This window comes from Anarhichas minor, unplaced genomic scaffold (genome assembly GCF_050575085.1).
Source record: "Anarhichas minor isolate MPS153535 unplaced genomic scaffold, ASM5057508v1 ptg000136l, whole genome shotgun sequence".
Taxonomy (NCBI): Eukaryota; Metazoa; Chordata; class Actinopteri; order Perciformes; family Anarhichadidae; genus Anarhichas; species Anarhichas minor.
In genome coordinates, this window is record NW_027466582.1 from 22,054,546 (window position 1) to 22,126,634 (window position 72,089).

General features: G+C 40.3%; 2 protein-coding genes across 4 annotated transcripts; one reads left to right on the forward strand and one right to left on the reverse strand.

The window, feature by feature from the left end:
* The first annotated feature begins 7,414 nt into the window (after positions 1-7,414).
* gopc (golgi-associated PDZ and coiled-coil motif containing) lies at positions 7,415-37,058 on the forward strand. 3 transcript variants are annotated; one of them, XR_012951579.1, is made up of 9 exons: positions 7,415-8,026; positions 25,862-26,026; positions 27,610-27,633; positions 32,024-32,199; positions 33,566-33,731; positions 33,815-33,910; positions 35,294-35,458; positions 35,534-35,703; positions 35,855-37,058. XR_012951579.1 is itself a non-coding variant. In XM_076084544.1 (9 exons), exons 1-9 carry the CDS (start codon positions 7,766-7,768, stop codon positions 35,968-35,970), a joined length of 1,314 nt encoding a protein of 437 aa, XP_075940659.1. In that variant the 5' UTR covers positions 7,430-7,765; the 3' UTR covers positions 35,971-37,058. The 3 variants fall into 3 exon arrangements, 2 of the variants coding, with proteins under 2 accessions (XP_075940659.1, XP_075940660.1); XM_076084544.1 differs by having other exon boundaries at positions 7,430-8,026; positions 35,559-35,703; XM_076084545.1 differs by lacking the exon at positions 27,610-27,633 and having other exon boundaries at positions 7,431-8,026; positions 35,559-35,703.
* An 8,599-nt stretch (positions 37,059-45,657) lies between these two features.
* LOC142942278 (adenylate kinase 7-like) lies at positions 45,658-68,867 on the reverse strand. The gene is given in 19 exon segments (XM_076084543.1): positions 45,658-54,160; positions 54,252-54,410; positions 54,831-55,051; positions 55,933-56,130; positions 56,310-56,375; positions 56,466-56,594; positions 56,973-57,078; positions 57,760-57,888; positions 58,042-58,191; positions 58,609-58,686; positions 59,239-59,329; positions 59,502-59,590; positions 62,793-62,876; positions 62,969-63,070; positions 63,972-64,066; positions 64,501-64,609; positions 68,279-68,413; positions 68,602-68,717; positions 68,720-68,867. Coding segments are annotated over 19 exon segments (2,118 nt in total). The 5' UTR covers positions 68,742-68,867; the 3' UTR covers positions 45,658-54,121.
* Positions 68,868-72,089: the final 3,222 nt, after the last annotated feature.

Sequence of the window (72,089 nt, forward strand, 5' to 3'; positions counted from 1 at the left end):
GTGAGTTACTTCCTCGTCTCTCCGACAGCGGTCGACACACTCCTCTCCGTGTCGACTTACTCCCCAATCCAGGGTCTGCATCCTTCGGAGGACCCAGCCTTCGCGGTCTACGTGGGCCGCATCCTTTGAGGACCGCGTAGGCTAGACCATGCGGTCTACGAAATGAGACGGCCTACGGTACAGAGGACTTCCTGTTTGCGTCAACAGCTGTTCCCGCCCCGCCCCCCTCTTGCTGCTCCCATCGCCTAGAATCCCTGCTCAACAGGATTATATATATGTATATATATATATATATATTTATAGTGTGTGTATATATATATATAAGCCCTGCTCAGAAGGATTATAAATATATACACATAAATACATTAAACTAAAATATTTTCAGTATATATAGTTTGAAGTTTTTAGTTTAGTGTTTTTAATCATATATTCAAAAATTCATTCATAGTTTATTTTCATAACATTGTTTTTCTAAATTAATAATCAGTTAATTAAATCAGTTACTATGTTAAATAACACATTTTCAGTTATAGTTCTTGCAATTAAAACAATGTATTTATCAATAACTTTATTTTATTCCATTCACACATACATAATATATTTACATGTACATATATATATAGCAATCCTAAGGCAGAGGAAATCAATCAAGACAGTTAATATTAACAGCAGCAAAATGTCAGCAAATGTGTTTATTAACTTGCAGTAATGTGCATATACTTTATATTTTTTAAATAAATTGCCCCCCCACCCCACCCCTGCAGGCACATTTTCTCCAAAATTGTACTAATCACATTGAGAAAATGATGAAAAGAGAAATATTTGTCAATAATGTTCACACAGGGATGCAAACTTAGAAGATTGACACATTTTACACAGCAGAATATACACAAATTCCCATAGAAATCATTTACATGGATGTCTTATTTCAATTTAAATAAATAAAAGAAAAAAGTGACAGTCACAACTGTCATCTCTGTGACAGCAACATTAACACATCAGAATGATCTACTGGTTGTCTTATTAGTGAAGTCTTTGTACAGGAGTAGAGCTAATGTAACTGTAACCTTAAGTACAGGATGGTCAAATGGAGATATTACAAATGGACTAATGTCTTAATTGAAGCTATGGTTGCTGAATGTTTGTCCATTGTTCTCTCCTCAGCTCCTGGCTCCCTGTAACAAAACAAGAACACAATCAGCAAAATACTCAAATTCAGTGTATTCGTGTAATTAATCTCAAAGTTTGTAACGTTACCGGACTTAAAGTGATATTTCAGGTTCACAACCTGTCTACCTGAGCTCACGTTGGTCCGTTTATGTACATGATATAAAGTATAAATCATCTGTAAAATCATCACAAACTCAGTAAGATATTATTCAGCCTCTGTGGTTTGAAAGTGAAGTTATTAAAAGTTACTTTACAAGGCTTAACTACGGTCATATGCATGCAGCCGTGCTGCCGGGTAATAGCGCAGCAGCTAACGTTAGTTAGCTTGTAAGCTATGAACGTCACGTAACTTAACGAATCACTTTAGCACACATGTGATGTTATAAGATCTCTTATTTTGCTTTAACATTAGTATCGGTGACATTCGAGTGAGTTGAAACCCAATACTTACATTTAAAAGTGAATACTGCTGCTTCTCCAGCTCTCGCATCAATCGCCGCCATGTTGGTTCAAATAAAATCTTCACCGGCACGCAATGCATCTTGGGATATGGTGGGCCGCAAAGGATCCATCAGATGTGTTCTCCGAATGTGGGGGCAGAAGGCTGCATTTGTCAGCTGCATTCGAAGGACTCTTCAACAAACATGCGAAAAGGGACAGCCTAGTCGCAGCGCTGTGACGCAACCGAATGCAGCCTCCAAAGGATGCAGACCCTGGGAATAGGCCAAATCCCAATGTCCCCCCTTACGGACTCACGGACTTTGAGGCGTGCTCCCGCGAAGTCCGTGAGGGTTCAGGGATGTCCCACTGTCAAATCATCAAGTGTTTGAGGGCTCTCTCGCAGACATTTTGAGCCCTTTATGAACCCTTTCCGTAAGTCAGCATGGTATGCTGATTTAGCCTAATTACTTAGCCTAATTACCCACAAATCATTGCAATGTGACGTTAAACACGGGGTAACCAGTGGACGCATGGAGACGTAAAAAAAAAGGTAAACAAAGAGGACGGCTCACGTGTGTTCAGCCTCTCATATTAAATTTACTCAGAAACATCAAGGGTTAAAGATGGAACAAAAAATTTACATGAAATCAGATGATATTTATTTATTTATTCATCAAATATTTGATTTTGTCATTGAAGCTGTTTTGACAAAAACGAGTAAATAGATTATATGAATTACGTCTCATCTAGGAGGAAAGAGCCTGAAGACGTTCAAATCAGGGAGTACAAAGTATAAAATAAATACCCACAATTATACATCATATTTTTTGTCGTTTTCATGGTAACGTGATATGTTGCAGCAGAGTGCCGTCCCATTCCTATTTACACCATTTCAAGCCCTCGCAGTCTCTCACACTCAACCACTTACCAGGTGAGGTCAGTAAGTCCTTGAGGGTTCAGGGTTTGAGGGTTTAGGGGGGACATTGGGATTTGGCCATAGTTTGTATCGACCACCACCACAGGGCGGGTCTTCTTCTTCTTCTTCTTTACGGTAGCTGTCCAGGGCGGGTCTGAAGTAGTGATGGGAATTCCGGCTCTTTTTAGAGAAAAAAACATGCACTATATCAAATGTTTATTATATAAATACACTTTTATTTATACACTCTACAGAGTGATAAAAAAAAAAAATTAGAAAGTGCAAAAACAAATGTTAAACTATTTACAAATGAACTTAACTAACTTTTAACTATTTTGGCCAGTTCTTCATCAATTGTCTTCTGTCTTGCTGCGGTCATAGACTTTTGCAAAAATTGGCTCATAGAGCTCTGGGTTGTACTTTTAGGTGGTTGTGGTGGTGTACTGGACGATGCTGTAGACACTGCAGTTGCAGCAACAGTTGCAGTAGACATACTGGCACCTTCATTAATATCAGGTTCACTTGCTTGTCTTTTTTCTTCCAATTGCACTGATGGATGAACAGTTCTCATGTGCCTGTGCAGGTTGTTTGTGGAGCCAGCTCGATATGAGATTTTAGTCTTGCAGACTCTACATTCTGCCTTAGTTTGGTCAATGTAATTGAAATGTGTCCAGATTTTGCTGCGTTTCCTGTTGACACTCATTTTCTCAACTCTCTCCTTTTCTCTCTCCCTCCTGTTCGTGTGCTTGCTGTGTGCTGTGCTGTGTGTGTAACTCCCGCCCCTCCCCGCTCTGCTCAGCGCAGGCAGAGAGAGAGAGAGAGAGAGAGAGAGAGAGAGAGAGAGAAACAAAAAACAAAGCGGCTCCCAATCAGGAGCCGGCTCCCGTCGTTCACGTCAAAGAGCCGGCTCTCAGAGCCGTTTCGTTCGCGACCGACACATCACTAGTCTGAAGCTCTTCTTCCGCTTATATTTGTAGCTGCCGTAAATCAGTTTTATGATTTTAGTTGAGTCACCTGAGCCACCTGTATACATCTGTATACATCCTTAGAGTAACCACGTACTTTTTTGTTTCTCATTCATTTTATTGAAGTATGATTTTGCTGGTTTTATAGTAATTTACACCAATCAGCTAAAATAATGAAAATAAATAATCTGTTTTATTATAATTTAAAAGTATATATATATATAAAAACTTTTAAAAATAAAAACCCATAAAAAGTCCAATCCGAAAATACAAGTCTGAAAATATCTTCGCTCTTCCTCCGCTTATATTGTAAGTGTCAGTAGGTGCCACAAGCTCCCAGTGCCAATAGTTGTCACAGGAGTGTCACCAGTAGTCAGACGATTGTCACTAGTCAGAGGAGTGCCACCAGTAGTCAGACGATTGCCACTAGTCAGAGGAGTGTCACCAGTAGTCAGACGATTGTCACTAGTCAGAGGAGTGCAGCCAGTAGTCAGACAATTGCCACCACTAGTCAGAGGAGTGCCACCAGTAGTCAGAGGAGTGCCACCAGTAGTCAGAGGAGTGCCGCTAGGCGTCAGACGATTGCCGCTAATCAGGGGAGTGTGCCCCCCTAGGTCCCCTCTTCTTCTTTTCACCTTTCTTTCAGTAATTGAAAACACAACTTCTGCTTACATTCGATCAAATCACTGTTTTTTTATCGACCTGACTGGTCTTATATGTAATATCCTACATATAAGCAGAGGAAGAGTGAAGATATTTTCAGAGTTGTATTTTTAAAAAAAACGAATTTGAACATTGTCAGTTGACACTCTGTAGATGCTTGGATGCCATGAAAAAGTGAAAAACAAACACAAAAACGTGAAAAACTTTGTTATTCATTATTGCAGCTTTGCAGTCTTTGACTATTAAAGTACAGTAGGCCTAATTATCAGTAAAGACTGTATTTTTGTTCATTTTTGTTTCAAATCGGCCTGGTACATTATAAATATTATGGTGTCGGGGACTAAAGGACCGAATTCACGGGGGCCCTTTAAAGAAGGGGCGTAACCCTGGTGACAAGGGGGGTTAAAGGGTAGCAGGAAGTGAATGTGTGTGATGTGTTTTGTGGATGGAAATAAACGGCCACCAGGGGTACATCCCAAGTCTCTTAATTCTCATTTCCTCGCTCCTCGATCCTCGCTTGAACCGGAAGTTGTTCTGCGCCGCCATATTGACGGCCGTCCCAAAGCTCTTATTTAGCTCTGAGGAGAGAGGATCGAGGAGAGAGGAGGGATCTCCGAGGAGTCATGAGCGAGGACCCACGAGAACAGACTTCCAGGAAGTCTTTTAACGGCCGACACGCCCCCTCATTGTTCATCAGTCATGTGATTGGACGCTGCAGCCATCGGACTGATGAGATTTTTTTTCAACATGTAAACAGTGAAGACGGATCACAGAATAAACTCAAGCTTTATATTTGATTCGTTTTCTGATTCACCATCTGGTTTAAATATATGTTCATTGTAGACTGAACAACAAAAGGACCACAATATATATATATATATATATATATATATATATATATATATATATATATATATATATATAGATAGATAGATAGATAGATAGATAGATAGATAGATAGAGAGAGCTGGAGAGACGAAACACTTTTTACATCATTTATCATCATTTCATTCAGTCACGTGAGGCTGTTCATTCCTGATTGTCGGGTTTGATGAGTTTTATCATTAAAGAGAAACAATAATCATATTCTGGGTTATTTAATAATGACGTCATAATCTGAATTTCAAAACGTACAGACGCAAATAATTCATAAATAAGACGATCGCATTCCGCCGGTAGAAATGGATCCTGTGCTTATAAACAGAACACAGGACAGTTTGTTAACAGACTACAGAGAGAAACACCTCTACAGTGGGGGTTACTGTGTGTCTTTATTAGTTATTAGTATTATTAGTTACTATTATTAAGTACAGTGATCATGTGAACACACACAAACTCATCAAAAGTCTCTCCAGCTGTTAAAGCCGACTGACAGCTGATCCAGCTGTGATCATCAGCCACCCTCATCAGAAACAGACGTCGCTTCACTGACACAACTGAGGAAAGGACGTCTCATGTCTCTTAAAAGATATTTCCTCGTTTCTCTCTCCTCGCATGGTTTCCTCCATGCATCCCTGGTGGGAGGGACTAAGACGCAAGGAAAGGACCCAAGTGAGGGAAACGGGGATGCAATTAAGAGACTTGGGATGTACCCCAGGTGTAGCCAAAGGGATACTTGCCTACTCGTTATTTCCACGCTCCTACATTGGTGACCCTGACTCTACTAGACGTTTCCAGAGAGAAGATGACGACGCACGCAGTTTCGCTCAAGCTGCGTTTTGGGAGACGCAAGCATCGGTGTGGTTTGCTCAAACTGAAGCACAGTTCGCCCTCAGAGACATTACAGCGGACGCTACAAAATCTTATTATGTCGTGGCGGCCCTCGGCAGTTCGACAGCAGGCAGAGTGGTAAGCATAATTGAAAATCCTCCAGAGGGGGGTCAAGTTACAGACCCGGGCTTTCAGGAATTGAGGATGGCAGTTACGGGACTGCGGTTGGAGGAGGTCCCGTTTGGCAAAACTGGCACTACGCTCCTGTGTGACGTCTCCACAGGCCAGCCACGGCCGGCTGTTCCAGACGAATGGAGACAACAGGTCTTCGACGCGATTCATGGTCTGTCACACCCTGGCAAGAGGGCGTCTCAGAAGTTGGTGGCAGCGAAGTTCGTCTGGCACGGGCTGAAAAAGCATGTACGAAAGTAGGCCGGGACTTGTGTTGTGTGCCAGCGCTCCAAGATCCACCGTCACATAAAGACCCCTTTAGCACAGTTCTCGGTCTCATTGTTCATCAGTTATGTGATTGGACGCTGCAGCTGATCGGACTGACTGACTGGAGTTTCATACCAGAGTGAAGACAGCTCACAGATTAAACTCGAGCTTTATTTTTGATTAGTTTTCTGATTCACCGTCTAGTTTAAATATATGTTTATGGTAGACTGAACAACAAAAGGACCACAAACAACTTTCTTAATTTATTGGAAAGATTTGTCTTTTCATGATCTGATATTTCCCTCAATAACTTTTATTATGGATACAATTAAAGTCAGAGAGAGCTGGAGATATATATATATATATATATATATATATATATATATATATATATATATATATATATATATATATATATATATATATATATATATATATATATATATATATATATATATATATATATAGCTGGAGAGACTAAACACTTTTTACATAATTTATCTTCATTTCATTCAGTCACATGAGGCTGATCATTCCTAAGTGTCGGGTTTGATGAGTTATATCATTTAAGACAAACCATAATCATATTCTGGGTTATTTAATAATGACGTCACAGTCACAATTTCAAAACATACAGACGCAAATAAGTCATAAATAAGACAAAAGCATTCAGTCAGTAGAAATCAATCCTGCTCTTATAAACAGAACACAGTTTGTTAAAGAGGTAACAGACTATAGAGATAAAACACCTCTACTCTGGCAGTGATGATTACTGTGTCTTTATTAGTTATTAGTATTATTAGTTACTATTATTAAGTACAGTGATCACGTGTACAGACAAACTTCTCAAAAGTCTCTCCATGTGTTAAAGCCAACTGACAGCTGTGTGATCAGCTGTAATCAGCTGATCCGCCGTCATCAGAAACAGACGTTGCTTCACGTGACGCAACTGAGGAAAGGACGTCTCATATCTCTTCAAACACATTTCCTCGTTTCCTCTCTCCTCGCATGGTTTACTTGCGTCTATCCATGCATCCCTGGGGGGAGGGACTAAGACGCAAGGAAAGGACGCAAGTGAGGGAAATGGGGATGCAATTAAGAGACTTGGGACGTACCCACGGAGTGCTGTCATCGGGCGTCTGAAGCTCACTCTGCTATCCATTACTTTTCACTGCAGTAAGGCAGACCGTAGTAGTCGCCTCACAGATACAATCGCTAGTCTGATGTGGGACTTCCTGGTCAGGCAGACGATTTACACAAGAATCAGAAAACGTACGCTAATTTGTCGGACTTCTCTCCGCTAACTCACTACGCAGTCTAGACATCGGGTTCCAACGTTATCTCGACTGTGTTATTTCGCAGTGGTAAACAGAGTTCGTTAACGTTAAGGTTACTCAACATCACAGTTAGCTAGCTAGCAAGTAAGCTAACGTCAACGCAAGGGCTCTGTTGTGCTCTAGCCATGTCCGCTTCGGCTGGATGCTCCCCGGCTGCTCAGAGCTCAGGCCTTGGCCCAGGTATGTCTATGTTTCGCTGGCTAGAAGTGCTGGAGAAAGAGTTTGATAAGGCCTTCGTGGACGTGGATCTGCTGCTTGGAGAAATAGACCCAGATCAAGTCGACATTACGTACGAGGGTCGGCAGAAAATGACCAGCCTAAGCTCATGTTTTGCTCAGCTCTGTCACAAAACCCAGACGGTTTTCCAACTGAACCACAAACTAGAAGTGAGTAACTCTTGTATGATTGACACCTTACATTTTATTGTATCGTTAAGTGAGGTTAGTCATCGTTTGGACTCCCCTGCCGAGACTGTTTGATTGATGGTAACGTCATGCCGCTCTCGTTCATGGCACATTACCCCGGTAACTTTATGTCACAGGCGTTCCACTCTCCACCGGCACATGACGTTCATGTACTGGCATATGCCACTGCTGACCATGGGTACATCCAAAGTCCTTATTTGTTATTTCCTCGCTCCTCGAGCTTCGCTTGAACCGGAAGTTGTTTTGCTCCACCATATTGACGGCCGGTGTTACGGTTTAACCAGGGACCCTGTTAACTGGCGACCTTCAGCCGAATGCGTCTGTTGTTGTTGTCGTAGTTACGGTGTTACGTCCCTAGTGGTTTCTGGACCTACTGGTTTCCCTTCCGTGCGTGTGTTGTGTTCGCTTAACAGCTGCAGCGGTTTTCTGCCTCTGTCGCCTGCTTCGTCACACATTCACAAACATATTGCTGGAGATCTAAAATACACATCTCATATCAATTGCAGGGATTACGATTGTGCTGGTCATATAATTAGAATATCATCAAAAAGTTGATTTATTTCACTAATTCCATTCAAAAAGTGAAACTTGTCTATTATATTCATTCATTACACACAGACTGATATATTTCAAATGTTTATTTCTTTTAATTTTGATGATTATAACTGACAACTAAGGAAAATCCCAAATTCAGTATCTCAGAAAATTAGAATATTGTGAAAAGGTTCAATATTGAAGAGACCTGGTGCCACACTCTAATCAGCTAATTAACTCAAAACACCTGCAAAGGCCTTTAAATGGTCTCTCAGTCTAGTTCTGTAGGCTACACAATCATGGGGAAGACTGCTGACTTGACAGTTGTCCAAAAGACGACCATTGACACCTTGCACAAGGAGGGCAAGACACAAAAGGTCATTGCAAAAGAGGCTGGCTGTTCACAGAGCTCTGTGTCCAAGCACATTAATAGAGAGGCGAAGGGAAGGAAAAGATGTGGTAGAAAAAAGTGTACAAGCAATAGGGATAACCGCACCCTGGAGAGGATTGTGAAACAAAACCGATTCAAAAATGTGGGGGAGATTCAGAAAGAGTGGACTGCAGCTGGAGTCAGTGCTTCAAGAACCACTACGCACAGACGTATGCAAGACATGGGTTTCAGCTGTCGCATTCCTTGTGTCAAGCCACTCTTGAACAACAGACAGCGTCAGAAGCGTCTCGCCTGGGCTAAAGACAAAAAGGACTGGACTGCTGCTGAGTGGTCCAAAGTTATGTTCTCTGATGAAAGTAAATTTTGCATTTCCTTTGGAAATCAGGGTCCTAGAGTCTGGAGGAAGAGAGGAGAGACACACAATCCACGTTGCTTGAGGTCCAGTGTAAAGTTTCCACAGTCAGTGATGGTTTGGGGTGCCATGTCATCTGCTGGTGTTGGTCCACTGTGTTTTCTGAGGTCCAAGGTCAACGCAGCCGTATACCAGGAAGTTTTAGAGCACTTCATGCTTCCTGCTGCTGACCAACTTTATGGAGATGTAGATTTCATTTTCCAACAGGACTTGGCACCTGCACACAGTGCCAAAGCAACCAGTACCTGGTTTAAGGACCATGGTATCCCTGTTCTTAATTGGCCAGCAAACTCGCCTGACCTTAACCCATTAGAAAATCTATGGGGTATTGTGAAGAGGATGATGCGAAATGCCAGACCCAACAATGCAGAAGAGCTGAAGGCCACTATCAGAGCAACCTGGGCTCTCATAACACCTGAGCAGTGCCACAGACTGATCGACTCCATGCCACGCCGCATTGCTGCAGTAATTCAGGCAAAAGGAGCCCCAACTAAGTATTGAGTGCTGTACATGTTCATACTTTTCATGTTCATACTTTTCAGTTGGCCAAGATTTCTAAAAATCCTTTCTTTGTATTGGTCTTAAGTAATATTCAAATTTTCTGAGACACTGAATTTGGGATTTTCCTTAGTTGTCAGTTATAATCATCAAAATTAAAAGAAATAAACATTTGAAATATATCAGTCTGTGTGTAATGAATGAATATAATAGACAAGTTTCACTTTTTGAATGGAATTAGTGAAATAAATCAACTTTTTGATGATATTCTAATTATATGACCAGCACCTGTATAAGTGAGCACTGCATCACAGCCACGTATGAAGAAATACATAGAAGAAAATACATTTATGCAAAGATCGCAACAACCGGGATTCGAACTCTGTCCAGCAAAACAGTAAAACTCCCTAAGGCGGACTTCGACGTTGGAGAGTCTTTTGAGGAAAGTAGTCCACTCGAGTTTGAAACGTCGCTTGCTTGTTGTTTATGTGTTGAAACAGGAAGGGAGCAAATTGCCCTTCCTTTGAAATAATAAAGTTGGTAAAAAAAAACACATAATCGTCTTTGGAGCCTGTTTTGTGAAAACATGTGTTACGTAGAAGAACTCTGTAGCACAGTTTAAAAAAAAAAGGTATAAACGGGATTCGAACTCATATCATTGAGTGGAAAAATAATTAGCGGGAAGAGGCAGCATCACTATGCCACGATAGGCACGACGGAGTTATTGGAGGCATACAACAAAATCTAAAACACAGTTAGCAGTCGCTCCTAAGAGCAGGGGGACACCAGATCAACTTGTGACCGCACTGCTCGTTTACCATGCAGCATTTCGAAGTGTACCATGGAGCACTTTTGAATACAGCTGGTTTCCGAAACAAATCTTTGTTGCGCTGCAAATGAAAGAGGCAAACGTTTGTGATGTTGTCATGAGGTGAAAATAGACATTGTGGAAAATAACGCAGCAGAGCAAACCATAAATGGCAATGCCATAAAATGAAGAATTGAACCAGCCAAGAACACAGATGTCAAGTTGAGTTCATTTAACTTAACCCACTAAATTGGAATATCTTTTAAAGACAACCTGACAGAACTGTGCCGCATGTGTGGTGAAAGGAACTCCGCAGACACCTCAGAGCCACCTGTTGATCACTGGGTAGGAAGCCTTAAAGTTCTGTATATGGAGAGTGCATCTATTTACAAAAAAGCTAATTTCGCTATCTTTCAGAATGCACACAAAACAGGCTCCAAAGACGATTGTGTTTTTTTTACCAACTTTATTATTTCAAAGGAAGGGCAATTTGCTCCCTTCCTGTTTCAACACATAAACAACAAGCAAGCGACGTTTCAAACTACTTTCCTCAAAAGACTCCAACGTCGAATCCGGTATGTTTTGACCAAAGACTGTAAATGAGAAGGTTTGACACTGTATTGCAAAACTAAACAATGCGCATTCACGAGGACAGCTAGCTACATGTTCTCTTCTTGTTTTCAACAGCTGTCGTAACTACGACAACAACAGACGCATTCGGCTGAAGGTCGCCAGTTAACAGGGTCCCTGGTTAAACCGTAACACTGTCCCAAAGCTCTTATTTGTGCTCTGAAGATCGAATAGTGAGGAGGGATCTCTGGGTACAGCCCATGGGTACATCCCAAGTCTCTTAATTGCATCCCCGTTTCCCTCACTTGCGTCCTTTCCTTGCCTCTTAGTCCCTCCCACCAGGGATGCATGGAGAGATGCAAGGAAACCATGCGAGGAGAGAGGAAACGAGGAAATATGTTTTAAGAGACATGAGACGTCCTTTCCTCAGTTGCGTCACGTGAAGCAATGTCTGTTTCTGATGACGGCTGCCGCTGATCACAGCTGGATCAGCTGTCAGTCGGCTTTAACAGCTGGAGAGACTTTTGAGAAGTTTGTGTCTGCACACACGATCACTGTACTTAATAATAGTAACTAATAATACTAATAACTTATAAAGACACACAGTAATCATCACTGTAGAGGTGTTTTCTCTCTGTAGTCTGTTACCTCTTGAACAAACTGTGTCCTGTTTATGAGCGCAGGATCGATTTCTACCGGCGGAATGTGTTTGTCTTATTTATTAATTATTTGTGTCTGTATGTTTTGAAATTGTGACTGACGTCATTATTAAATAACCCAGAATATGATTCGTTTTCTGATTCACCATCGGTTTTAAATAATGTTCATTGTAGACTGAACAACAAAAGGACCACAAACAACTTTCTTCATTTATTAGAAAGTTTTGTCTTTTCATAATCTCATATTTCCCTCAAATTTTTTTATTATGGATACAATTAAAGTCGGAGAGAAATGAAGAAAGTTGTATCACTCCAATCACAATCACTCCATATCTTCATTATCAGTCCCAATCATAATGCCATAAGAAAGTATCAGAACGTAAATTAATAAATTGTGTTCACCTATTAAACTTCCTTTTTTTTATTTATTTTTTTATGAGTGGTGGATACCACCAATTATCACGATCATTTTGGAAGCAATCAGTCGGATTCCTGTAAACATAAATACTGACACTTGTGCCATGTTATGTTGCATGATAGATACTGTTAGGACTGCGTAAATGGAAGAAATAGGAGTGAACATCAACATTCATAAGGTGCTTTGCATTGACCATTTATGGTTGCATGTGGGTGTGTAGAGGGCGGGATGTGAGGCTGAACCAGCTGCACACATTTACAGGATGATTTGGGATTTATAAAAGGAAGTTGGCGTATGTGCATTTCTTCGTTTGAATGTACTGTAGCTTGAACGGACCCCGCCCCGGGAAAAGCGTGACAGGCTTGCGCACCTAACACGGTGGTCACTCCAAACGGCTGTTCTTCCTGCGTGGGTTAGTTTTCTCCCGGAGGTGTCAGAACAATACCGTAGGCCTTTTATTTCACCCCGTAGCTAAATCGTTAGGATTTTCAGAATTATTGTCTTCCTGAGAGTCTTGTACGGCTATGCCCTAGGCGCTCTCAGTAGGATGTAACCCTAGCACCCAGTATGAATAGTTATGTAGAACGTCTGTACTTTACTATTGCCTATTGCCTATCACCATTTCTGACTAACACTGCCAAGTCTTCACCCAGAATACTCACCTTTAAGTTACTCTGGTAGAGGCCGTCGTCACGTCTGTATCACACGGTTGATGGACAGGGAAAGAGGGTCAAATTGTTAAAAAAAAAAAACCCAGTCTTTAATTTGGATTCAGTTACTTGCAAATGGTAAGGCTGTTGGTTTATTAAAGTCTTTCCAAAGCAATCACATATAACAATTTCAATTCAATGAGACAGTCTGTGTTACTAAAACTAATGCTAAATATCTCCCTTTTATCAGGGGTATCTATCTTCTATTAAAGAAATATGTCCCGGTCTCTAGAGATGGGGGGAAAAGCTGAATCTCACAGTTTTTCTGCTATTTTCAGACTAGTACCTCCCATAATCACATGGGTCACACATACAGGAGACATCTTGTACCAGAGTTAGCAACAGAATGTAACTGGTTGTAACTGGTTTGGTCCTGTTAGAACCAGATGCACTATATAAGGCTCAAGTGACTATGTTACATAAAGTGTCTAAGCAGGCTATATGTTTCTATCACTTCTATCATGAAATAAAACAGTTTATATTCTAAATCACATTTAATATGAAATAAAACGGTTTATATTTTACGATGGTTATAAAAAGTAAACAACACAGTGGTGGGCTGTCAGGGCCAGCAAGGCCTTCTCTGCTGGCCTAGACAGAATCACAAAGTTATAGCCATTTTATAATTTAATAATTTTTCATAAATACACTACATGTATTATAATTTTTTTCCCCCATTAGCTTATTTTCTCATTGCACAGCTCCTGTCTTCCTCAGTTGCTCTGCTGTTAGGGGAGGCTCAACTGTCTTCACTGTTGAGCCTCCCCTAACAGCATTCATTGACGCCTTCTGGCGGTACAGAGAGCAGAGGAGAATTGCAAACGCGCGACCATGTAGAGACAGAAATGACATGCCGTCGTGTAAATAAGATAGATAACATAAGGCTATTTAGTTTGTTTAATAAAATAACAAGGTGTAGACCTGTTCTATAGGAAAGGTAACTTTAAATTACTTCTATTGTGATCTGGCGCTATATAGAAAATAAAATTAAACAAAATCAACTTGATCTTCAAGGGGAGGGGGGGTGCCCCCCTCCTAATATAATGGTAGGGAAAACACTGATAATGGTGGTGGCCGGTGCCATGTGGCAGTGGAACACCAGTGACATATCACGAAAAAATTGACATTTGAGCAGTGGTGGGCCGTCAGGGCCAGCTAAGCCTTCTCTGCTGGCCTAAACAGAATCACATTACATTACATTACAGTCATTTAGCAGACGGTTTTATCCAAAGCGACTTACAATTCAGATTCTATCACATTTCTACACCGTAGGCACAGCTACGGGAGCAATTTTGGGGTTAAGTGTCTTGCTCAAGGACACATCGACATGCGACTAGCAGAGCCGGAGCCGGGGATCGAACCACCGACCCTCTGATTGAAGGACGGCCCTGCTATCCACACTTAGCCACAGTCGCCACAAGACCACAAGATCACAAAGTTATAGCTATTTTATAATTTAATAATTTTTCACAAATACACTACATGTATTATAATTTTTTTTCCCATTAGTTTATTTTCTCATTGCACAGCTACTGTCTTCCTCTGTTGCTCTGCTTCCAGCACAGCTTGTTTCAAGGAGAGCTTTTATCCAATCAGATTCAGCCTCTATTTCTCTATGTAAGGAAGAGAGGTCCGAGGTCCTCTAGGTCAGGGGTTCTTAACCTTTTTGACCTCGGGGCCCAACTTTTCAAGTACAAAGTGGCCCGGGGCCCATTCAAATATTAACACTGTATTGGTTTAACTAATTGATCTCACTCTTGGTTTGATTTGTATTCAATAACTATATTAAATCCACTTACAGTTTAACAAGCAGTTCTAACAATTCATGGAACAAATCAAGCTAATACAAGAACAAATTTAAAGGCTCAAGTCAGGCTTATTAACTAAAAAATAATCAATAATTAGATTTCACTACAGAAAAAAAAAGAGGGACTCTCAAAAAATCTGAGAAAAAAAATGGAAATTTGATAAATAAATATGTGGTAATAAAATAAATGCATTCAAAATAATAAGTTTCAAATTAAATAAACTATAAATAAAATTTAAATAAAGTGCAAATGAAAACATAGCCTTATCATACGTGAATTTAATTTTACATAGCGGAACCAGAAGTTGCTCTTCATATCTGTAACAAACAACAGTCACAACAGTGACAGTTTGACACGCTACAACTCCCTTTTTATGTCCACCTCTTAATGAGACACTTGGGCCTGCCTCTCAGACACGATCAGATCCAGTCTGGGTGGAATGGGGGAAAGGCTCACTCTCAGAGTAGCCTCCAGTGTTGCTCTGACTCTGTTTCGGGCTTTCGTCTTAGTTGCGGCCACACTGGAGAATCCTGATTCTCCAGTGTATGTGGTCGTGAATGGGAGAAGGTGTTTCACAGCCCTCAGTGCTAGACATGGGTACTCCTTGAGACAGCAATCCAGAAGGAGCCCAGGTCCAGTTTGCCCCACTGCAACTTTAAAGTGCTGTCGCTGGAAACTTCCAGAAGCTGGCATTCCAGATGTGAGGGCAAAGCAACATCATCTTCAGTGGGATCCACAGAAAATGGGTCTAAAATCCATCTGTCCGTCTCTGGGATCCACAGTAAAGTAGTCATTGAATTTCTCTGCCAGTTGTGAGAGGTGCTGAGAGACTGAGTCACTGATCTGCACCTGAGGAGAGTTTTCCAAAATGTCAGACAAAAGTGGAAACATGTCCATCCTCTTTTCCTGGGCCCTCTTAGTCCACAAAGCAAGTTTTTTTTTTTGAAAGCTTGAACTTTGTCTGCAACAACAAATATGTTGGTATTTCTCCCTTGAAGTGAGATGTTCAGCTGGTTCAGCAGTGAAAAAATGTCACAGAGGTAGGCAAGTTTAGCTGTGAACTTTGTGTCAGCATAGTAATGTGCCAGAGGAGATTTTTTCTCAGTGAGAAAAGAGAAGACCTCATTCCTCAGCTCAAACAAACGACTGAGGACCAGTCCTCTTGAGAGCCATCTCACCTCACTGTGATAGAGCAGCTGGACATGATCTGCTTCCATGTCCTCACAAAGCTTGGCAAAACATCTGGAGTTCACAGCTCTACTTTTAATGAAGTTGATGGTTTTTACACTTGCATCTATCACCTCATGGAACTCTGGGGACATATTTTTAGCTGCAAGGCTTTCACGGTGGAGAAAGCAGTGGGTCCATTTAGCTTCTGGTGCACGATCAAGTATCTGCCTGATGACGCCGTTATACCTGCCGGTCATTGACGCTGCACCATCACTGCACACCCCAACACAGTTCTGCCAGTCCAGGCCGTTCTCAGTGAAGTAGTTATCCATGCAACGGAAACATTCCTGAGCCGTAGCTCGTATTGGTAGCTCTCCACAAAACAGTATGTCTTCGTGCAAACTACTGTCCCAGCGATAGCGAACAAAAACCAGCAGCAGTGCGGCATTCGTGACATCAGTGGACTCGTCTAGTTGCAAAGAGTAAAATGGGCTACTTTTTATTCTTTCCAGAAGCTGATGCTGTATGTTTGAGGCCATGTCCGCGATACGGTGACTCACAGTGTCGTTTGAGAGTGGGATGGTCAGCAGCTTCTTTGCAGCAGCCTCCCCAATCATCTCACGGCACATATCCACAGCGGCAGGCAGAACCAACTCCTCCGCTATGGTGAATAGTTTCTTACTTTGTGCCACACTTCTGGCTACGAGGTAGCTGGCTTTCAAAGCACATTTAGAGTTACCAGTCCGTGACACAACAGACCTTTTCTGCATTTGTAGCCCATTTTCCTTTCTCTTGAAAAATTCCACCGGCTTTCCCACGAGCGTTGGATGTTTTGTCTCTAGGTGTCGCTTTAGTTTCGAAGGCTTCAGTGCTTCGTTTGATAGCATTAGCCCACATTCCACACACTGAGCCCTCGGCTCTGCCTCGTTGCCTCCGTTCACAAAGCCGTACTTAAGAAAGTCAGGATTGTACTTGCACACACATTTAGACTTTTGGTGCGGTATGGCACCACTGTCGTCTTCATTTTTTCTTTTTAAAAACTTATCCATGACTTTCGCTACAGGCTAGCGGCTAGCTGAGTGTCTTCTTCTGCTTATTGTAGCTTGTTAAACAACTGACTGACGCATTACCGCCACCAGGTGGTGGGAAGCTATATTGTAACTGAGCGTCTCATGGATAACAGTAATATCTCTGGTGTCTTCAATTGATAACCTGTGCGGTCCCGCGGCCCTCGTGGCCCAGAGGTGCAAAACTGAAAGTTTTTTGCGGCCCTCTAGGTGGTGCTCGCGGCCCAATCATGGTTAAGAATCACTGCTCTAGGTAGACTTTGCAGATTAAAGTATGTGGGGACGATATTGTTGATTGTCATAGTCTTCAACCAATCAGATCTTTAGTTTGACATGTTGGACGTATTCTTTGACGTGCCACTGGCACCGAGGTAGCCTTCTAAGTACGTCAGCATTAACGTGCGCCATGGTCAGTGGGCCAGTGTGACTTTTGTCAAACAGAAAGCTAGCTAGCAGATCTTAGTATTTACTAAGAGTTCAGGTTGAAACATATGTAAGAGAAGTTATGACATTTTTAACATTTTGTTTGGTGTAGATTCTTTTTTTTTTTTACCTAGCTGTGTTTTTTTAACACTCAATGGCTGAAGGAGGAGAAACGGATTTCTGGAGGACATTCCCAGAAAAACTGGACATCGTATCAAAGGGTTGGTCAACCCCACAGCTAGCAGCCCTGACCCAGCCAGGAAAAGGATTTGTACGTACGGTAGGGCTGGGCGGTATGACATATGCATATCACGGTATTTTCCAAGATTCTGGCAGTTTCACGGTATATCACGGTATTTTTTTTTTTTCGCATTAAAGCATTAATCAATTAACGCCGAAAAGAACCAGCGGGCCAACCGGCCAGCGAGCAGTGAACAGCTGTTTTCTGTGGCGTGTCTTCGAGTCCGTCACTTCCTGTTTCCTTCACCTACATTCCCCTGGGTCCTAAGCGGCTCCATGTACAGCTTCTTATCACCCTCTATGTACAAACGTACATTTATAACAAATACCACACATATTACACGGTAATCAGCGTTGCATATGTGTCTGACCAAAATACCTTTTGTTGTTCAGTCTGTGTTCATCCTGCATCGCTCTTTTCTGTTCTTTAATGTAACGTTACTGGAACGTTACTGGAGCCTCTCCCAGCTGTTAGCAGACTGTTGTTAGCGAGCTTTACCCAGCATGCAGTTCGGCGGTGAAATTTTATAAATGTACAATTATTAGTGTTACAAATTGTTTATGTGTTACAAACTTATGTGTGGTGTTTTTCCCTGTTAAATAGCGTTAGTTGTGGGTTGATAATTGTTGTTATAAAGTTACAACCATGACTAGGGTTTCCTCTCAATGCACTTAAGACAATTAGCTCCAACCGTACCACTCTGTCTGTTGTCTGATCCACACTCCGGAGCAGAAGGTAGCAGTAATGCACCAATAAGATGGATGAGAACCGCTGTAAAACTAGAAGAAGAAGTAGCTCTCTCAGTGGCGATCAACATATTTTGCTGCCTGTTGAAGAGCAACAGAAGTTGTTTTGGCTGTGCACCGGTATGACGGTATATGAAAAATTCATATCGTACGGGAAATTAAAACCAGTATACCGGTTGAACCGGTATACCGCCCAGCCCTAACGTACGGTATTTCTGGCTGACAGCGTCGGAGAAGCGTTGCACATTTTATGGCTAAGAATGCGTTTCATTTGCAACTGAGCTCTTGGTGTTTGGAGCTGTTTGGAACTACGCTACGCTAACCAAGGCAGCTACATGACAGGACACGCACAAGCTACGTGCTTTTGAACACTTTTGGAGAGACCTGAGTGGATTTACTACTCAACGAACACGTTCGCAGGAGGACTCTGTCTGGAACTGACCCGCACCAATGTTCTGTACAATCGCGGTTTTAAACTCTTTGTTAACAAAGAAAGGAGGATGGACTTTGTCTTGAAGTGAACAGCAGCTGTGGTAAGTCAACTGCTTTTGCGTTTTTACATCTGCAGTAGCGTTTCTACTGCGTTCATTTGTCTATCGTGTCGTTTTTATGAATAATATGAATGGCTCGTGCTCTAGCGCTGCAGTGTTGCTGGATTGATTTGTTGCTTTGTTGTCATATAAATATATGCGACTGGTTCTTGTGAGTTTGTTCTTGTCATTGTGTTAATTACATTGATTTGGATTATATGCATTGTCCGTTAATTACGAAGCATCCCGTCATGCGTGGGGTTATTGTCCGGACAATTGAATCCGTTCGGGCTGTTGTTTCCCTGCTAAGCTAAACTAGCGTAGCCTCCCTGAAGACACGTGTGGACCCGCAGCCTCAGCTGTTTTTTGTTATTGTTCCGGGTTCAGAGGTCACACAGCCCGTTGTCTGTTACGTGAGCGCAGTCCACCGAAAACATACTGTATTTCCCACATTATAAGCTTCTGCATTTTCCAAATGCACTAGTATTATTCAAACGTATTGTTCGGTTCATAAGCCTTGTACCGAAAGGTTTAATACGATCATAATGAACTTATTAGGAGATGGCTCAAGTGTAGTAGGACAGCACAGAAGGCCCAGGTATAAAATGCACGGCCCGCCACTGCGTGGCACTGGTAGAACATTGGTGTGTTTACTCTCAGCTGTGAGGACTTCATTTTCTGTTCCATTTCAGTACTAAAATTGAAGAACTATTTGTGTAGCAGATTTATTTGCAAATGTGTGTGGAGAGTTATGTAACTGTATCTCTGTCTGTGTGTGCTGAAGGAGATTCGTAAATGTTTAAAAGAATCTCCAAATCTGTATCGAGATTTGTAAATGTATACATAGATAATAATAGCTATAATGGTTTGTTTCTTGGCACGAAATTTGATGAATTTACTGTTTATCAGACCACAAGTTAGATCAGCTAGCTAGCGCACCACACGGTCCCTCCGTCTCATTCCCCGCTGCTCGGAGACTACTTCGCTGGGAGAAGAGCGGTTGGCAGCTCCGGAATAGAATGAGTCCTATAATCCAGAAATGAGTTAGCATTTTTGCACTTCTGGTTTCTTCGTCTGAAAGTCAATGGGTTTTGGGTTAGATGCCTGAAATGCGGTCCGTGGCTCACACAAGCCTATAACACCATTTGTATCATATTGGATACACAATTCTCGGTGCCGAGATCAATACTCACCTGAAAAACCTGTTGGATACAATCTTATACTTCCACGCATGTGTGTGCGTGTGTAGAGGTCCTGTGCGTGCAAATCAAACAGCCGCGTACGTATATTACTTTTGCGAGCGCTCTCACATCACTCCGCGCAGAATATATCTGCTCGCGCGAGCAGCATTGCAGTCTGCGAGGAGAAAACCATGGGTTGAGCGCGAGGGGCGTCCCCTAGCGTGCGACTACTTTCACTGCTCTTCTGCTCGCAAAACTTTCACCTACTGGCTCGCAAGCGAGCAGTTTTCCTTTTTGACAAGAAGTGGGTGGGCCCAGTCACCATTGTATAACTACATTTAATTGGTTACAATACTCGTCTTTAGATTGGCCGGATATCACTCTAGACACATACGCTAGGTGGCGGTTTTCAGATTGCACTACATCTCGGAGATAAATAACTTTTAGAATGTGATGCATTGCTGATTAAACTAACCAACAGTATGTAAAGGAGTTAAAAACATGTAGCATACACGTTAATGCAGCAATATATATCCTAAAACATCAGATATAATAATAAAACACTGACAGGGTACATTTTACTGCACAGGTACTTTTACTTTCGGTACTTAAAGTACATTTTGCTGATAATAACATACTTGACTAAGGTTTTGAATGCAGGTATTTTACTCGTAGTAGATTGTTTCATCAGTATAGTATTAGTACGTTTACTACAGTGAAGGATCTGAATCATTCATCCACTTTTTTTAAGTTTGGGAACTCACTTGGCAAACAGTTAATATACAAACAGTGGTCCCTAACCTTGGCTCCAGATCTTTGAGCAGGTCAAAATTGTTGCTCATATTATATACAACTACATTATATCTGTTAACCTCTGTAAACACAACAGTATGATTAAATATGATCACATCATGTTTTAATCAATTAAGATCAAAGAGTTTCTTTGAGCTGTTTGTCACAAGAGGTTTGACGATCAAACACACATTGTCTGTAATAGAATGATGGAGTAAATTTAAACCAATCTGAGCAACTTGACTCCATTTACAAGATAAACATTTTTAATTGTTGTATTTCGAAACATTATTAACATACTTTGTATTTCATGAGCCTCTACAGTCTGAAAAGTTTACCAAACCTGTCGGACAAATGTAGAACATTTATCTCTGAGATGTAGTGTTTAGTGGCGGATTAAAAACAACCTCCAACGAGTGATATCCGGTCTATCCAAAGACGAAGATTGTAACAAATTAAATCTAGAGATACAATGGTGACTGGCTCCACCCACTTACTGTCAAAAAGAAAAACTACTGGTTTACGGGTTAAAGCTTTGCGAGCGAGCAGGTTAAAGCATCTCGAGCAGAAGAGCAGTGAAAGTAGTCGTGCGCTCGGGGACGCCCCTCGCGCTAAAACCATGGTTTTCTCCTCGCAGGCTGTAATTTTGCCTGCGCGAGCAGAGCCATTCTGCACGGAGTGATGTGAGAGCGCTCACAAAAGTAATATATGTGCGCGGCTGTTAGATTTGCACACGCAGGACCTCGACACACACGCTCGTGTGGATCTCATTTGTGCTCTCGGATTTTGTCATTGATTTGCCTTCATAGCCGCCCGGTAATGCTGACTTAGTTGTAGGCCAGCTAGAAGGCTCTGACATGTTAAAGAATACGCCCAACATGTCAAACTAAAAATCTGATTGGTTGAAGACTATGATAATCAACAATATCGTCCCCATTTACTTAAACTGCAATTGGATTCACTTGTAAGTCTGTAGACCTCTGGGCAGATTATTTTACTTAGAGACAGCATAGGGGCGAAATCTGATTGGATAAAAGCTCTACTTACAACAAGCTTCCAGCACAACTGAGGAAGACAGTAGCTATGTAATGAGATAATAAGCTAATGGGAAAAAATATTTAGAATACATGTAGTGTATTTATGAAAAGATAATTAAATCATAAAATAGCTATAACTTTGTGTCTAGGCCAGCAGAGAAGGCCTTGCTGGCCCTGATGGCCCACCACTGGACCGATGTATGTCCAGCTCTTCAGATAATTATATATTATTATAATATCAATTCAATTCAATTTGGCTTCATTAACATGAAAGTTTCAAAAAAACAATGTTGCCAAAGCATCAAAATAAAAAAAGTAAACAATAATATTAATAAAATTATTAACACATTACTATTGTTATATAATAATTAGTGCTGGGCAACGATTAACACATTTAACACAAACGCATTTATAATCCTGAATGTAGTTATCTAATGTGATTTTAATGCTTCAGAGTGGCAAGTCGGCTCGATAGCGCCCCCTACAATATTTCGACAATGCAGCCCTCGCAGTACGTTTCACCTAGATATATAAAATTTGGTAAGCAGATGTATCATATGTAGACTTAAAAAAAAAGTCTTAGGGGTCCATGCTCTAAACCCAACCGGAAGTCATCCATTTTTTATTTAGTATGAATATCTCGTGGTTTTTTCCATTTCCAGGTGCTGTACTATGAACTCCTCCTAGGGAATTAATCTGATCAGCTTAGAATTTGGTCAGAACAATCTAAAGACCTTAGTAAATAAAAGTTACTAAAAGCTTGAGGTTTCATTGAACAACATGGACGTGGTGTGGCGGCCATTTTATATGGTTCGCCATCATCCATCAAGCTGTTGTAACTCAACTGTAGTTTGTCAAAACTGTCCCAAACATGACATGCTTGATTACCGTCTTCTGCATTTCAATACTAACTCATAGTCATAGCGCCACCTACTGGCAACCACGGACATAAGCAGGATTCTATAATTACAGTGGCCTAAACACTGAACTTATTAAAAGGGTTTGTGGGCACACCATGAGAAAAAGACTTCTCTGATCTAAATATGTGCAAACTAAGATGCTTGGAGAGTAAAAGTTAGACAACAGTGGTTCTCAAACCATGTCAGTGGGCATTAGTATAAATGATCTGTCCAGAGGTTCTACATGAGAATCTGGTTAAACGTTACAATGAATGCTTCACACTACAATCTAAAGTTACAGAAGAACTTAAAATGAAAACAGTGTTAAATTAAAGTGTTCAAGTAAAAGCAAATGGCACTACTGTTTTGTTAACTTTCATGTAACTCCAAATACAATCAGCAGGACACTGCAGGGAGTTGAACCCTATCCCAGTAAACTGACAGTCTGTTATGTTACAAATACTGAAGCGCATTCACGCACATTCATTTTCTTAATGATCTTAACAGGCTTATATTTATGATTGTATCAGAGGTACATTCAAAACATTTGAGGCTTAAGACCTGGCAACATGATCTTGCTACGCTGCTGGTCGACGCAGGAAATATCATCTAACTCGTGTACGCAGTGTATGATGGTCACAGAAATGAATGGCCGCGTCATCGAGAGTCCTGCCACTACCAGGAAATACCGTTTAACTCGTGCACGCAGTGTATGGCGGTCACAGAAATGCATGGTCGCGTCAACCAGAGAGATGCCAGTACCCTCGAAGTGTGTGAAGTTGCGAGGGCCCGATCAATACTGCTTGCAGCTTTAATTAAATCTGAAATCTGTGTTTACAGAGTTTAATTGGTCAAAATAAATGTGCCTTATTCCATTGAATGTTTTACATTTCAGGAGGAAGTGTATCTCTGTCTCAAACTCCCCTGTCCAACAGTGACCACATACTCAGTTTTCTTTTGGTGTTCGTGGTTTTTAGTGTCTTCCTTTAGATTTCCAGTATGTGGTCTCTGAGCCTTTACTTGGTGAGGATCTGTCTCTGCTTTCTATCTCTGACAGTAGACCGACATTCTGACAGTTCATCATCTCTTTTTACTTCCAGATAACATTCTAATCTACCTTTTACTTTTAGTTTCTTCTTTCCAATGTTGTATATAGTTTTCTTGACATTGTGTTATAATGTCTTTGACACTGATTAGTGTTTGGAGAGCAGTGTTGTTGTAAGACAGGTCCCAGTGTGTCTGAGAGGGGCAGTTAGCCTCAGCACCAACTGAGAAAGGGGACTGATCGCTGATCGGATTAGCACTAAAGAAGAGTGGGAGCAAATATAACTTTTATAGATCCCTGATCACGTTTTTTTGCTGCCGATACTAATTGCCAATCATTGATGATCCATATTGGCTGATCCTTTTGTTTTTTTATTATAGCACCTGGTCTATAAGGCTCAAGACATTTTTTTTTGCCACCGTCCCAAAAATCTTTTCTACAGCTAAACCAGCATGTTATAGTCATCTATAGTGTTGTTTTCTTCATAAAAACACAATTCAAATGATAAGAAAATAAAATATTGTATTTTTATTGATTAAAAATCTTGTCATGTAGTTTTAATGATGTATTATAAGCTTTATAAGTTTATAGCTATTGTAAACAAGTCATCTATTTATGTTGTAAAAACATCTCCTTCAAACAACTGGATTTATTCAAGTTTCTCACTAACAACATTTTACAGATAACGTGAACATATCATGATAACGTTATAATTTACCTTCGCCCGATCATATTGTAACTGAAGTGAACCTCCGTTCTCCTCGTGTAAATTTAAAAACGGATTAGTTGTTGATAGTGTAACATCGAAGATAAGCGACTAGAAAACTATAAATGCTGATGTCCTGATGGCATATTTTACTGAATATTGGTGGATAACGATGGTCAGTGAAACTTAATTTCACACTGTGATGATTAACGTTAAACTGTGTAATTATTCTGTGACCCACACGCGTGCCGAACCGCGAAGGGGGATCAGTACGGATTATGTATCAACAATAGTACATTACAGCACTATCTGGTATACATACATATGTCATTCATTAGATCAGGTGAGTTCAAGGCTATGATGAAAGGAAGTTTTCATTTATACAGCTTATGGGTTCTTTGTGTCCCTCATTTAACCTGAGAGTTTTAAGAAAACATGTATTTGTTGGTGGTCTGAAAGGAGAGATTTCTGTCCGACAGTGAATGCATATGAACACATGTACAGTTTTGTCGACACAGTTATAGATTGATGTTGGTATTTACAGTTTTGTCTATGTATTTAGCGTTAGAATTAATACATCATTTTTGATTAATATTTAATTTAGAATGTTGCAGGAATTATTTACCATACAACCTAATTGAAAATAAAAAAATGTTGGCCAGATGTATAAATAATGTGTACATACAACAACTACACAATTTCTACACAAAACTGACAATTATCAAAGTGGGAAGTGTGGTGAGAAAGAGGTGTAGACATGGTTTTCTAGAACAAACCCAGGGTAGAAACTATAAAATGAGGTGAAGGACAGAATATAGGAATACAACATTGTTTGTTAATGTGTTTAGCCAGTTTTACTGATTTGTATTAAATTATTTGTACATTTGCATATAACTTTTGTTTGCACTCAACACAGCATTCTCTAAAATCAAAGGCTAGTTTATACACTTAATTTTAATTTTGTCTTTGATAGACAAGCTATAGAAAGGAGACATTATTTCTAAACTCGTCCACCCTCTGGCAAACCGAAAGGACATAGCTGTCCTTACAGTGTTGAATGGTTTGTGTTAAGAGCTGTCACCGTGTGACTTGGAATCTTTGGCTCGATGTTCTGACAATACTTCTTCCAAACTTTTTACTCTCCACTCTAGGCTCAGCTGGTGGACCTGCGTTCTGAGCTGACTGAGGCTAAGGCTGAGCAAAAAGTGATAGAAAGGGAGGTCCATGACCAGCTCCTGCAGCTTCATGCTCTCCAGCTGCAGCTCCATGCCAAGCAAGGCCACGCTGAGGACTCTGACTCCATCAAAGACAGACTGGTAGGTAGGAGCAAGAGATGTTGGCCACAACCTTCAAACTGAATCCATCTAAGTTTTACAACATGGCAAACCATTTTTACAATTTTTTGTCATGTTGGCTTTATTTGTAGTGACGGTATAGATACAGAATAAAAATACACGGAGGGAAAGGGTGGTATGTAATAAAACCAACAGTCAGATACGTGCAGCCACTTGGCAAACTAAGTTAAACAACACAAAAGCACAATATCGTTGACTGTGTCTCACATTCTACCAAGTTTTTTTTATTGTTTTGTTTGTGGTTAATTGAAAGGATAAAAAAAATCATCATGTTGTCAACAAACTCCTGCTGTCTGTGATTCAGTGTGATGCATAGATGCTGCTTAATACTGAATTAATCAAAGTATGATGTTGGGAAGCTAAAGAAAAAGTTTCTGAAAGAGGTCTCCAATTTCCAGATAAGTCATTGGGGGTCCAGTGTAGGCCAACTAGAGAGAACCCAGTCCAGTAGGAATATTCCTGCTTTTTAGGACAACATGTAACGTTATCTGAAGGAGGAAGAACACCTACACTCTGAAAATAACTGCTTGAACAATATATTAATGCAGACTGATTTAAATTCACGTTCACATATAGACTTCCTCACTTCTCTATATTTAGTTTCTTGCTGTACGTCCTGTGTTGTTTGGGATGTGTCTGCATGAAACCTCATCTTAACTTTACAACATTTGGATTCATTGATGTGGTGAACATTGTACGCTGCCGTGGTATATAAAAGGACAGAGCGGCTACTGACATGTCTGCACATCTTGTCTGTATACTAGTTGATGTTCATCACATCAAACAAGCCCTGTTGTATGTAATAAACAACGTCTTACTGTGCTACACATATGTTACAAAGTGCCAAAAAAGGTTTCTCTCTACAGGGAACTGATCAAAATATGAAAGCCATTATTTCTAACATGATCAGTGAGCCGTGTGAACTCTGGGCTCTAAATTGAACCACTACAGCACTGTTCTTCCACCACAATGCTTTTAACTGCTGATGTCCATACATCTCTGTGATAGTTACTGAAAGGGTTCCGTGCGTCTTCTGCTCATTGTATGAGTGTGTCTGGCACGATGGCCATTTTCTATAAATATATATATATGTCATGCAGTTAGTATTAATGCCATTTGCACACCAGCAGGGGATTTCAGGATGTTCATGGAAGATTATTGAAAATAATCTTAATAATTTATTTTACCAATATAATTTCTTCCCTTATTGAGATTATAAATACAAAAGGCATTCAACATTTAGACATGCCTGCTGCTGAGCCTACACTTTGTCTGCCGAAGGCACTAGAAGCCTTTGTGACCAAAGCGTAATTAATGAAGTTACACATGGTAGTCCGAGGAAAATAGACTTTTCAGTTGCAGTGTGGGCCAGTGTGGTTGCTACTGCTTTGCTGTTCCACTGCCTCTATTCTTTCTTTTCAACAGATATGCACGTTGCATATCTGCCACTTGTATTCAATGGTGAACTTCCTCACAATCTCTGTTTCCTGAAACAAATAATCTTTGACATCTTTCTCTTCTTCCTCTGCCTCTTTTTCCTCAAGCCTGCACCAACTTTGGAAGAGATGGTAAGTTTGTGTGTTGATGTATTTTGCAGGAAATCTGACTTTCAAATAACTAGTTTGGATTAACTATAGAATGTGTAGCTATACCTCCTGAGTCCTCTGAGTCTAACTCCAACCACTGCATCATTTAGAAAAAGGGGGAGGGGAGATTTGTAGAATTTTAATAAATGTGGTGAGAATGTCAACATTAATCACAGTAGAGTCATGTCATTAACTTTACAGCTCGAAACACTCATTTAAGAGTGCGTTAAGACGTCTTCCTGCCTACTAACAGCTAGAAAATCTATCATACAGAATTACAATTAACATTAATGCAAGTAAAACAAAAAAACTAACTTTTAGTACAAATGTCACAAATTGCTACGGGCAATTTTAGAGTGGCCAGTGAACCTAAAGTGCATGTGTTTGCTCTGTTGGAGTAGGCGGGAAACAGAGCCAGCACAGTGGTGCAGTGGACAGCACTTTACCCTTGTGATAGAATTACAAAATGCATTATGATTCTGTGTGGGAAGGCGCCCTGCTTTCATGCCTGAAGGTTCCACTTGCAGAAGAAGAGACAAGCTGCTGGCTTCTGAATTTTTCCAGTAGGTGTGAGTGCAATGTGCACCTTTAAATGGTTAATTGACAACCATATTGAGCCCCGGTATGATGGCTGGGTCACCATTCATGTCCTGCACCTGTCCACAGACAAGCTAGTGCCCATTTGCAAACGTGTAAATAAGCCACCTGTACCTCGGTTTTTGTGACTTGTGCCAAGCAGCTCTTGGTCTGTTTGCCTCTGTAATCCTGGAGGCCAGGGACAAAGAGAAGAGAGATCTATCTTATTCGTGATGGCCTTTTTGCTAGCTTCTGGCAAGATTTCTGAGATTTTATTTGTTTGCACAATAAAACACAAACAAAAGATTAAAGCTGCAAGCAGCGATGTACGGGCCCTTGCACCTTCCTGCGTCTCATGGTTACCGGCGGGACGTCTGCAGACGCGGCCGCAAATGTCTTTGACCATCGGACAACGCGTCCCGGAGTTTAACGTATTTTTTCCGCTGGACTCTGCGATGCTGGAAATTATGTAGTGCAAATATTCCACCAGTTCCTGTATCCACTATGTGGCGCTAGAGAACACACACAAACATGCATTGTGTTGCTCTACATCAAGTATAGACAACATCATGTAAATGTCATGTAAATCGGATTACGTTTGTCACACAACGCTGACTTCCTGTTGCCAGTAGGTGGCGCTACGACTTTTAGTCAAAATTGGCTTGTAGACATCCTCAGGCCATGACTGTTATCAAGCATGGCAAGTTTGGGACAGATTTAAGCAAGTCAACTTGTTGTTTAATGGCGAATCACGTACAGTGGCTGCTACTCCACGGCTACGCCATTCCATCAAACGTAAAGCTTTGAGTAACTTTTAATTGCAAAGGTCTTTAGATTGTACTGACCAAATTTGAAGTGGATCTGACAAAGTCCCTAGGAGGAGTTTGTTAAAGTATAGCGACTAGAAATCAAGGGAAAATTGACATAAAAATCTAAATGGCCAACTTGTTGTTAGTTTTAGAGCATGGTCCCAATACACTTTTTTTTAAGTCTTCATGTGATACATGTTCCTACCAAATAACTGACAATATTCATGATGAAGCATCATCAATGTCTTAAAACAACGAAGGTCGTTCAATGTCAGTAGACCATTTTAGCAACTTTTCATCATTGTCTTTAGATCATCTTGACTAAATTTAAAGTTGATCGTATAAATTCTGTGGGAGGAGTTCGTTAAAGTACAATGCCTGAAAACGATGAAAAATGCAAAGAAATGGGAGTATTACTGCATCGCCCCCTAGAGGTTGTATGGAATAAAGATTTGAGGGTATGTTACAGGACACATTGAACATATGCTATAGATTTCGTGATGATAGACCACATGGTTTTGAAGTTATATATATTGCTGTAGAAGGCCACACCCCTATGAAATTCATTGGTCCATGTACTGCTCTCCTTGGTACACAATTCAACAGTAAGCCAAACTCCATTCAAATGAATACGGGAGTCAGGATGTAGCGTCCAAGCTCCAGATGCTTTATTGTGCAGCATCGACATACACAAATCAAATAAGAGTAAAACTAAAACAAACAGAAGGACGCAAGATGCATATGAATTACACATTACAAATTGAACTTTATGTATCTCCTACGCTTCTGTAGCATCCATCCATCCATCCATTTTCCTCCACTTATCCGGGGTCGGGTCGCGGTGGCAACAGGCCAAGCAGGCTGACCCAGACTTCCCTCTCACCGGCAACATGTTCCAGCTCATTCTGGGGGATCCCGAGGCGTTCCCAGGCCAGCTGGGAGATGTAATCCCTCCAGCGTGTTCTGGGTCTTCCCCGGGGTCTCTTCCCAGTTGGACGTGCCTGGAAAACCTCCAGTGGGAGGCGTCCAGGGCTTCTGTAGCAGTCAAACGTATAGTGTAACAACAACTGGCTACGGATACAAAATTAACCTTTACAAATATACTTAAGAAGAAAGTATTACTAAAATACTATTCTGTGGTCTGCGCTAAACAAATACTTACAGACTGCTTTCGAAGGCGTAAACACATGATGGATGGCAGCGGATGATTTTCTGAGACCATCTACCTAAAACTACCACATGTGGCGAACTTCCTGTTCAAAAATAAATGCAAATTAACAACACAACCTAAAGGGCCCAGGAGGGGGCGCCAATTCTCCAGTCCTGAGGGCAGAACAGTCCATATATTCTTAATGCAATAAGATATCAACAAACTTTTCATAATTTTTGATGATGGATATCCAATAATGATTCACAGCAAATTTGGTACCAATCAGACCCAGGGTCTAGGAGTGAATTATTATTTGTTTTTTTTTACAAAATTCAAAATGGCGGAACATTTTGGTAGGCCGAGTTTAGGGTCCCAAGAGGATTTTTTGTAGAACTCATTCAGTTGCTCATGTCCGTACAATTTTAAGTCATTTGGACATACGGGCTATTGGGGCTTGCCTTTCCAGTTGGAAAGGCAAGCCCCAACTATGTCTAGGGGGCGCTAGCGAGCATTTTGTCATGCTCGAGCAGGGGGACCCAGCAGGGGGACCCATAAAATATCAAATTTTCCCGCATTCCTGATATGTTCAAACCCTTGGGACATACAGCAGGACTCTCGAATCACTAAGCTTTTTAAGCAAATACAAAAGTCATATAATCAACTAAAGTAAAGAAACAAGCAAACATAAATCAAGATAAACAATATAATGAAAAGCTCCCGAAGATGATTGTGGGGAAAAAGGGCAGTCAGATGAGGTACTAGCTGGGTTAGCTTAGCTTATCTCGGCTCTTCCCCCTTTCGACTACGCTTTAAGTGGCGTTCGGTCCAGCATATCTGGCTTGGTAGTCGGCTGTGGACGTGAGTTGGTGAAGACCAAACCACAGCTTAAAAGTGTGTGAATGTTGGATTGAATACTGTGACTTCTAGTGAATATTGATTATTTATCTACATAATTCTTTTTGCAGACAGAAGCATGTCTCCAGATGCACTTGGTGCTCAAACATAATCAAAGTTGTCCATTCCGTGTCGATGCCGGCCATATTATCTTGCCAGATAATTGTTTTGTTGCTGCTGTTTAAATTCCTCCTGATGAAAATTCAAAAAATGCACTACTGCTTTTGTTTTGTTTTTGTACTGTTTTTCTTGTGTAGCAATGGGCTACAGATGCATTTCCTTCTGCAATCCTGTGTTGGATAATGAAAATGAGTGATCCTATGAATTAATGCCAATGTCGCTCCATGTCAGCTGGATGTGTATAGGCATGCCAACAAATTCACCATGAAAACGTTATGGCGATTTTATGTTATTGCTGTTTATTGCTACTTGCACTCTAACTTGGACAAAAAAACTGTTAATTCAGCTTTAACAAGTATACATTACTATTAAGCTTTAGATGAAATTCTAAAAGCAGATAAATGGAATCTGAACAAGGACTCAATAAGTTGAGATCCTGGTATACTGGGAATTCTGGCCAAATCGATTCCCTTTTCTGACTGCCAAAGCCAGCTACTGATCATTATTTCAGTAATAGCAGTGGATTGGCTTTTCAACTACAGCTTATTTTGGAAGCAATATGTTTAAATCACAAGAAAACAAGGATGTGAGAGAGTAATCTTCTTATTTGGTTCACTTACTCTACAACAACTAGTAATACATGAATTGACATTGCTCAACTTGGATATTGGTAAGATAAAACTCAACATGAAATTAATTATAACAGCTAAGTGCTTGTGTATTCGGCTACTAGCGATTGGAACAGAATTTTCACTCATCTTGCTTATAATGCTTGGTGTGTTGTGTAGGTGTGTGGTGTTCACATGTGATGTGCTTGTTCCAGGAGCAGGAGCTCAAGGTCAGCAAGAAGGAGAAATTAGCAGAGGCCAGGCTGGAGGCAGAAGTGAGACTATTTAAGAAGGAAAATGAGGCTCTTCGCAGACACATGGCAGTACTGCAGGCCGAAGTGTATGGAGCCAGACTGGCTGCCAAATACTTGGACAAGGAACTAGCTGGCAGGTAAGGAGTTTGAGATCACAATACCTTCAGGCTAAAGTTGAGGGTTTTCTGAGAACACGGCAGAATGAAATTATCAACAAACACAGCACTGTAATGACTAGGGGGGGCTCATCATGTACACAAATACATGTGTAGTAATCAAACATACTACACAAGCTCAGTAATAGCGGCCTTCCAATTCTTGACAATTTATTGGACAGCATAGTTAATCTGCTGAGTGTTAAATACTAGGGGTGGGAATCACCAGAGGTCCCGCGATACGATATTATCACGATATGATATTATCACGATACTGCGATATTATCACGATACTGCGATATTCTGAGTATTGCGATAACATAGGCCTATATTGCAATTTATTACTTTTTTCAATTTCAAATTATGTCCCCAAAGGAAAACTGTGTCAACATGTTTTATCTAATAAGATAAAGTTTTCAGTCTGTTCATCTCACTTCAATAATTTTTATTGCAGCAAAATAGGATTGTCAAGCAGACAGACTGACCAACAATGTCATAAATGTTGCATGAACCTGACAAACTGAACTGTTTGTATTACTACATAGTCCAACTTAACTAAATACAAACGTGTGGACTCAGTATATGAACTATAACTTATATAAGTAGGATATAAGAGTTATATAACTCAGTATAACTTGCGATGCGTGGACGTCAAGAGCAGAGAGACAGTTATGCGCTGCACTCTCCCCATGAGCCTGGCTGCTGTTGGCAGATTTAACCCCGTTGTGAGGCCAAATGTCTCTCTTTTTCTTTTTTCTTTTTATAGTTTATAATAAAAGATCGATACTTGGCGTCCGTGTATCGATACAATATCGCCACGCAAAATATCGCGATACTATGCTGTATCGATTTTTCCCCCCACCCCTATTAAATACCCATTAGTGCACACACTGGTAGGATCCATTTAAAATACAAGGTCTGCTTGCAGGTGGAAATGCTGTCAAGTGATAGCTCTTTCTGCATGTGATAGCTCTGTCTGCACGTGATAGCTCTGTCTGCACGTGATGGCTCTGTCTGCACGTGATGGCTCTGTCTGCTTTTCAACTACAGCTTATTTTGGAAGCAATATGTTTAAATCACAGGAAAATAAGGATGTGAGTGAGTAATCTTCTTATTTGGTTCACTTACTTTACAACAACTTACTTGAGTCCAGAGCACTCGAGTGTAATAAGGCGGAGGCCATGGCTAATATATTTCTTAGGTGTGTTGATAAAAATAAATAACTAATGCAGATTATTTTTAAAAGGATGTAGCAGGCATCAGCACATAACTACATGAAATATGTTTTTGTCACTTGGACAAGCACTTTGACATTTTGACAGCCTTAATGTTTTGATTGGTCCTCCAGGGTTCAGCAGATCCAGTTACTGGGCCGTGACATGAAAGGGCCAGCACATGACAAGCTGTGGAACCAACTGGAGGCAGAGATTCACCTTCACCGTCATAAGACTGTCATCCGAGCATGTAGGGGGCGCAATGATCCGAAGAAACCTCTTCTCTCTCCAGTGGGGCATGTCAGTGTAACACTACAAAACAGATGAAGCTATGGATACCTTTCTTTGTGTTTCCCAAGTTTAATGTGTTAATGTAATTTTAGGACCCAGATATTTTGAAGAAGAGCCAGGGAGTTGGCCCTATCAGAAAGGTGGTGCTAGTCAAAGATGATCATGAGGGACTTGGAATCTCCATTACAGTAAGAAGGGTTTTTCTTCCTTAAAAGTTGAAAATGGACCCAGCCAGCAATTCAATACATTTGATGAGATGTTCACGCAACAGGGAATAAATATCACAATATGACACTAATGTGAATAGATCGCAGGGACGGTGTGCTTCTAACTGCTCTAATGCCTGTTCCATACAGATCATGGCGGGGCACAGTACCAGCTGACCCTCACTGACTTTTCTAACCTTATGTACCTTAAACTATGACGCCCAAAAAGCAGCTAACTACCTCTGCCCCAGCAGTGGACAAAGTGAATTATCTGGTCTTGTTATTGAGAGAGTGAAGTCCATCAAGTACCTGGTTGTACACATTGATGAAATTATAAACCATATACAGTCATGTCGATGAACTGACAACAAAATTGTCCAAATATGCCGGCTTGTTTTACAGGTTGAGGTGTTGTTTTTTTCTTCAATTTTAAGCACATTTGAGCACCCTCATATACATTATTGTAATGTTATATGGTCCCTAGGTATCTCACAGATTTTACAGCAGATTGACAGCTCCCACTGAGAGTGAAAGTGATATCTTTCACAACGTCTGTGTAATGTAGTGTTGTATATATGCTCAACAACAGACTCGGTGAACTTTTTGTGGCTTGCTTTCTCTCAAATACATACAAGACTAGGAAAGACCATCTTATAAAGGGTAAAAAATGTCCTCGTGGTTTGCAGAGGGGCTTAAGGTAGCAGTTGCTACAAAGATATGTTGCCTGATTTTGATTTGTACTGTTGTCTCCACTTATTACTGTATCGTATCTATGTAGACTGATGGAATAAATATTAGTAGTCAGGCTTTAGTTATTTTGAAGTTTTTCTGTAGGTTGTGAATGTTGCTGTATAAAACATTCACTTTTTCAAATTCAATTAAATTTATTTGTATAACCCAAAATCACAAATTAGTCTCAGAGGGCTTTACAATCTGTACACATACGACATCCTCTGTCCCAGGACCCTCACATCAGAACAGGAAAAACTTCTCCAAAAAAAACTTTAACAGGGAGAAAAGAGCAACAGAGGAGGATCCTCTATCAGGATGGACAGAAGTGTGATAGATGTCATGTGTACAGAATGAACAACATAACAAATCTAGACAAGGTGTAAACTTGTATTGTAAATGCAATCTGCTGAGTGTTTGGACACATATTCTCAAGCTTTACATAACTAATCACGTTACTCCATTGTGTCTTATGAATAAACTGAACTGAGTATTTTGATAGTAAACAATAACATAAGAGTGGCAGCAAGGCACTGCTATTGGTTGGTCAGCACATCTCTCACATTAATAAAAACATTCCTGGCATCACCATACAATACATCTGGCTAAAAAGAGTTGCATGTGTTCTGTGACCAGGGTGGGAAGGAGCACGGAGTTCCCATTCTAATCTCAGAGATCCATCCAAGCCAGCCTGCAGACAGATGTGGAGGTCTGCACGTCGGAGATGCCATCCTTGCTGTCAACAGCATTAATTTGAGAGATTCCAAACACAAGGAGGCTGTCACCATTCTGTCCCAGCAGGTATAGCAGGCGCACACACACACACACACACACACAAAGAAACACACTACTAACACAACACCTATTCCCTCAAAGTGCTCATTCATGGTGTCTGTGTCAGCGAGGACAGATAGAGTTTGAAGTGGTGTATGTGGCTCCAGAGGTGGACAGCGATGATGACAATGTAGAGTATGAAGACGACAGTGGCCATCGTTACCGACTCTACCTGGATGAACTGGACGACAGCAGCTCAGCATCCCTGCAGGGTAAGTTGGTATATCTCAAGCATGAACATTTCTTTTGTTCAATAATAAGGACTTAGTTGGGTTAGTATCTTTAAAGTTTCTTTAAGTTTGACAATCAATAATCACTTACTCACTTAATTCTTATACATATGAGTCTGTGTTCACCCTGTAGCTCTGGAAAAGATGTCCTTGAGCAATGGAGGAGAGAACAGAGACACTGGGATCTCCAGTGAGACGACTGCAGAGGAAACCCCTTCAAAGCCTCCTGAGACTGACTGCTCCTCCTAGAGGCTCACCCTCGCCGTTGGCATTTGGAGATTTAACGAGAGGATTGGTTGGAAAATCCCTCTCAAAGAACTGAAGCAGAAAATTGCATAACAAGCATGAGGACATGGAAAATAAACCGAGACGGTCTTGACAACAATTTGAGGACACTTTATGTCCTACAGGGACCTGGTAGAGGCCAGGGAATCATCTTTTACAAAAAAGAAAAAATCTGTCAACAACATTCTCTATCATTGTAGTGAGCAAAAGTGAGGCCACCCATGCTCCATCACATGACATGTTCAATCGGCCTGAGAAACCCTGCAAACGAGAGCCCTGGTAGCTCACAATAGTGTGTGGTATGTTATTTGTTCAGTGGGTCCTTGTCGAGACATAAAGCCCTTCAGAGCCAGCATTAAGCAAAACAATCAAACAATGAAAACTATGCTGTTTGTCCGTTTTAGGCTGAAGGGAGCAAGTTCTCTTCCATCTTCTAGATAGTTTTATTAAAAGTGACAAATAGCGTTCCAAGTCCTTGAGGACATTGCCCTGAAAACCTCGTCCTGGTATGGTGTCCTATTTCTGAGTCGGGGACTGTAGGTCAAAGTAGACCCGTTATTCCGCCATAGTTCTTTAACCTTGTTCCATCACTAACATATTTTGCCATGTCGCTGTATGTTGAATATGGGGGGTACTCAAGTATGATATGCAATCATTCTTAGCAACGTGTTGCTCAATACTGTATTTAGTTGTTGCTTTTTTCATTGTGTCACATTGCAGTCTGTCACACCTCACATCATTTAATGCAGTAGAATACAACAAAGCACAAACTACTGTAAAGTGGATTGAGAGTGTCTGACACAGATCCATTATGGTGCCCAGCTTTTGTCTGTGTTGTCACCAGTGACAGTGAGGGAACCCTGAGTACGCCATGACTCTGTGACCTTCCAGCAGTCACTTTCTTTACCTGCTTTTTGTTATTCAGCTTCCTTGATACTTGCTTTGTCTCTCCTAACTCTTCACACATCTGATGTGCATCTTTATAGGTAATGTATTCCATTTATTGAGCCTTTAAATAAAGTTTGGTTCCAGTTTGGTTTATTTGTAATACATTTGGAGTATTATCTTGCCTTTTTTGTCGTCAGTTTCTTTAATCTCAGTTTGGAATTTAATTATAATTCTAACTAGACTTGCAAGCAAGCATGACGGGGACCAAGCTCCCCCAAACTACTGGCACTCGTGTTCAGCTGTGGAGCAGCTGATGAAATTATCCCCTGTAAAATAATGTTAAATAGTTTCAAATAATCTTCTAATTCTGGGCATATATCACCAAGTACAATCTTAGTTTTCAGATATTTTTTGTCTTGTGAAAACGACTTTATTTATACATTTATGGTTTATTCCATAGGGACAGATACAACATAATGTACACAGACAAACTTATCCGATGCAATTATCAGAGCACACTGGAGTCACCATGGTGATTGTCACTCACTATGCCTTCTCCAGTCACCTCACCTTCATCTTCACTACCTGCACATGAGGATTGTGTAAAATAGCAAAGTGTGGAAATAAGGCCAGTGACAGCTCTCGCCCAATCACTCTATAAACTCATTATCAGTCCTAATCTCTCCAGGTTCTCCGGCATCCTCCTACAGTCCAAAGACATGCGGCTTAGGTTCATTGATGACTGTAAATTTCCCGTAGGTGTGGATGTGAGCATGAATGGTTGTCTGTACGCAAGGTTTTATTAATCAGAATTTTTTTGGGTTACGTACATTTGTACATAAATATCTAGTGTATGCACTGTTTTATAAATGAGACCCCTAAACACTATCAGCATCACTGTCTGAGGGCCCTCAGACAGTGCACACTGCCAGGATGTGATCCAGCCAGGAACAAATATGAACCCAAGCAATAAAGAGGTTGGATGGGTTACTTGTAATGGTTGATATTGAGGGGACAGTGCCTTTTGGGCTTTTTTTTCACTTCTCTTTGATCACAGTTAGTTGGTATCATTACCATTTACTAGCGCTTGCTAGCTTACGTTACTTTTGCCTACCTGGAGTGTCAATTGGTAAACAAACCGGCCATTCCGAGGGTGCCTTTGCATCCTCTTCTATTAATAGAGGTCCCATTCGAGCAAATCGTCATGGACCTCATCGGGCCATTTCACCAGAGTGCACGCGGATATCGCTTTGTGTTAGTCTTGGTGTATTACGCAACACGATATCCCGAGGCAATGCCATTGCGCAACATTTCTGCAAAGAGCAGGCTGTGTTTCAGGTCATCTCCAGAGTTGGAATCCCGAAAGAGATTTTGACTGACCAGGGAACCTTGTTGAGGGAACCTTACGGATTACTGGCCATTAAATCTATTCGGACCAGTGTGTACCACCCACAGACCGACGGTCTGGTGGAGCGTCTGAATAAGACTTTGAAGTCCATGATCCGTAAATTTATTCACGAAGATGAACGCAATTGGGATAAATGGCTTGATCCTCTGTTGCAGTGCGGGAGGTCCCCCAGACCTCCACGGGATTTTCTCCCTTTAAACTACTGTTTGGCAGAAAACCACAGGGGCTGCTCGACTGATTAAAGAAAACTGGGAGCAAGGTCCGAGTAAAAGTGAAATTCAATACGTCCTGGACCTGCGAGTGAAACTCCACACACTGGGTCGGATATCACGCGAGAATTTACTCCAGGCCCAGGAACGTCAACAATAGCTGTACAACAGAGGGGCCAAGCTGAGACAATTCACACCGGGAGAAAAGGTACTTTTATTGCTTCCTTCTTCCAGCTCTAAACTCCTTGTCAAGTGGCAAGGGCCCTTTGTGGTCACACAGTGAGTGGGGGATGTCCACTATGAGGTGGTGTGTTCTGACAGGGGCGGAGCATCACAGATCTACCACCACAACCTCCTAAAAGCATGGAGAGAGGCTGAGTCTGTTTCTCTGGTGTCTGCGGTATCTGAGAGAGAGGAGCTGGGGCCTGAGGTTCCAAAATCCACCAATCCGACCTCGCTCCTTTGTGAAGCCCATCTCTCCGGGACCCAGAGAACAGACGTTGCCCATTTGCAAGAGCAGTTTGCTGATGTGTTCTCCCTCCTGCCAGGACACACGAACCTCATAGTGCACCAAATTGAGACTCCTCCGGACGTGACGGTGCGGTCACGACCCAACAGGTTACCTGAACATAAAAGAAAAGTGGTTCAGAGGGAAGTGGCGACTATCCTGGAGATGGGGGTAATAGAGCAGTCCAACAGTGCCTGGTGTAGCCCCATTGTTCTTGTTGTCAAGAAGGATGGATCTATACAGTTCTATGTGGACTATCGCAGGGTGAATGATGTGTCACGTTTTGATGCGTACCCAATGCCCTGGGTCAACGAACTTCTGGACCGACTGGGCACTGCTCGTTTCTTTACGACACTGGATTTAACCAAGGGCTACTGGCAGATTCCTCTGTCGGCAGATTCCTCTGTCACCAGAGTCCAGGGAAAAAACGGCCTTCTCCACTCCGTTTGGTTTGTACCAATTCCCCACACTTCCCTTTGGATTGTTCAGTGCCCCAGCCACTTTTCAACGCCTCATGGACTGGGTGCTGCGTCCACATGCTGCATATGCTGCCGCCTACTTGGATGATGTGATCATCCACAGCACCACCAGAGCGGAGCATGTGCAGCGGGTGGGCGCTGTGCTGGAGTCCCTGAGGCAGGCTGGGCTCACCTCCAACCCAGGGAAGTGTGCAGTTGGACAGAGGGAGTTACTGTATCTGGGGTACCACTTGGGCCGCCAGATGCGCAGGTGCGCCCTCAGGTGGACAAGACTGCTGCTATCGCAGCCTCCTTGCAGCCCAAGACTAAAAAAGAGGTAAGGGGGATTTTGGGGCTGGCGGGTTATTACAGACGGTTCATCCCGAACTTTGTGGATCTGACAAGCCCCTTGAGTGACCTGACCTGGAAAGACTCCTGGACGTTAGCCTGCGGTGGAATGTAAACACGATCAGTATGAATGAAGCAAACTCACGGGGGGAGTAGAAGGGTTTACAGTTTATGATGAAAGATTCCAGATCAGGAGACCAGTGCTGCAGAACCACTGTCACATCGTTACACCAACCACTGTTGGTATAGAAACAGATTCCTCCACCCTTCGATTTGCCGGAGATCTCCGTTTCGCAATCTGCTCTGAACAGCTGGAAACCTGCCAGCTGGAGCGCAGAGTCCGGTATCATTCCACAGAACTAGGTCTCAGCATGCCAACCCATGACAATATCTTTTTTCTCTGAATCTGCACGCTGATGAAGGCTGTTATTGTAGTAAGTAAAAATTCGATGAATGATTTGAGCGACCCAGGAACAACTTGATACCCCTGAAAAAAACAGCAGTGGCCTTTGTTTCCAGCGAGGAGATAAGGGTGTTTGAATGGTCTGAACCAGGCTTAGGTTAGTGCACAGCTAATTCACAGGCTTTAAATGGCAAAAGCTACAATAAATGATTAAAATAATATTCGGTTTGAAAGGTAAAAGAAATTAACATTAGATTTACATCATTCAATTAACTGTAATTATTACATGATCTGACACATTCTGTTAAAACCTTTTAAACTCCCAGCCTATTTTTGGGCCTCTGCTCGAAAATTGCATACCCATACTAAAAAGAGTGTATTTCTGTAACTACAAGGTCTATTTTAATAATGTTGATGTTATAATACAGGTAACACTTGTGAGATTTGTTCTGATGTGTAAATATCAGTGTATATGTTACTGGTTAAGAGTAAATGAAGATGGCACTTTTATTGTTTTTATTTCTTTGGAATGATGCAACTGCAAGCCTAAAAACACTCCCAACTCATAGCACAATATGTGAACAGTCTCTGTGCAAGGTTTGACTTTGAGAAAGTGAAGCAGAACAAATTTAGTTTGAGTACAGAGAGGTCAGGCGAGGTCAACCAAATTGAAATTTTGGAACCAGCTGTTCCATTGTAATTTTATAAACTATATAACTGTATATTTCACTTGTTTTATCACTAATAGTGTTCAATCTATCTAAATACAGCAGTTTGGCATCATTTTGAGAGCCTGAATCCTCTCTGAGCCTGTTTCTGTCTGTCATCCATGGGATTTTCTCGTCTAAATTTCAGTTTCCCTGTGTGTATGTGGGCCTATCTCAGCCTATGATTGGTCGATTTCAGTCAATGAACCCTCCTTGGATGCGTCAGACTCCATCCAATTGAGTGGGGGTAACGTGTGATTGATTGACAGAATCGTTAGCCAGTTAGAATCAAAACCGCGCCATCCCTCGCGGAGCGTAAAATTCCATTCGCCGAAAGTCAAATCCCTACCCCCTGGTCCCCTAAGTTAGAGTGACCCCCCTTTCTTCAGGAAACAGTTCAGAGACACAACAGGATATACGTTGAACACATATTTGAGTCTAAATAAGCGGGGATTTATCCGTTCTCTTCACGAAATCCGCTCACGGTGAGGTGCAGTTATGATTTTTAGCGGTGAAGCGGTTTGTTGTTCTGGTGCTTGTTTGCTCACAGCTCTGTAATGGTTTCACAGAGAGACATTCTGAAGATATCTTTGGAATCTGTGTGTTATTGGCGTGCTTTCTGCTATTTCGGTTTTCCGTGTTAGCCTTGAGCTTCTTCTTAGCGCCTACCGGAGTGTGCGGTCGGCTCAGCAATGGCAAAAAAAGAGTGATATTGTGGTAATTGTTTTAGATGTCGTGTAGAATTGTGTTTGGAGTGTGTAAAATGGCTTGGATGATATTGTTACCCAGAATCTCTTCTTTAACTGGATATATAACATGTGTGTAACATTCATTATATTCGTTTCTGAAAAGTGCATTCTACGACACTCTCTTCGCTAAACTTTCTCGCTGGAACCTTCGCTTGGGTTTTAAAGATGGAACAGAGGATATTTGATATTTATTTATTCATCAAATATTTTATTTTGTCATTGAAGCTGTTTTGACAATAACGTAAAGTAAATATATTATTTGAAATTACTTCTCATCTTGTGAGGAAAGTGCCTGGAAGACGTTCAAATCTGGGAGTAAAAAGTATAAAATAAATACCCACAATTGTACATATTTTTCGACGTTGTCATGGTAACGTGATATATTGCAGCAAAGTGCTGTCCCATTTGTATTTACACCATTTCAAGGCCTTAGTCTCTCACACTCAACCATTTAACAGGTGACGTCAGTTTAATCAGGAGAAACAAGTCAGATATAGAAAAGATAATTGTTTATTATAGACAAATGATATGTGATGATAATGTCTTAACAGAGTCTTTGGCGCATGGACTCTACAGGGAGATTTGTAATGGAGGGGCGTCTGCCCTGAGCAGCAGCAAGATAAATCCTCCCGTGGAGTCCAGACACTGATGGCGTGGCTGATGAAGCTGATAGAATGATGAGTTGATGAAGACTGGGTGGAGATGGGGAGGTAGAGGGGTATGAACAGCAGCATGAACATACTGAAGGTAGAGAGACAATCCTATTTAAAAGAGACAGCAGCAAGATGATATGCTAACGATGTCATTGTTTGGTTGTGCTATTGGATAGAAGAGACCAGGTGATCAGAACAGCTGATATCATGATTGACAGCCCCAAACAATGACAGCAAGGAAATAATGAGTGAGGATTGAATGGCAGATGTATGAGAAATAAATTATGGGCTTAGGCATGCAAGAGTATAGTCTTCCTAACTGAATTTACACTAGAGCTTCATTAAGCCCTTGAGGGTTCAGGCTTTAAGGCCTTATGTGTGACATTGGGATTGTGCCTTGGTAATTTTTCAGTCTGGCTTTTAATCATTATTATTTCGAAATTTATTTACTGTGTGAAGCACTTTGTGTTACATTTGTATGAAAAGTGTTAGACAAATAAAGCCTGATCAATTCATTAAGCCATAAAGTCTGTGTGGCGTTTATGGAAAATGTAGCACTTTTAGTGGACTATTTAATGGTTACTGCACAATCGTCAAGTTGCTGCCACCGGTGTTTTCTGGTGTTTTCCGATGAGCTCTTTACTCAGCAGGATGCAACCTCTCAGATGGGAGGGAGTCAATTTAGTCAATTTATTCAGACTGACTCGACGTGATAGAAAAGCATAGTGTTTATGTGACCTTTTACATTGAACTTATGTAATAAAATTAGATGGAAAATTTACATGTAATTGAAATACTTAAAGTCAACGTTTTCGGTATAATAATTTTTTTGAGTGAACACTGAATTGACCAAAAAGTGCATGTGCTGTTTCAGTTTGCTCTTTCAGCTTCTTTGGCTGCAAGATTCCCTCCAGTAACTGGAAACAATAAGCATTTAAAAGGTGACAAATGTAAAATGACACATAACATGATGCCAAATAAATGTGATGACTGTACAAATAGGCAATCAAACAGCTCCTGAATTGTTTAGTTTTCTTTTGGTTTGACAAACAGCTGAGTACCACCTGATGAATCATTAGTGCATTATTTATTGTTTGCCCATTGCATTACAAAGGAGTCCTATGGTTGACTTTCATCAGGTGTTTATCAGCACATCTGCACAGTTTGTATTACAGTTTGTATTACTTTTTCAGACATTACGGTTGTGTAACGTCTAGAAGTCTGATAAGCAGCACAGAAGAGTTGCATGAGTTCCACATAGCTAAAGCTGGAATTACAACGGTTAATATTTATATCCATATTTGAACATTCCTATTTATTGTATATCAGTCACACCACAATCACTCTGACTATGCCTGAATGTGCTCTTTTCCAAGCTTGTAGTATTTATTTAAAACATTAAATTCACAATTTTTTGAGCCACGTGGGAGCAGCGCAACAAGCTGGAAATACATCATTGACATATCACATTATAAAATTGTTATGTATGTAGCAAACAGTTGCTCATTTACAAATTTGGCGGATACGAATAAAACATAGAACTGCAGTTTCTCTGCGAGTTTTGCATTACAGATGGGTCCTTAAAATCCTTGAAACTTTGTGATTTATATACTTTGTACAAGAATAGAAAGAAGTTGTTTTGATTATTTTTTTACTCACTGTTTTAGGGGCAACTGTGGCTCAGTGGGTAGAGCACTTCTGTACATCCTGATAGAGAGATCCCTCCTCTGTTGCCCTCCCGCAGGTTTCTTCCTTTTTTTCTCCCCTTTAAGGTTTTTTTTGGGGGGAGTTTTTCTTTTACCGATGTGAGATTCCCAGGACATCGTATGTCAAATGTGTACAGAAAATTTGTGATTTTGTGCTATACAAAATAAATTGAATTGAATTGAATTAACACGTTTAGGTTCGATCTCAAGTCCCAGGTGTTCGCATGTGGAATGGTAAATGGACTTGCATTTGTATAACGCCTTTCTAGTCTTCTGACTTAAAGCGTTTAATGCACATACACATACATACACTGATTGCAGAAGCTACCATGCCACTTGCCCATCAGGATCTAAACTACTTCACAATTATGTATACATATATTTGAAATTTGGGGTTCAGTGTCTTGCCCAAGGAGGAGCCAGGGATCAAACCCCTGGTCTTCCGATTGCAAGATGACTGGCCTGGCTGGCCTGATTCCTCATCTTTCTCCAGAGAAAGTGTTTTTTTTTTTTGTTTGTTTTTTCGGATCCAAGGCCGTTATCCAGGAGAATTTTATAATTAGTATAATTCTTTATGTGGAAGTAAACGAGTTGAAACACACACTGGGCTGGCGGGTACTGGGTGTCACTCGGAGACACAGCTGTCACCCTTACACTGAACGTAGTGGTCTGAAATGCTTTTCCTCAGGTCATCAATGTCTCTCCTGAGCTGGCTGACCTCTAGCAGCTTGAACCTCACTTCTTCTTCCTCCACCACTCTGCAGTCACTGTCCTCCGCCGAAACACTCAATGCTGGACAGAGGCAAGACAGTGCAAAACGTTATCACAAGGTAGCAGAAAATATACAGTGGGCCAGACTGTTACCTTGTAAATTGAAACGTAGCTAAGCCCCTCCCAAGAACGGCCAACATCTAATTATTAGTTGGCAAACATTACTATGCGCAGGAAGCCTGTCACTTTGAAGTATTTAAGCTCTGCAAGGCCTCAAACATCATGTCAAAGTTCAAAGTTCAAAGTGTGTGAGAAACCAAGTTTGCAAGTCCAACAGCAGATAACCTCAAAGTTTAGAGGTGTCGTATTTTTTTCCTTTACCGGAACCAAAAACGCAATAGGACAGTTATTGAGGATATAACAGTGTGGAAGACCTTACTCGCAGCTGAATATATCGAAGATCTGCGGAGCTGGAGTCAAGATGTGCTTAGCTCTCCAATTAACATGTTGCATCTCAAAATGTAGAAACAACTAGTTGAAACTATTAACTAATGGACCTAATCAACAGTTAATTTATATTTCCTCCCCATTTTCTCTTCACTTAATTTGTTTAGAAATTCATGACTAGTATTATTAATATATATTAGTGATCCAATCCATGACTGTTTGGTTCTTTAGGTTCATAGACTTTGATGCTCCACAAGTGCCATTCACTCAGACGTAACAGAACTCTGATCATCCAAATTAGGATACAGTTGTTGTTTTTTGCACTACTGATGCACGGCCCTTTGTACCAATCATAGATAAATACCTCACTATTTACCGTTACTCAAAGCCTTACATAAAGACTGTATGTGTGTTACCACATACATTTCATGCCCAGTAGCAGAGACAGGTTGGGCTCTTTCCCATATGCTCTCTGAGCCAATATGCTGCAGAGAGCCTGGAGGTCCAGTAGACACAGGGACATCTCTTTCAGCAGATACTTCAGGCATCTCCACATGGGACCGGGGATGCACGAACAGCCCTTCATACACCTGCTGCTGCTTCTCAGTGGGAAACAAAAGGACATATTTTAGTTGCATACAGCAGGAAACCAGTCAGGGATACACCAGTCTAACTTTCCTTCTCCAGATATATTGTGTTGATCTTATTCAATGTGGATGGGTCACATCTAAAAAAAAGTCTGTTCTGGCGCAAATATCGATCCAGTGTATCAAACTGGTGCGGTCTACAAGACTACGTGTTCCAGTGAGTTTTACCAGTGTTGTCATTTGCCATCACCACATCTGGGCCTATAAAATAGAGTAATGCTTGATAATGAACAAAACAATGAGTAACAATAAGTATTGCACGGCTTGCAATACAAAAAGCAACTGTGTAATTCTCAAGGCACCATAAAGGGTGAAATGCAGCCCCAACTGTGCTGCCAAGCAAACAGCATCTAGGTGCTCCTGTTATATTTGCACATATTTAAATTAGGTAACATGCAGACATTTGGCATGAAACTTACTGCACAAGGCAGTAAAACTGCCTGTGCCAAAGCACACTGTATATTATCCATCGGGCTTACCGTATTTTCCGCACTATAAAGCGCACCGGATTATGAGGCGCACCTTCAATGAATGGCCTATTTTAGAACTGTTTTTATATATAGGGCGCACCGGATTATAAGGCGCATAGAATAGAATAGCGTCGTAAGCGTGTCTCTTGAAAGGTGCCATTTTGGGGTCTTTATACACACAAGTGGTGTTGGACTAGGAGTAAGCACAGTACCGGTGTTTACCGCGGTGCGGCTTTGTAGTTTACCAGTCGTACTGAAACATTTTGACAGAGCGCCGTGTACAACCAGTATGGATCAACCAATTAACCAATTGATCCATATATAAAGCGCTCCGGATTACAAGGCGCACTGTCGTTTTTTGAGAAAATGAAAGGCTTTTAAGTGCGCCTTATAGTGCGGAAAATACGGTAATCATAATCAGGTTTATCCAAAAGTTTGCCGCGCTTCTCCTCACACAGCGTTGCCAACAGCGGTGTGAAAAATACATCAAAACGTGTGGCCTGATCGGGAATAGTGTGCATTCTATTTTTCGGAGAGATTCGCCCAGCGGTTTTCCCGAAAATCCCGGAAAACCCCGAAAAACGGAGCAAAATGAAGTTCGGCGCGCTTCTCCTCACACAGCGTTGCCAACAGCGGCGTGAAAAATATATCAAAACGTGCGGCCTGATCGGGAATAGTGTGCTATCTATTTTTCGGAGAGATTCGCCTAGCGGTTTTCCCGAAAATTCCCAAAAATCCCCAAAAACTGAGCAAAATTTCTCCATTCACTTGAATGGGGTTTCGGCGTGAAGAGAGGTAAAAAAAACACTTAACTTTGGGCCCATATTGACTAGCCGTACATTGACGTAGAAACATGATTCAAAGTTTAAAACGTAGACAAAATGCTGCACTTTATTGAGCCAAAGGGACATTTTGATAGCTAGCACAGTTTTCATGAAGTCACAGATTAAGTTTCAGGAAAATTTTGGGTCTGTTTCAGATTTTACAATGGGTGTGTATTGCGCAGCTCGTTAAGAGCTAGAGTGAGAGCATAACTGTCAGAGTGGAGCGGAGCTTGAAAATATTCTGTGATTTTTCCAAACAAATTGCTCCAGCTCCCACAATTTTTACTCTTTATACACCATTTTTGGCCAAAAGCTTGGAAATGTTGTGCTGGTCGCAGTCAAGTGTCTATGGAATCTAACGGACTTACACATTTGGCTCAAAGAGCCGCAGAGCGACATGAACTCCAACCAACTGCTCCATTAGACTCCATGTTAAATCTGACCACTAATTTATCAAAGAAAGCAGACGGTACCAGTTTTGTATATTGCTCTGGAGCTCAAATTTTTAACATCACAAACATAAAAACCACATTACCGCGTTTGGCAGAGTCTTATCTCTCTCACGGTATCCATATTTTGGCACTCAGACTCCTGCTAATTTGTTAAAAAGAGGCAGGGGTTTTGTTCAAAATGTTTCTTAATCAGTCTGCCTCTAACACCTGGTGCGTCCTCACCATGGCAACCAGTTACACACACGCACACAGGCTCTCTCTCTGTGTCTCTACACACACACGCATGACATGGAGATATTCAGTCAAAGGCATTCCTGTCTGTCTCTCTCTGTCTCTCTCTCTCTCTCTCTCTCTCTATCATACAGTCATTCAGGTCTTAAGATATTTTTAGAGACCCCCCCCCCTCCCATTTCAAAATAAAAGCCCCACAGAGTGAATTTTAACTGGAATGCTTGTGATGAAGCCTGTCATTTAATAACCTGTGTTTGTGTGTCAAACATTATGAATATGTCTCCTCTCACCCACCAAGTCCCACCCTTTCAAAATAAAAGCCCCATAGAGTAACTGTATCTTAACATGAAGCTCAGAATGAGGTTTGTACAGAAATGATGGGAGCGTCAGCATCAACATCATGAAACTGTGAAATCAACTGTCCTGAGGCACTTTTTTGAAGAAAATCTTTGAAACTTTACTTTCACAAAATCCACTTTTTTGAAGAATATCTTTGAAACTATGTTTTTTACTTTCACAAAATCCACTTTTTTGAAGAAAATCTTTGAAACTATCTTCACTTTCACAAAATCCACTTTTTTAAGACAATCTTTGAAACTTTACTTTCACAAAATCCACTTTTTTGAAGAATATCTTTGAAACAGTTTTTTACTTTCACAAAATCCACTTTTTTGAAGAATATCTTTGAAACTATGTTTTTTACTTTCACAAAATCCACTTATTTGAAGAAAATCTTTGAAACTGTTCTTTACTTTCACAAAATCCACTTTTTTGAAGAAAATCTTTGAAACTATATTTACTTTCACAAAATCCACTTTTTTGAAGAAAATCTTTGAAACTGTTTACTTTCACAAAATCCACTTTTTTGAAGAAAATCTTTGAAACTTTACTTTCACAAAATTCACTTTTTTGAAGAAAATCTTTGAAACTATATTTACTTTCACAAAATCCACTTTTTTGAAGACAATCTTTGAAACTGTTTACTTTCACAAAATCCACTTTTTTGAAGAAAATCTTTGAAATTATGTTTACTGTCACAAAATCCACTTTTTTGAAGAAAATCTTTGAAACTATGTTTACTTTCACAAAATCAAGTTTTTTGAAGAAAATCTTTGAAACTATGTTTATTTTCACAAAATCCACGTTTGGCCTCTTCCAGGCCTGAAACGTCTTTTAAGAGCATAAAAGGCTGAGAATGTACCTTAAACCAGTAAAGGTGTTTAAGCATCAAGCTTCTAATGAAAACATCATGAAACAGTGAAATCAACTGTTAGAAGAAAAGTCTTCTAAGAGCATAAAAAGTTAAAATGCATCTTTTAGGCCATAAAGTGGTGAAGCCATCAGTCCTGAGGCACTTCGTTGAGAAGGTCTGAAACTGTGTTTACTTTCACAAAATCCACTTTTGGCCTCTTCCCAGCCTGACACGTCTTTTAAGAGCATAAAAAGTGAAAATGCATCTTTAGGCCATAAAGTGGTGAAGCCATCAGTCCTGAGGCACTTCGTTGACGAAAATCAAGTAAACCATGCTGTCTTTCACTAAATTCTTGGCTACAGCTAACAGAGTTACTATGCTGTCCTCACTAAAATTTGTTTTAGTAAAACGTAGTTTTCAGCTATACAGCCAGCTTGACAATATATTTCCCAGCACCGTATCCTCCAAGGAACAGACAGGTTGTTGTATTTGGCAAGGTTTAATGGTGGAAAATATGTAATATTTTTGTAAAACTGAAAAAGAGCACAAACAATACAAAAAGTAAGTGCCTTTGTAAGTAATCCCTTTCTTCAAATGGTTATCAAAATCTTGATGTATCATCAAAGCATAGAAGAACACCACTATACTAATACAATTAGTATAGTATAAATGTTTTACAACATGTAACACCTCTTTATACTATATCAAATTTTCATGAAAACATGATGGAGTGGTGTCTGGCGCTTTTCCTCATCACCTCTTAGCACAGGCAGCAGAGCTGGTTGCACTCACTGAGACAACAGGTAGCAGCTGCCTTACCCCCCCTGCCTCCAAACCACTGTACTCCCTCCAACCGGGAGACTTCGTTGTGGTAAAAGACTTCAGGACAAGGCACTGGCAAGATAAGCGGTGGCATAGACAGTTCCAGATTCTCCTCACCACCCACACGGGTAATCAAGGGTAATGTGATTGGTTTGTGTTGAGAAAAGCCTTTGGAGGTACTTCATAACAGAGATGAGTGCAACAGGCCTGTAGTCATTCATAGATAACATAATAGATAACAGCTGTCTTATTCGGCACTGGTATGACAGTGGTTTTGAGGCAGGTGGGAACATCAGAGGGTATACCATCTGATTAAAATATATGAATCAAATTGCTCATTAAATACACAGTGTTTCATGGCCAGTTGGATGGTTTCACACTGGTTCAGTGCTGGTCAGTGTCACCAAAGGCTTTAACTCAAAGGTCACAGTCTTCCAGCAGCAGAGAGGAGACTCACTGACTCACACACAATACAGAAACACCAACAAGAGGAAAATCCATACACTGTAGACATTGATTGACATTGACATATGAATAGTATGTCTAAAAACTGCATGAAGGGTGATTGACTTGATATATTATCAAGTCAATCAATTTATTGATTGACTTGATAATACCACATACGAATTCTTTACCACATACGAAATAAAGAGTAAAATCAATATCATAGCAAATAGTGTAAGAAAATATTTAGTGTAAAAAAATCTACATTATTGAGTGGGTTTTAGTAAACACAAACAATAATAAAATAATGGTGCTGCAACTTCATTCAGTCACACCACAGGACTGTGATAATACATACTACCATTGTTGTTTTTTTATGAAAAAATATACATATTCTGTGTACTAAATGTTAAGGGTAATTTTTATTGTTTTAAGATATGTCAAAGATTAACGACGACATTGTTTTTGATGCACTGCACATAATACAGCAGCAATCTGCTAGTGGACACCAGGAAAATAGCATGTATTTGCTCCATAGGGCAAACATGAGAAAATGGCTCAATCTGGTAGAAAACAGTAAAAACTGCAATTTTGAAGCCAGGGCTCTAAATTAAAGTCCTGAAGTAACAGAATGTATGCTTATATGCTGTAATGGCTGTGGGATCAAACATACATTGGGACATTTTTGTCCTTAAGCTTGCATCTGTATCTGGGAATACTGAAGAAATGTAACCTCTTCTGCATTCAGATTTCAATTCACTGACAGAAAATATGACAGAAAAGTGTACAAGATAATTGGGGCGACCGTGGCTCACTGGGTTAAGAGGGTTGTCTGAGAGTCAACGGTTCGATCCTCGACTGGGACGTGTCACGTGTACCGTGTCCCGGGCACCTGTCATTGGCAGCCCACTGCTCCCTATATACAGGGATGGGTCAAATGCAGAGATGCCCCTATTAAAAATTAAAATTAAAGATGATGCTGTTAAATGACTCCAATGCACAGCTCGTAGCCAGTGCTGCGGTTGAGTCTTGTGTCATCTGGTGGTGAATGTGTGTCTACATGTCCCACCACCTTTTCTTTCTCTACTCAGCAGGTATAATGTACTGTAAGTGTGAGAGACATATTTTTTGTTTTGAGTACAAATCATATTTTCTAAATTTGCTAATATATTTGTGTGATCTAAATACATTCCTTTGACTGATGAATGGATGTTAAATTTGTATTCTGAATAATTATTTTTTCTTTGGTAACTATTGTTATTAATCAGATGAGGATCAGCTGCAGGGCCTCTAAAATGTTCTTCAGCCCCCCCCAAATAATTTGGCATTATTGGCTTTAAAAGCCAATCATTTTTTTTTTGGTGATGTCATTAAATTAAACTATTGTTTCTCACATGGACAAGTTATTTATAACTCTAACATGCTACATATGTGCGTGCGTTCTGGTTTGTATGTTTTCTCCCCCTTCAAATTACAATCCAATAGCCTATCATCATACTTAACGATGTAAAGTTGACAGTCAGGCCCATTCTCCATCCACTGTGTGCGGTCCCTTTAAGAATTAGGATTTGGGAGTGACGCGGAAGCTAGTTTATCCGTCTTTCCTTTACAAGCAGGGAAATTATTTCTCTCTCTTTATTTGAGAAAAGTTCATATTTGTGTTGTCAAATTGCACTATGACCCTGAAATTCTGTCTCTTGTGTTATCATATACTGAATGCAAGTAAAACTACAGAGCAAAATCACACTCTTTCTGATTGAACCAATCTATGAACTGTCTGAAACAATGGATATCCGCGGCCCCAAATGGGCCCCAAAAAAAATTGCCGAACATGCCACTCCCCTTGGGGCTAAGCCCCCCCTTTCTTTGTATCCTAGAAACGCCCCTGATCAGCTGTGATAAGAGGAAGGGGTGGGACTGAGTCTCGGGTTGTTTCCTTCATGTAGAACGGGGCATCGGCACAGTCTTTGACCTCACGTTAGACTTATGTGTTTGTTAAGTTTGTCGAAAGTGAAAATAAATCGATCAAATGATGGCAATGGAGTCAGCGTCTGAAGAGTGTGAGTTGAGAAACGGAGCCCCTTAACGTGGCCCAGTATGTAAGAAGAACAAAGAACGGGCCACCACAGTAAGAGTGATGTTTATCCTGACCAAGTGTGCTGCTGTCCCATACATCTTAAGTAGAGAAGCATATGTTCGAGTCATTCCTGTTAAGATGAAGACAAAAAGATCAAAAAGAAATGTATCACTTTCAAGTTGCGCGAAAGTGCAGTCACTCTGTAGAGCCCATACAACACGGAAGATTGAAAAATGAAATAAGTTACAAGTTTTTCTTTTTTCTTTCTTTTAATCAATCTTGTTGAAAAAAAAGTAGTCTTTTTTTAAAGACATCTATAAAACATAATCTTTAAAGCTACAAGGAAATGACATTTTGTGTTGACGCCGACACCCCCCAGCCGACCCAGTCCAGCTCCGCACCCCATCGCTTCTCTCACAACAACTACAATGTTAATATCAGTTTCAGTCAGAAAAAAAAATTTAATTGGAGTATTTTTTTCATTGTGGTATTACATTGACTTCAGTAAACGATCTCAGTTCTTCCTCCCCCACTGAACATAGAGGTTGTCAAATGTATGCTCACTGAGATAGAAAATGAAATATCTGCTCCATGTTTCAGAACTCATGAGACTATGAAAATGTTGTATTACCATATTTCATTTTCAGGAAACTCTCCATGTCGCGTTTGTACCACAGATGGCCCGAGCGTGTCTACTTTGGAGTTTACCAAGTTCATTACGCAAATTAACTTCCTATTTAGCTTTTGGCTTTATGCACACTGTCATCTCCTTTTTTCAGGGGCTTTTAAGTAATGGCCAGCACATGTAACAGAGCTAATGATTCCACTTGCCATCACTGGCCATTGGTTGCTAATATTACTATATTATTTAAGTTATTGCTAATCCTTATCATTTTCATATTATTTCCTCCTTCTTTAAATATCATTTACAACTTGTTATCATTAGTTCCCCGGAGACAAATGTGTTGTGTGTAACATTAGCGCCCTCTGCTGGCTGCTTTCAGACTTTAGTGGTGCTTTCTTTAACCAGTCTGAAGCAAGCTGTCTCCGTGGTAGGTTGATCTGTGACAAGCTCCGTTGTGAAACATCTCATTCGATATCTGATATAGATATATATATATATATAGATATCTGTATAAGTTCCTTTTTGTTCGTATAATTGTTTTAATTTATAATTTCTAGAGCAAATGTTTTAAACTGATAACTGATTTAGCATTTAGCATTAGTAACATACTAACAACAGCATTTGTCTCTTTACTTTGACAGTGTTCCGGAGCTTGTAACCACGAGGTGGGCTGTGAGAATAACTGAAATCGTTCTGTTTGTTACCAGGTATGAAATACCTGAATAACTGAAATGTAATTTTATTTACATGTAAAAGCAGTCTGAAGCAAGCTGTCTCCGTGTGTTCCGGAGCTTGTAACCACGAGGTTCTGTTTGTTACCAGATGAGCTATCTATATGCTGTGCTATGAATAAACGTCTGGTTGGAGCCATAAAGACATCAAGTGTGCCTGAATTAAACACAACGCAAACGAGAGAGTACACAACTGCTACACACACATGAGCCCAAACAAAGCTATACATACAAGAGGGGCAGGGGAATGGGCCACTTACAAATCAGATCTAATCAAAATCCCAGCATTAACAGAGGGACACTTGGCGTGTGACGGCTGAAATACAGTGACAAGGAGTTTTTTTTTCCAGTTTATGTTTGTTTTGTATTTGCATCAGGTAGAACGAGAGGAAATTGCCTCCACTTTCAGTAGTTGAAGGGATTGTTCTTCATCAAGAACTCCGCCTGGAACAAGTCAAACCAAAAGAGATGATTGTGATCAAAACCAAGAAGACAGATGATAAGAATGAGTTAATACCAGTGCTGAGGGTAATACCAGGAAGTCCACGGGGTCCTGTGGTCCGGCTGTGCAGCATTCCATCAGGCCCTGGGTCAGAGTGGGCATGACATGCTCCATCAGGTAGTTCCTCATGGGGAGCAACTTGGCCTCCAGCACCTCCTCCTCCTGCTTCATCACCTCCTCCAAACTCTTAGTCTGACACATATTAATGCATCATTGCATGACCTCAACAATTCCTCAACAATTCCAGCAGAATACATGATCAGCCTCTGTTAACATGTCTCCCCCTATTATGAGCCACAACCTCCCTTAAATGGATATAGATGAGGACAGAGACTCAAACTGCAAACGCTTAACGTGACACGCACACTGCTGCGTCTGTCTGGTGAATACACATTGTGCACATCTAGACCCAAGTTCACAACAGAGCAAACTCCATCCAATGAGGAAGACCACGCCTTGGTAAAACCTAATAAGTTGAGAGTCCTTTTATACTACACGCAGCCTGACCTGCAACTTGTGTAATATCAGCTTTGGTATGTTTGTGAAGCATCACATATCCTTCTTCAAATAACATCCCAATAACCAGACCCCAGCTCTCCTCCCAGTACCTACCCACTCCTCCCAGTGTGCAGCCCTGTGTTTGGCCTCCTCTGCCTCCTTCCTCTCCTCCTCAGCTTTCTCCTGGACCTCTCTCCTCATCTTCTCCTCAGCCTTCCCCCTCTCCTCTTCCTCCACCTCCTGGCTGGCGAGGCCGTAGTTCCTGGGCTGGCCCACCATGTCGAGGATCTTCTGCATCAGCAGCAGGCAGTCAGGTTCATCGCTACTGGTGATCTCTGGAGAGGACGACAAGGAAAACAGTGAGGTTTGATGATATAATGAAAATATCAATGTCAGTGAAAGGCTTTTCTGATGATTTACTTCAAACGTGTTTTATTTGGCCTTCATCACGGTTAAGGTCGAGCTGGTCGATATGGCTTATAAATACTGTCTAGAGATTTTTGAACAATGCCGTGATAAGATATTATATCTCAGTATTTTCTCTAAAATAACATGACGACTTGATTTAATGCTTATATTCATACACATTCAGCTGATCTGTGTAGTAAACTCATCTGAATTTAGAGGGAACACAGCATGTGTATGACATTTTAGATGGCAGAATTTCCTGATATTGTCTGAGTGACTCTCTGAGGTTGTCTGCTATCATTTTAAAGTGAAATTATAATTGAAATATGAAAATGTGAAAATATGATCTAATATTTCTTCATTGTGTATTATTTATTTATTGACATAACTTATTAATAAGTGACTGGCAGCAGATATGAAAGCTCAGGTGGCTCACGGTGTTGCGCAAAGGCCCAAGAAAAATGTGCTGTTTTGCTCTAGTGACATTGAATCCAGCTCAACACGATTTTTCGTAGGTGGCTTTGATGTAGTGCTCACCTTTACAATCATATTGGCAGCAGTTGATATGAGATACAGCTTGACATTCTCCAGTAATAGTTTGTGAACTTGTGACAGATGTAGTGACACAGGCAGACCACAACTGCTGCTGTTAGATGAATACAATGTGCGTAAGCTTACAGAAACCAGTTAGTTTGAAAACCAGTTGGGACATAAAACTGGCGGACCAAAATCGAGTCTATTCGATATTTCACCCATCTGTAATTCAAGGCTTCAAAAATGCAAAATGTAGTCATGCGTCATGGATTACCCAGGTACAGAGGGGTGATGTCCAGCTCATCAAAGTAGTTTACAACAGTTTCCTCCTCCTCGTTATTCGCTCTGTATCTGGCCAGTCGTCGCAGGAAGTGCTCCTGCTCGTAGTTGTGCTCCCGTACCAGCCTCTCAGGCAGCATCATCACCCGATCCTTCAGGAAGACGTCCGACGCGTCCAGGCACAACACAAACTCTGTGGTACACACAAGGAAACCATTTTAAATACTACAACTCTGGACACTTTGTATCAATATCGCAAAGAGCACCTTGGTCTTTGTTTACAGTGACATATTCGTAGCTTGTCCTTGTGTTTGCTACATGGTCTACAAGCTTCAATCTCACGTTCAACATAGAAAATACCACCACACAGACCTGGCATCATCTTCTTGCTGTATGAAGACATCTGGGATGCTCCGTCTTCTGATTCATGTTCTTCAGCTAAACATGAAAACATACAGATGTTTATGTATGTATAGTAATACTGAGTGTATGCAGTTGTGTAGTAGGAGCTATGTGTCAGCGTCTCACCATAGAAGAGCTCTTGAGCTTGTTCATATGTCTTGGGGAAGCCGTCCAGAACAAAACCTTGTTTTCTGCATGGATTAGACATCAGCTTGTTCCTCACCACCTTCATCAACAGCTGGTCATCCAAAAAACCTAAAGGAGAAAGAAGTTGACATTACACTGTGGAAGAATAATTAAAGTGGCATTCCAATGATTTAGTATTGCACTTTCATAAAGTTGGGAGACTTGTTAAAGACATTAAAAAAAAAAAAAAAAAAAAAGATCAAAGCAAACACTTCCCATAATGAAACTAAGATATCATAATAGAACTTTCTCCCCTCAAATATAACTAAGTTCAGCTCAGGTTGTCTCTGCACTGCTCTCTGCAAACTGACACTGTAGATAAAGACGGTGATTGAACGCTGACGTGAACCAATGACTAATCAGTGAGGACAGCAGACAAAGTAATTTTTTCTGGGGGTGTATGCAGGTGGTACCGGGCGGGTAAACCCTGGTTGTCACAGTGTGTACCTCCGTTCTGCTCCATACTGTCCTTCAAGCTGTTCAGAAGCTCCTTGGCCTCTGCTGCAGAGTCCTCATTCTCTGCATCTGGATCAGCATTCCTCACATTATCTTCCTAGAGATGGAATTGTTAGGACATTGAAAGACATGTACAGGAAATGTATGTCCATTGGTGTTTAGTTAACAATAGCCACTGTAAATTTTGTTAACAAATTTTCTTTGTTCATAACTAAGACGAGACGATGAGGAGACAGCACAAATTGTGATATCAACATGCAAAACTGTTGACGAAAAAAGTTGACTAGACTAAAATTACATTTTAAGATCTCTCTATGATCTCTCTTTATCGTCATCAGCCACCTTCTCTTCCCCTCTTTCTGTCACACTCTCTCAAACACAGACGCGTGCACGTACACAAGCTCTGTCGTTCTTGTCTCAGTCTACAGTCCTGACTATTATGCTAGTGTAATGCATAAATTCTGCGGGTTGGATCTGGTTCGGGTGGTTGATTTCAGCATGTTGGCTGATTGGCTGTCATAACAGCCAGGTGGGTGCGACTGAACCACCCATCACTACTGAGCACAGTCAGGAGGACTGCATTCTTAATAACTGAAAAGTTGATGAAAATGTAATTACTTTTTGTCTACTAAAACTGGACTAAAACGTTTTAGGGATGAAAATGACCAAACTGTTAAGCATTTTGGTCTAAAGACTAAGGCAACCTAAAATAGCTGCCAAAGTTAACACCGACACTAGTGCATGTGTGTGTGTGTGTATGTGCCTTGGAGAAGCTCACCAGTTGTGAGATGGTTTCAGAGATGGTCTCCTTCAGTGTGATGTATTGGAGTTTATAGTATTCACTGATCTGTCTTGACACCGTGCTCTTCCCCACTGCAGGAGGCCCCAATACACACAGGCGGATGGGCTGGAGAGAACACACTGACATGGGTTATCTAGAACAAGTAGCAACTGTATATCTATGAAGTTTTGATATAGTTTATCCATTTAATTATGATTTAAACAGTTCATATTTTTAACACTAGCGAATTCTTGGGACTGGGACATGCGTCTGCTTTACCATTAGTCCCCTGGCTTTCTGGTATTCCTCTCCCACCAGCTCTATGTTGTCCACCAGACCAGTCCCACACAACCAGTTGATAGAGAACACTTCCTTGATATGGACAGCCTCCATGCGTAGGTTGACAAGCAAGGAATCAATTTCCATTGTCTGTCAGGGGAAGACATATGTCAAGAGAGCTTAAAGGAATAATTAAACATTTTGGGAAATAAGCTCATTCCCTATTTATTTCCGAGTGAGATGACAAGATGTATATCAACCTAGCGTCTGTGTGTTAAGTCCGGAGTCAGGACGAGGTTAGCCTAGCTTAGCATAAAGTTTGAAACAAGCAGCCTCCAGCAACATGCAAACATGAGATATATATCCATCTTCTCATCTCGCTACCAGAGAAACAAAAGCAAATACTTGTATCTCTATAAATGCTGCACTGTTTTTTTAAGGCTTTATACAATTTTGAGCTGGGAAGAAGTCAGCTCTCATTTCTAGGTCAATAGCAATCAAACATTACATAAAAACAAAATCCCCTGAGCATTGCAGTAAAGTGTATTTTAAACTAGTATGACATACACTCAAGTCCTTAGTGAGAAAGGCCTCCTCAAATGGCCTTTTCTGGACCTTCCCTGGTCTAATTATTGAGGTAACTTCCTGTTGGAGAGAAAACTCACATATCATTATATCACCATAAAGTCAGGTCAAGCATTTGAGTTTACTCTATCACTGTCACAAATGTAATAAAACCTGATATTTGTGTAAAACTGATTTGTCATTTGTGTAAAACAATAAAGTTTATTATAAACTAATTCGGCTGCACGGTGGTGTAGTGGCTGTCACAAGAGGGTTAGAGCCCCGATCCCGGGTGGTCCTTCTGTGTGGAGTTTGCACGTTCTCCCCGTGGGTTCCCTCTGGCTTCCTCCCACAGTCCAAAGACATGCAGCTTGGGTTATTTGGAGACTCGAAATTGCCCATAGGTGTGAATGTGAGCGTGAATGTTTGTCTGTCTTTACATGTGCCCTGCGATAAACTGGCAACCTGTCCAGGGTGTACCCTGCCTTCGCTCAATGTCAGCTGGGATCGGCTCCAGTGCCCCGCGACCCTGAATAGGACAAGCGGTTTGGATAATGGAATGGAATGGAATAAACTAATTCTGTTTTTACATAACCAGCTTTTAATCCGTGTCTAATCAGTTGCTATACACACCTTCACAATGTCCTCCAAGGTATTGTTGGAAAAATCCACAGCTAGAAGGTAATACGGCTCGGGCTGATGTTCAATCACATTCTGAATCACACTTAAACAGAAATAAATCACATTGTATAAATATTTACTTTATATCTAATGTATATGTCACCGAATTAAGTCAATAAGGATCACAGTTATTACAACTTTTTGCAAAGCAGGGCTCTGTGGAATCTATACATCATTTTTCAAAGCTATCAAGAAAAAAAACGTATATGTCCAACCTTGCCAGGTCACTGATGTGAATCGTGGGGACAATGTTTGTCCCGTCTCCAAAGACAGGTATTTCATATTCTTGTCCTAGCCATGATGCCTAATAATACAGATTGTTATAATTAGTTACACATATGAAGCCAATTCACACATATCACATTGTTTGTGTTGGTATTCACAAACACCAGTTGGTATTCAGGCTCAAAGTCTTCACGGGACAAACATTTGCGACGAAAATACTGAGGTTAGGTCGACCCTCCATGTCGTGAGATAAAGCAATCAACAACATTTTAAAAGCTGTTCCCACCTGGAATAAACACCAGCATCTGGTTTTTCATTTTCCTTGCCCCACTTTGATCCAACATTACAATGGTAACTTGCCCTGGATGTAGCTCCCTATGCAGTTAGCCATAATGAGCATTCCAGAGAGCTTCTTTCGGTATTTACTTTTGGTCAGACTCAGAGACAAACGTTCGTAATGATTTGGGAAATGAATCATGTAAAAGTCAGGTTAATGCTGTAGGAGGCTTGCACAGGTCTCCCCGATGTACGTTGTTTTGCGTGAGAGGCTTCCCCGTACTTCAACAATCCTGTATCGAAACAAGGCCTCCTTCACACACTCTGCCAAATTCACCCTTGTGAAAATGACCATCCTTCCTCTATTTGATTACGGCGATATAATTTATAAAATGGCATCAAAGACCACCCTCAGAAAACTGGACACACTCCACCACTCAGTAATCCGTTTTGCCACATGTGCACCCTTCACCACCCACCACTGTGCTCTTTACAGATTGGTGGATTGGCCCTCCCTTCATACCAGGCGGCTACAACACTGGCTGCTCGTGGTCTATAAATCCATTTTGGGAATGACTCCTCATTACCATGGGCGACTGTAGCTAAGTGGATAGCAGGGCCGTCTTTCAATCAGAGGGTCAGTGGTTCGAACCCCGGCTCTGGCTCTGCAAGTCGCATGTCGATGTGTCCTTGAGCAAGACACTTAACCCCAAAATTGCTCCCGTAGCTGTACCTACGGTGTAGAAATGTGATAGACTCTGAATTGTAAGTCGCTTTGGATAAAAGCGTCTGCTAAATGACTGTAATGTAATGTACCTCTCAAATCTTCTGCGCATTTCTGACAGCAATCGGCATTTAAGATCCAGTGACTTCATTAGGCTCATCATTCCAAAAGTCCGTACTGTGTTTGGTCATAACTCCTTTCATTTTGCCGCTGCAAAGGACTGAAACTCACTACAAAACACACTCAAACTAACAGCTCTCACCTCTCTCAACATGTTCAAACATAAGCTGCAACAAGTTATAGTTGACTGCTGTACTTGCTGACCAGCCCTCACTTCTCTTTCTTTCTTCCATTTTTTTACAAATAACATCCAGTAATCTGCCTTTTATTTTGTACATAGTGTTTATTATTTTATCTAGGTTGTTTTTAGTCATTTTTCCATTGTTTGTCACACTGTATTGTATCTGTGTTGTTTGTGTAACTTGTGTGGACTGTGCTACTGCCTCTTGGCCAGGTCATCATTGAAAATGAGAATTGGTTCTCAATTGATTTTACCTGGTTAAATAAAGGTTAAATAAAAAATAAATAAATAAAAATGGAGGTGGTGAGTGCAAAGTCAGCACAATAACCCTATAGAGTCACAATAGCCATATTTATGGGAAACGTGTTCGGTGTAAATATACCGAAATTTCAAAAATGATAATGGAGGTGATTCTTTACTCTCAGATCAAGTCTGGAATTTGTCTTGAATCCAAGCACCTCCATTTGCAACATCAACTTAGAGAAAAAGACCGAATCTGAAAGGGACCCGCAGCTAATTAGATCCCGATCCAAAATAAACCTGAACAGTTAGAGACAAGACCAACACTGGCAGCAACATGAAAGAAAGAGCAGCAGAACACGTTTTCACCACTGTTTGTGTCTACTCTCATTATATTTGAGTCACACAGCTAAGCCTGTTTTTATGAAAAATAAATAGCCAGCAGTATACTGCTGTTCTGAAGACTCTTCTAACCATCTGAGAAAAGAATATTCTGTCTCTTGCACCATAAGGAAATGTTGTGACTCTAATTCCTAATCAGAACAAAGATAGCCAGAAATGAAGTTCTAGCGTAAGTACAGTCAAGAAGACTATCCTTGCATGTTTAGACTTGTAGTCCTCTCTCTCTCTCTCTCTCTCTCTCAATACGACTTCATCACTAGCGGCACTTTCTCAATTCCGGCTGTCACTGTCAGAGGCGTCATACACGCTATCAGCTGTTTAACAGCTGGGCGCTCCCTCATCGTTTGCCTATCAGCTTGCTGCTGTCTCCTTTCTCAGTTGTCCAGCTGCAGTTTTGTGCAACCCTCCTCCTCCCCAGCACCATCTGTCTTCGCAGATTCAGCACTCCATCAACATCTCCAGCCAACTCCACCAGAACCCTCAGCCACCCCAACCAGTGTCTGGACTCCTCGGGGGAATTCATATTGTTGCCGCTCAGGGCAATCACAACTCGATCTCAAATCTCCCCGTCGAGTTCAAGCGCCAAAGAATTTATGTGTAACTCATGAACGCATCATCTATCATAATAAACGTTAACTACTAATCATTCACTTGTCTCTCCTGATTGAAATGATAGATGTCACACTGCTTACCAAAATTGAAAGTTTTATTTTCAGTTTTATTTTTCTATATTGACAAAATGGAAAAATTGCTGCCCTTTGTAGCACTATGGCAAAATAAAAATGAAAAGAACGAAAAGGAATGGAGCCATAAGATCCAGCTCCCTTCATAGAGCCGTAGTTCCCATCATTAGTGGCTTTTTCATATTAGACGTACTGACAACAGACCTGAGGAAATACAACGGGACCCTACTTGACGAATGTTGAGCCTCGGTTAGTTTATACATCCAAACGGACACCACGGGCACGTAGTAGTTCTGTTGACACTGTCGGCTTAGTTGCAGGACGTAAATTTAAAACATTAGAAAAATGACATCACATTGTCACAGACAAAAAACTAGACAAAAATGTTGTTGTTGACTAAAACCAACAAAAAATAACTAAAATGTGAGGAAAGCTAAATTTTCATCAAAAGACTAAATCTAAATTAAAATCAGTTCTCAGTTAACGATGTACTTGACCCAATAAGACTAAGTATAATTTGGATCTGGCCAGACTCAGCTCCCTGATTGTGTTTCAGTTTCAGTGATAAATAGACAGACACGTCTGTATAATGAGGAGATAAAACAGATCTTGCTGATAACTAAAGCAACAGTCTACAGCTGTCTTCTAATCTCACCTTGAATAAGTAGTGGAAGACATGCTCTCCCATCCCGTACTGAAGTCCTGACGCCACCACGTATGTAGAGAACAATGTCCTGTTCTAAAAGCAACAGCCATATATGTGACAGTCAGAGCCATACCTGTCAATCACATGTGTCTCCTGCACAAAATGCCAAGGAAGTTGAAGCTCACAGTTTTTCCTATTTTGACCACCTTCTTCTCCAGGTCAATGTGTGGTTTGAAGTTGGGATGTGCTTTTCTTCCCCAGAAAACCTCATCAGTGAAAGGGACATCCTGCAGCACAACGCAGACAACAACAATGATGCTGTTAAAAACCAAAAGTATCCAACTTCAACATACATCTGATTTTACCAGCGCTAGTGAGTAAACAGAGCTGGGACATTGTTAAAAGGAACTGTAATGCGTCATACACTGTAATGCGTCATGTACTGGGGTTACTGTAAAAAAAAATAGATGTATAAAAAACATATTGAAGTTACTCAGATGTTACAGCCCACAAGAGACCTGTTAGCGTCTGTACGAGGTGCACTGGGCTTTCAAGTAACTACGATGTAAACCCATCCGGGTCATTATTAGACGTGGAGATAAAAATGCTCCGGGAGTGTGATGACGTAGTATAAAGACCAAAAAAGCCACACAGGGTGGGAGGATCAAACAAACACAGGACTTTCAATCAGGAGACATCTGTTTGTGTCCCATGTGAAACCAACAACCTGTTGTTTGTCTTTGTGTTCACATCAAGTAGTTTCACTTTCACTTTGCAGACTTAGTATTTTCAACACAAATTGTTGCAAAATAATCATGCATTTTATTATTGACAGAAAAACATATGAATGTATTTAACAATTTATCAAATACAAATACCAAACACTTGCTGTTATAGCGTGAGAAATCAGATCTGCTGCTATAATTAAATAAGGTGAACATTTTTTGGCTGTTGATCAGAAACAAATGTGAGGAAAATACTCTGTGGTGTCTCTTACATGTTTAAAGACGACATGCTATATGATATGGAGATAATAGCACAATTTTAATCAAGAGGAATAAAAACAAATAAATGCATGAATGCAGAAATACCTCCATTACAATCTGTAAAGAGGAATAAAACGTGATTCATGTTACACAAACAGATAAGATTTTAGAGTAGCTCGAGGTGCTGTATGTGTCCACTTACAGGATCAACTGGCTTGCTGCACGCCCAGGTCATCACTGTGGAGACGAGGATGAACATCTTTGATCCAGAAAAACGGCCCATTTCATTGTGGAGAGCTACAAATACAACACAAGAGGTCATTACCTAAATAATTAATTATGGAACTATTCTGTCACGACATGCAGATATGCATGTCATGTAGCACTATGGGCAAATAAAAAAGAGAGAAGCTACCATGCCGGCAGTTCCTACTATTGATGACACTGTACAGGTATGAGAGTTATTTAATTCAGACAGTTTAGTAAGTATCAAAATATAAACTAAGAACTTTAAAAAAGTCAAAGTCAAAGAAATGTCACTCTCATAAAGACAAACAGTACCTCAATGAATCATGAAAGGATAGATAATATTCATTTTGATTGAATATTAAACACCAAACCTATGTTGGCCTACATACTGTAGGTGCAGTTGTAGTCACCCATTGAAAAAGTGTGAACATTCGTAAGATAACGAACAATGAAGGGCTTGTAAACCCAGACTGAGAACTGACCTGAAACGGCCCAGAGGGCTTCGTCCACCTGCTCAGCATGCTGGGTAATGTTGTAGATGACAACTTCGCAGTCCATCAGCTTTGCAAGTAGCTCATCCCTGTTTGGTTGCTTGAATGCAAACAAGACAGTCAAGCCAATTTTATTTCTGAAGCCCACCATCACAAAGCACACATTTTGAATGGTTTAAAATTGTTGGAAAGCTGTTAAGCATTCCAACTATTGTTATTCAAATCTTTATTCAACTTCCGACTATTTCTTCCGTACGTATTTTTGGCACTCTTCTCCTTCCACATTTTTTAAGCTACAGAAACTGTTCAAATATCAAAATGTTCAGCTCATGCCGGCTATGTCTCTTCATATTTCTAATCTTTAAACTTTTTGAATTATTAAGCTTTTTGCAGATTGTTTTTTTCAATGGGTTTCTATGGAGAAAATGTTCAAATCCTCTTCAACTTTCAAATCCTTCTACTTCCTCATACTTTCAGCTACAGACACCATTTCAACTTTAAAATGTTGAGAAAACCCTGATCTATTGCCACATGATTCAGCTTTTTGATATATTTTACATTTTTTAAACTGTCCCATTTTAACTTTTATGATTTTTTCAGTCCTTTTCTGACTTTATAATGGGTGTGTATTGCGCAGCTTAGAGTGTGTGATGTCACCGCTAGAGTGAAGAGGAGCTTTAGATCCTTGTCTTTTGCCACTGACTCCGCAATCTTCACTCTTCATGCATCATTTTCGGATGTAAAAGTAGCTAATCTTGTCCTTGTCGTAGACAAATGACTGTGGAATCCCACAGATTTACACATTTGGCTCAAGGAGCCGCAGAGCGACATGAACTCCAACCAACTGCTCCATTAGACTCCATGTTAAATCTGACCACTCATTTCTCAAAGAAAGCAGACAGTACCAGTTTTGTATATTGCTCTGGAGCTCACATTTTTAATAACACAAACATAAAAACCACATTACCGCATTTGACAGAGTCTTATCTCTCTCACGGTATCCATATTTTATTGATTAGTCTCATGGTTTTGGTATTTGGGCATATGTTTGACAGGTAGTTTTGTTGAAAATCACTGTTCACTCTAATCTCTCTTAATTAGCCTCTAACACACATGTGCTCCAATCACTAACCAGTAACACACATGCACCCAAGCACACAGGTGTTTATATGAGCTCATTAGTGATGTTGATAAACACACAGACACACACACGCACATACACTCCTCTCCCTCTATCTCTCTGTCTGTCTCTCTCTCAATGTGTGTGTGTGTCTCTCTCTCATACAGTCATTCAGGTCTTGGAGACTTTTAGAGCAGTGATTCTCAACTGGTGGGTCGCGACCCAAAAGTGGGTCGCAGACCCGTTTTCAATGGGCCTTTGACTGACAAAAAAAAAAAAAAAGTTGCGATTTTATTTTGAAGGGCATTTTTTCTGCAGCGGAATTATTCCAGCATTTACGGCACATGTTCAACGGTGCAGGAAAAACACCGACCAATGAGTTGTGAATCACGTCAGGTGATGCAGCTCAGCCAATCAAATATGGGTATTCTGACAAGTTTCCTGATTTGAGTGAGATGTACACACACCGTGGGTACTTCTCAAGTCTCTTAATTGCGTCCCCGTTTCCCTCACTTGCGTCCTTTCCTTGCGTCTTAGTCCATCCAAGGGATGCATGGAGGAAACCATGCGAGGAGCGAGGAAACGACAATTAAGAGACTTGAGAAGTATCCCGTGACACACGGGGGAGAGACGAGGATACAGACAGCAGAGTAGGACTGTTGTAGTGAGAGTTGTGAAAGTCAAATCATAGGACGATTACCAAAAGAGAAAAATGTCCAGAGAGACCAGAGTCATTAGACTCTGACTGGACAGAGTCATAAATGTGAATTCCAACACTAATTTCTCTTTTTAGAAGATGAAAAAAATATTATATTGTGGCTTTTTCACTTCATCCTGAATGAACTGAATTTAAAGCTGCAGATCATAATTTTTCTAAAATTAATTTTGTTACGCAATTTATTTTTTGAATCCAGCTGTTATTTTACTTGAAATGAGAAGAACATTTATTTATGTATTATTTATAATCCATCCAGTTAAATTAAAAAAATTAGAATAATATTTGTTAAAATATAATTGATGTGTACTTTCTTTATTTGATTTGGCAGTTGTTTACCACACAGAGACGTTACTACTACTAGACTTCTTGAATATAGATATACCCAAATTATATATATATATATATATATATATATATAATTTGGGTCGTGGGTCGCGGCTTGTCATTAAGGGGTGATGGTGGGTCCCGCAGCCAGACCAGTTGAGAACCACTGTTTTAGAGGACTCTAAAATGTGAAGTCTGTAATTTAATAACCTGTTTGTGTTTGTCTAACATTATGATTCTGTCTCCTCTCCCCTTATCCCCCCCACACCCCATTTCAAAATAAAAGCCCCAGAGAACGAACTCTAACTGAAATGCTTGTGATGAAGCCTATCATTTAATAACCTCTGTTTATGTGTCAAACATTATGATTATGTCTCTTCTCCCCCTCTCTCCCCCACCCAGTCCCACCCTTTCAAAATAAAAGCCCCACAGAGTGAAATCTAACTGGAATGCTTGTGATGAAGCCTGTCATTTAATAACCTCTGTTTGTGTTTCATTCATTCTGATTCTGTCTCCTCTCCTCCTCTCCCCCCACCCAGCCCCACCCTTTCAAAATAAAAGCCCCATGGATTAACTGTATTTAAACATTAAGCTCAAAATTAGGTTTTTTTGTTGAAAAAATGAATGCTCTTACTAATACTGCGACAACTACTACTGCTGCTGCTGCTAATATAGTATTACTACTACTACTACTGCTACTACTACTACTTCTACTATAACTTTGGCTGTTGCTACTATTACTATTACTACTACTGCTACTGCTATTACTGCTACCATCAATATTATTACTACTACTACTGCTATTACTACTACTACTACTATTACTTATACTACAACTGCTACTACTACTACTGCTATTCATGCTACTACCAGTAGTAATACTACTACAGCTACTTCTTTGACTGCCATTACTATTACTACTACTACTACTTCTTCTACTACTACTACTACTGTTATATTAAATACTACAGCTATTACTACGACTACTAATACTACAACTTATACTACTTCTTCTAATTACTAATAGGCTACTTCTACTACAAATAATACTTCTACTACTACTACTACTACTACTACAAATATCACTACTTCTACTACTAGTACTTATTCTAATGCTACTAATACTTATACTACTAATAATACTTATACTACAACTACAACTTCTACTACTACAAATATCACTACTGATGAAATTTTTTAAGCCACAGAAACCGTTCGAATATCTAAATGTTCAGCTCTTTCAGGAGAGGGGTGATATGACTTTTCATATTTGTAATCTTTAAACCTTTTGAATTATTAAGCTTTTTGCAATTTTTTAAATTGGATATCTATTTTCAGCAATGTTTTTGCAATTTATTTCAGCTTTCAGCATTCCAACGCATTTTCAGCAGGAAATGCATTTTCTAGTTGTTGTTTACATTCCTCCTGATGCCCATTCAAAAACACGCACTACTGTTTTGTCATGTTTTTCGTTCTGCATCTCGCTGTGCGCCCCTGTGTTTCAAAATGACATATTATTACTTCTATCATCAATAACATTTATTGGCAGTGACTAGTGGACAGACTTACACAGTTTATAAGAAGGGACAGGCCTAACTGTTACTTACTAAATACTCCTCCAGGACATATGGAATGTCCACGTCATATTTGCCAGAAACAGTTCCTACAACGTGAAAAGCTCGCGTTTTCACCCTCTCCTCTTCCTCAGTCTCCGTCTGTCCGGCCACATGTTCAGACAAACACTGCAGAGAAAGACAAATACGTGAACTAATCAGTGCTGCTGGCCAAAGTTGTCCACAAACGTGTGTGCTACGTGAATTACATGGCTACACACCATGTTAAAGTTAGCGTTAACTGCTGAATTAGCTGCGTTAGATGTAACGCTAGATAACGTTCCCAGCTTGACTAACTCCACATTGAATATATTCACCTGAGCAATACATTTGGACGCGTACGAGTCTATGTTGTTGATAAAAACTCTTCTAACGTGAGGTGACACTTTGAGTTTTTCCATCCTGGGCTCCGCCATATTAGCCTGTCTCAAAAGTGTTGTTGGTGGACTGTTGCCATGGAGTTGGCCCTCTCGCACCAGCGACTAGGGGTACATCCCAAGTCTCGTATTTGTCATTTCCTCGCTCATCGATCCTCGCTCGAACCGGAAGTTGTTCTGCGCCGCCATATCATTTGGCCGTCCCAAAGCTCTTGTTTCTGCTCTGAGGAGCGAGGATCGAGGAGGGATCTCTGATGAGCCATGAGAACAGACTTCCGGGAAGTGTTTTAACGGTCGACACTCCCCCTCATTGTTCATCAGTCATGATGATGCTGCAGCCGATTGGAGTGATGAGATTTTTTCAACATGTAAACAGTGAAGACGGATCACAGATTAAACTCAAGCTTTATATTTGATTCGTTTTCTGATTCAACATCTGGTTTAAATAAATGTGTATATATATATATATATATATATATATATATATATATATATATATATATATATCAGGGACGTGCGGTCAGGGGAGGCAGGGGAGGCAGAGCCTCACCTGTCATCATGAAAAGTAAAAAACAAATAATGATAAAATAAAAAATAATAATATTTATCTACTGATCTGTGTTATAAATGTAATTTCTGTATGATTTCAATAATTTTAAGCATTTTTAGAGTCAAAATCGCTGAATTTGCGCATGTCCTGTTCAAACAGAGAGGAGACACGCGAGGTGAGGCAGCGACGAGATCTGCCTCATCTCAGATTGCGCAATCCCTAACAAACTGGGTTGAGCGTGTGGCTTTTGCTTTCTCATTGTTTGTCACCACTGTAATATTTGTTGACACTTGTATTATATTTCCTTTCTTTCCATAGAATAGGTCATGTATTTCACGTATGTGTAGAATATATTTAGTCTTGCTGATTTGACAGAAACCGCAGTGAAAAAGCAGAGGGGAGCCACACAGTACCTCTGCCTCAATGAAGGGGGCGTGCGAGAGCCCACGGGTCGGGTTTATGCTTGTAGTTCCGTTACTCTTCTTCTACACTTCTCTTCTTCTTCTTATATTTTGCTTTGACCGCAAACATTTAAGATTATTTAATCTTCAATAAACAATTCTCAAAAAACAGGGAAAAAAACAGGGAAATATGACCAAATCAACAGCAATTCAACGGCGGACAGGTAAAGTAAACTTTTATGTGTTTGTTGTTCTCTTTATAAATCCGTGGTTGTTACGGGATCTCGCGATTTTCGCGAACGGCGCCCGCTAGCGCTCCGCTTCTGAAACAGGTTGGTGGGGCAGGTCGCAGATCGCGGCACACACACTCCTGGTGCATTCAAATATGTACCTTACCTATGTGTGTAAAGAATGCTGATATGAAAAACAACCAGTAGTCAATGTGCAAGCTGCCAATTGAATGGTGATTGAAGATACTCTATATTGAGTTCATATATTTGTAAATCTGACTCTGAAAGATCGAGTCAGTGCCTCAGCCACGAACCTCACCGCACGTCACTGCTCTATATATATATATATATAGAGAGAGAGAGCTGAGAGACTAAACATTTTTTACATAATTTATCATAATTTCATTCAGTCACGTGAGGCTGTTCATTCCTGATTGTCGGGTTTGATGAGTTTTATCATTTAAGAGAAACAATAATCATATTCTGGGTTGTTTAATTGTTGTTGTTTACGTCACAATCTGAATTTCAAAACGTACAAACGCAAATAATTCATAAATAAAATGGAATGCATTCCGCAGGTAGAAATCGATCCTGAGCTTATAAACAGAACACACAGGACACAGTTTGTTAACATACTACAGAGAGAAACACCTCTACAGTGGTGATTACTGTGTCTTTATTAGTTATTAGTATTATTAGTTACTATTATTAAGTACACCCAGGTGAAAAATAAATATGCTAAGTATATTTAATTTTAGCATACTTGAGTATACTTGAAGCCCTACTAATCATAAGTATACTTAGAGTGCTATTTTGGAACAACTTATTTTGTACTTAATATATTTTAGTTGTGATTAAATAGTAGTTATGCACAATTTGAAGTGTATTTAGTATATTTTTGTGTGCTAAATTGGAACAACTTAATGTATACTTAGTACAATTTAAGTATATGACTGTGTATGTACTAATATACATGCTGATAGCTAACTTAAATTATACTTTTTGTGTGTTTTAAGTATATTTGAAATATATTATGAGTGTATTGCAAATACAATATTAATATATTGATATTGTGGTAATAGTATACCAAAATTATACTTTTGGCTTATTCCGATTACTAAGAAAGCACACTTTCTTATTACTATGCTATATTACTTTGTACACTACATACTATTATACATTACAATATTACAAATGTATTACCAGTATCCTAAATGCTGATTGAACTTCCCAGATAGTAATCAAAAACACTTTATTGAATTTCAAATATATTTTATTAAAATATATATATAATATATTTATAACAACAATTTAAAACACACTTTGAAACAATTGCAATATAGTGCATTTTTTAGAAATAAAATAAAATATATTGAACAGAGAACTAAACAATTTTAAGTTGACATGGTACTAACAAAACAGAATGTTTCAGAATAAAACACAGAACCATCCAAAAATTGCACCGCTTCAGACTCTCGCTCTCTAAATTGAAATTGAAACATGTTCATTTTTTTTTGTTGAACTGCTCATTGTTGCATTTCCTTCTGATGACTGCTCGCACGTCCGAGGCTCTCGTCTGTGGAAATTCTTCGATGACAGCATCTGTTAAGAGAAGAGACGATAAATGATGTCACACAGCATATTCATACAACATTTTCTTCTATTTTGACTATTTTGACTGAGCCAGTTTTTTGAAGAAAACCTTTTTGACTTTTTGACTTTCACAAAATCCACTTTTGGCCTCTTCCAAGCCTTAAACGTATTTTAAGAGCATAAAAGAATAAGAATGTACCGTAAACCAGTAAAGGTGTGTAAGAATCAGTTTCTATCGAAAACATCATGAAACAGTGAAATCAACTGCCCTAAGCCAGTTTTTTGAAACTATGTTTACTTTCACAAAATCCACTTTTTTGAAGAAAATCTTTGAAACTGTGTTGACTTTCACAAAATCCACTTTTTTGAAGAAAATCTTTGAAACTGTGTTGACTTTCACAAAATCCACCTTTGGCCTCTTCCAAGCCTGAAACGTATTTTAAGAGCATAAAAGGCTACATTAAACCAGTAAAGGTGGGTAAGCAGGTTGTAATGAAAACATCATGAAACAGTGAAATCAACTGCCCTGAGCCAGTTTTTTGAAACTATGTTGACTTTCACAAAATCCACTTTTGGCCTCTTCCAAGCCTGAAACGTATTTTAAGAGCATAAAAGGCTAAGAATGTACCATAAACCAGTAAAGGTGGGTAAGCA

Coding starts and splice junctions, on each gene's coding strand:
- gopc (XM_076084544.1), top strand. CDS start 7,766: ATGTCCGCTTCGGCTGGATGCTCCCCGGCTGCTCAGAGCTCAGGCCTT. Junction 32,200..33,565: donor GACAAGGAACTAGCTGGCAG/GTAAGGAGTTTG, acceptor TTGGTCCTCCAG/GGTTCAGCAGATCCAGTTAC. Junction 35,704..35,854: donor CAGCTCAGCATCCCTGCAGG/GTAAGTTGGTAT, acceptor TTCACCCTGTAG/CTCTGGAAAAGATGTCCTTG.